We start from the raw sequence: 72,089 nt of genomic DNA on the forward strand, positions 1-72,089 counted from the left end.
TGATTAATTTTGACATCAAATAACATAAATTATGTAATTGAAGATCAAAATATAGTTAAAATTACAATTTTTTTAAAAAAAAATATTTTTTATAAAAGACTATTTTAAATAAATTCAAAATTAAGAGATTTTTTAAAATTTTGATATCTAACAAAAATTCTAATAAAATGATGAAATATCTAATATAATCTTTTAAAAATAAATATTCAAACTAAATTTTCATTCAAAAAATTTATGAAAATTTTGTGTAAATTATTTTTACACAAAATTATATTACAATATAAAAAATATTTAAAAAAAAACAAAACAAACGGCATTCGTGTAACTTTATGTTCATTTTATTTGTTGTCCGGCATTAAGAATTCTTATTGCTTTGCCTTTGATTGGTTTGACTCATGCCATTTTCTTCAACTAATACTAAAATTTGTCTTAGAACATGTAGTATGTATAGACATGAAGGAATTAAGTATTGTGTTTTTCTTTGCCTTCTTGTTGATTAGTAATTAATATACATGTAAACTAAAATTAAGCTATAAAATGCAGCAATATATGGTTTTGTGTGGTGTCATATGAACTGAATTCATTCAGACAAAATTGAATCTAATGAAATTGCTACCTATTTCTGAAGCAGTCGAAGTGGACCAAAGGGTATGAAGGGTGAACTAAAAGATGCTACCCTAATCAATTATAATTGTAGAGCATCAAATACATTACTTCAATTTGATGATGTTGATGAGATGATATCATCCACCATGGCTATGGCTGATAAGTCGAAGGCTAAAATAGTAAAATAATAAGATATATGATTTTCCACGTCCGTTCAATTTTGAAAGGGGGAGTTGTTAAAAGTTGAATTCAGAAGAAATAGAAATATACTAATAATAAATAGGAAAAAGCGAAAGCAAAGAAATAGCATAACTAAATTTAATCCATTCCTGTGATCTTTATCTAATCTATCTATCTATATCCTTTTCTTTCACCCCAAAATCACTCTCCGCAAGGAACAAAACACAACAATACATGGAGAAAATGGAGGATGAATCTCCCAGGAATAGAGTCAAATTCCTTTGCAGTTATGGCGGAAAGGTTCTTCCTAGGCCCTCCGATGGAGTCCTTAAGTATGTAGGCGGCGAGACTCGCGTCATTTGTATTCCCCGCGACGCCACTTTCGCAGGTATGTATATTCCATTCTATTACAATGACAAAAGAAATTTGTGATTATAATGATAATGTAGTAATGTATGTAATCAGATATGATGAAGAAGGTGAGTGGCGTGGTTGATGGCGAGGTGGTGTTGAAGTACCAGGTGATTCCTGAAGAACTTGATACATTGGTGTCTGTTAGAACAGAAGATGACTTGAAGCACATGATTACGGAACTTGATCGGCACGAGAGTAGTGGATCATCATTGCTTCGCACATTTCTGTTTCCTTTGAAGCCATTGATAGTTGACAACCAGAGTCAGATGCAAATGCAACAAGCAGCACCACATTCACTTCCTGTTGAACCATATTTCTTAGAACAGCGTTACCTTGATGCCATCAACGGAATCATACGCCCAAGCCCCGGCTCTAAATATGCGGCTTGCTCTACGTGTTCTTCGCCAAAATCAACCTCTCCAGATGGATGTACTAGCGGGGAATCACCGTTCCACTACCAAGGTATGCAGCAGTTACAGAAGGGTATGGTTTCAATGCAGAGAGTGAGAAGCTCTCCAAGTTTATCCAGCCTTACAAACAGCTACAATAATACACAACAGTTACAGCAGCAGCAGCAGCAACCGCATAATCACGGTATTAGTAGAAGTAGGAGTAGTCATTATCAATACCAGCAACTCTCTCTTGTTGGTGGACTTAGACCAATACATGAAGTAGGGATTGGAATGGGAATGGGAATGGGAAGGATATCTCCATCTCAGATGAGTATGAATATGATGACAGATAATATGAGTAGTAGCAGTAGTAGGGGTATGAATTACTATTACTCTAATGCAAACAGACCCCATAAAGGTTATGCATACCATGATGATTCAGTTGGTCATGTTATTCCATCAGTCCCCCGGAGTCCCAGAACGTATTTAGGTGAATGACTATCACTTCATTCCTCTCCTCTTATTTAGGTGAATGACTATCACTTCATTCCTCTCCTCCTCTTTCCTCAACTACATTCTTTCATCCATTTGTATATATGTACATTAGAACCGAACTGTTGTAAATCAGTAATTGTAGTTTTTCGTTTTATTTGGTTCCATTCTAAGGAACTAACAAATTCATAGATTAGATTGTCTACTTCGGATACTATTATTATTATTGGGTTCAAGTATCTGCTGCTTACGTTGCTATCTAAGAGGATCTTGCATTTCTGATTAACATGCAAACGATCATTCCTTTTTTAGGAAGCAAAGTAGTAGTGTCATTTCTTCTAATAGGTTCAGGCAAATTTATCTTATTTTTCTTATATCAAATTACAACATTTTCGGCCTGTAAACTCCATCCACAATACATGTAATTCAGACAAAATTTCCAAAAGATACAGAAACGTGTGCGTCAATGAGCACCTATAATAAACAAATAAAGTCTAATTATATTAAGAGAAGATCCGCTCGCACTCAATTGACAAAAATCCCTAAGAATTTAGCACAGGAGAAGCATAAAATAAAAATAATCCCTATTCAATAATCTCTATTAACTCATTTAGAGTCTGTAAAATCAGCATCAATCACATCTCCTTCAGGTCCCTCCTTGCCTGACGATTCTGAGGGGCCAGACTCACTACCTGGTGGTGTAGGTCCTGCTTGTCCTGCAGCTCCAGGTTGGTTATATAGAGACTGACCAAGCTGCATAACTTCCTGGTTGAGGGCAGCCAAGGCATCTTTAATAGTTTGAGTCGAACCACCGGTAATAGCTTCTTTAAGTTCTCCCAGTTTAGCTTCCACCTTCTCTTTAACAGGGGCGGGAACTTTCTCTCCTAGCTCTTTCAATTGCTTCTCAGTCTGGTAGACAACAGAGTCTGCCTGGTTCTTGGTGTCAATTGCTTCCCTCTTTTCTTTGTCCTCTTTTGAAAATCTCTCTGCCTCGCTCACCATTCTCTCAACCTGCAAATCATTCAAGAGATAAGCATCAGAACTGTTTCCCGTTATAATCATATAAGGAGGAGTCATTCACAAAATCATCCTGTAATGGTAATAGAAGATACCTCATCACCAGGCAAAGTGCTGGCACCAGTAATGGTAATATCTTGTTTCTTTCCTGTGCCCTTGTCTATGGCAGCAACCGATAGAATACCATTTGCATCAATGTCAAATTTCACCTCGATTTGAGGAACCCCACGAGGAGCGGGAGGGATACCGTCTAAACGGAAGCTACCAAGAGATTTATTGTCCCTAACAAATTCTCTCTCGCCTTGAAGGACATTGATTTCTACACTTGTCTGCCCATCAGCAGCAGTAGAGAAAACCTCTGATTTTGAAGTGGGAAGGGTAGTGTTTCTTGGAATAATCTTGGTCATCACACCACCAAGAGTTTCCAACCCCAATGACAGTGGAGAAACATCCAACAGCACAATGTCACTAACATCTCCAGCCAAAACACCAGCCTAAAATCAACCGAAATTAAACATGAGGATGGTGATAATAATAATAATCAACAATTAAAACATAGTATCCAAACAATTTTTTAATGGCACTCCAATCAAACAAACATTCTTTCCTGCTTAACTACAGCTTAATATAAATTGGAAAAACTGCATCATTGGACTGTGAGAAAGGCTAGCCCTACCTGAACAGCAGCTCCAAGGGCAACCACCTCATCTGGATTAACAGTGACATTTGGATCCTTCCCAATCAGCTTCTTTACAAGCTCCTGAACAGCAGGAATACGTGTTGATCCACCAACAAGAATCACCTCATCAATATCCTTAATTGAAAGCTTTGCATCCCTCAAGGAATTTTCCACTGGTGTCCTAAGTCTGAAACACAATTCATACAAATATTAATATATATGAATAGTTTAAGCTAGAATATCTGTATGAAACAAACAAGCTCGGGGACAGGGTATTTTAAATTGGAGGGTGAAAATGGATTCAGTAAATTATTTTTACCTGTCAAGGAGATCTGAACACAGCTCTTCGAATTTAGCTCTTGTAAGAGTGGTCTCAATATGTTTGGGGCCATCTGCTGTGGCAGTTATGAATGGCAAACTGAAAACACAAATATTAATTAGCTTAGTAATTTGCACAAGGATTACTAAGCACACTCGGAAACTACAAAAATTGGGTGCAAATTGCTCCATGACAAAGCAAATACCTGATGTTTGTTTGAGACAATGATGAAAGCTCCATTTTTGCCTTCTCAGCTGTCTCAGTAAGACGTTGAAGAGCTTGTTTGTCTTTCAAAAGGTCTATACCTTCATCTCTCTTGAAGTCACCAGCCAGCCAATCAACAACTCTCTATAATAAAACCAACAGATGAAAATAAGAACACTCAACTAATGTGTATCACCACATTAACCAACTTATAATAATTAACAATACAAAGTAAGGAAGAACAAGTCCAACCTTATCAAAATCATCACCACCCAAGTGTGTGTCACCAGAAGTAGACAGCACCTCAAAGACTCCGTCACCAACCTCGAGCACTGAAACAAAATCAAATACCAATAAGCATACATGTCTCAAACCCTATCAAATCAAAAACTGCAAAGAAAGGCTTCCAATACCTGAGACATCAAAAGTACCACCTCCAAGGTCAAATACCAAAATAGTTTCATTGTTTTTCCTTTCAAAACCATAAGCCAAGGATGCGGCAGTTGGTTCATTGATGATTCTAAGAACTTCAAGACCAGCTATTCTTCCAGCATCCTTTGTAGCAGTCCTTTGTGAATCATTGAAGTAAGCAGGCACAGTAACCACAGCCTTGGTTACTTTATCATTCAAAAATTTTGAAGCATCATCAACAAGCTTCCTTAAAACCTATATAAACATTTCAAATATCATCAAATAAATACATATAACATAACTAACCTAAGAACAAACAAAGCAAGTAATCGTATAACATAACATACGAAGAACAATTCATGGAAAAACAGAAATGAAAAGTACCTGAGCAGAAATTTCTTCAGCTGCAAAAGATTTACCGATAGCAGGACAATCGAGTTTAACGTTGCCGTTATCGTCTCTGATAACTCTGTAAGAGACCTGCTTTGACTCTTCGTCAACCTCAGACATCTTCCGTCCAATAAACCTCTTGACGGAGAAAAACGTGTTCTCGGGATTCACAACCGCCTGCCGCTTGGCAATTTGACCGACCAACCTATCACCGTTCTTGGTGTACGCCACCACAGATGGCGTGGTTCTCTGACCTTCAGCGTTGGTAATTATAGTAGGTTTTCCACCTTCCATGGCGGCGACGGCGGAATTGGTGGTTCCCAAATCGATACCAACGACTTTCTCACTGACAACTCTCAAAGTGAAACCCTTCTTAAAGGTTTTGCTACTTAATTTAGGGAATGCGGCGCGGGTGAAGGGAGAGTGGTTGGAATTGAGTCGCTGACCGAAGAAAAGGGTTTTGGAATTACCGGAAATGGAAGAGGGTTTTTTGAGGGAAGAGAAAGAAGCGGTTCCGAGACCGTGTATTTGAGCAGAAGAAGCCATGAGTGAAGAGTGAAGAGTGAAGAGATAAGATGAAACCCTAACCCTAATTTGGAGGATAGAAAGACAAGTAGAAAGTAGAGTGGATGAGGGTAAGAAGAGAGAAACTAGTAGGTAACGAAAAATGAAGGAAGAAATGGGTTTATGAAAGTGGGGAAGGATGAGGGTTGGTTTATAATGTTATATGTGGTTACACGTATTCTAGAATCATCTCATGCTTTCTGGTTCATTTCTAACCCTTAGATTAAATTATAATCCATGGCCCTTCTTTGGTGGCATAATCTAGACTGCAATTTGTTTCTTGTTCCATCACACAATATTATTTATGTCAAAAGAATTCACTCTTTTTGTAGCCAAAATATTATTATTAATAATAATAAACTTATTTAATATTTTTTATATTTATTAGTAGTAGTACTAGTATATAACACCTTTTAAATTTTTGGGTTGAAGTGATAGCGTTTGACGAATATCATAAAATAGGACGAAAATGTTTCTCGATCTGATATGTTCTTATTAGTTAGAGTCATTTAGGTCAGTCGAACACCTTCAATGCGCATTCAGAGAAATTTCAAATGTGGCATTCATCTGCGCTAGAATGGTCTAGACAACAATAAATTGTCTTTGGGTTTGAGGTTTTTTAGAACATCAGTGGTTACTCCTAAAGGTTCATAAAGTGATCTTATAGTTAATTGGCTAAGGTAAATGTTGTGGCCTTCGTGTAGTTGACTGGATAAGGTTAGATATCTCTTTACTACCTTCAAATACTAGCAACAAAATATGCATCTCGACAGTCACATAGCGAGGAAGACAACGTGTTCTTCGTCAGAGACTTCAGGATTGTCAGTAACATGATAATCCTTAATATATTTGTCAAAACTAGCACGGTTCGTGTCGAAGCTTATGGTGTTTTCCTCTCTCTCTCAATAGGATCAAAATTGTTGTTAGTTGGACGAAGACCCGTAATGGTTGTTATATCAAAAAGGGTGGGTGTTACCATTCCACATGGAAGTTGGAAGGTGTTGGTAATACTTTCCCAAAAGTACAAAGAGGCGACCATCATGTTTTGGCAATAAGATGGACAAGTTCTCGACAATTGAATTAAGTCGAAAATACCTTTCAACTTCCAGATTTCACTCATTTTTGCCTCAATATTGTTCAGACATGGGATGTAATCCTCATTCTTTTTAGTGGGAGACGCTGAATAGAAAACATGTAAGGTGACAGTCATATATTCTATGTTTAAAGGTTCCTTAATACTAACCATGGGTTTAGTCCTATGATAAGAAGGGGGAAATCCCTAATCTTTGTAAGATCTACAGAAGGATCAGACATTTGACCCATAAGTGCATGGGTTTTTCCAAAAATGGAGTAAGGAATGATTACCTGGGATTTGTAGATTCAAAGTTTCTCTTCGTAGTTAGGAGGCTGTGGTACTCACTATTGATTTCCAATGCAAGTGGAAAATGGGAGCATGCGAGTTAACTGAAGGGATTCTTTGGTTGCTTTGGTGTTCTTCGTTTTAGAAGCCATTGTTATAAACATGGATTTGATTGTTTGAAGAAAAATAAATTTTAAAGATGAAGTTTCGGATAGCAATGGGTGGAAAAAGAGAATAAGTGTGAAAAAGGAGGTATTTATATTGTAAGAATAAAAAACCCTTTAGTTTTTGCTTGACAAATAACATAAACTTTATTGACACGTGCCACCATTTTAAAGGCAAAATTGAAACGATTTTTGTACACCTATCCATGACACCCTACGAAGACGGAACCATGATGGGGAGTTATGGGTTAGTGGGAAATCACATGTTTTCGAGGTGACGATTGATGGAAAGGTCATGATGTCCATGACGCCAGTCTACTGGTTGAAATAGTGTTTGAGAAAGTAAAAAACACTCATATCTCCTTTTCGTCGAAATAAGCCTTTTTATGGGGCAATTTGTTAGCTGGGGTTTTTGACAAGAGAAAAAATCTTAGTACAGTTAGAAAACTTGGAGCAAGTTAAGGTTATTTAGATGTTTATCGAAATGTTATGGTGCAACAATCAAAGTTTCAAGAGGAGAGGTGCAAATGAGACTTTGGATTTTTCAAGAAAATAAACATTTCTTCTAACATTTCGTCGACATGAAGATTTGGGTTTTCGACTGTGTCGAATAGAAATTACTTGGGTGCGAAGAAGTATTTTGTTCAAGTAAATAACTACTTATTAGTCTTATCCCGAGGAACACGTGGAGAACATTCAGAAGCGAGGTGTATGCAAGGATCTATGTGGTGAAGGGTGGAGAAATGAACGTCAGAAAATAGTTATTTTACACTTGTATAAATAGGGACTCTAGTGTTAGAATTTGGGGTGTTCATTTGATTTTACTACAAAATCTCACAAATACTCAAAGTATCAGTGTCAGAAAGAAACAAGTTCATTAAGAAAACTTATAAATCTTGAAACACCATTTTCATTCAAATGCAAAGTATTTTATTCCAGTTTATGATCTCTGCCAATTTGCCTTCATTCCTTTTTTTAATTGCATTTTTACTTTACATTTACTTTACAAACTTTTACCTTTTCTACATTGTCGAAATCACTACTTTTCTCAACTATTTTGACTAAGTCGAAATCTTTGACATTTTTACGCAAAACAATAAACAAGAGGCTTTAGCATTATGTCCTATGATTCCCTAGTTGATCCTGCAAGTAATCTTTAATAAGAGACTAGCAGTTGTTTACCAAATATCCCAATAAACATCCCTAAAGAGCTTTTTAGATCATCCTTGGGGCAAGTTCCTAAAGTAGAGCTTCGGGCAAGTCCTTCAAGCGTCATAGACAAACGCACGTTCAACATTAAATGTAACTAATGATTAACTTGTCTTGAGAATCCAAATCGATCCGGATTCCCTGCACGAGGCAAAAACGTAGGGAATCTTCCAGCAAGTGATAATGTTCCTAGTGAGAGGTTACTCATTACCTATTAGGTATAATTTACTTCTTCAAACTTACACTTGAATCCTCACCAAGCTTAGAGTGAAATTGCCTTCAAACCTACCCAAGATCAACCTCCTTAACTTCTTATGCGGGTATAAGCTTTTACTCTTTGAATTCTCATTTTCTATTAAGGGAAATCATTAAGAATTTATATGATAGTGGTAAGAGGATGAGATTTACAATAATAGAACATGCACATAAATGTATTTGTGTTACCTGAAGAATGTTGAGCAAACAAATGAGTCAATCGACTATAAGCTTTTATAAATATGCGTGTCTGGGAGTTACGAGAGCATTAGTAGTTCTACAAGTGATATTGACACTTTTTCTTCCTATTTTTTACCAGGAAATCCCAAGAAACTAATTAAGCTCAACAATATACTTATAAGGAGAGGGGTGCCTTATTTCAGAGTCATATCACCCTCTTCGGCTCTGGCGACGAGGACAACGTTATTCTGAAAGCACATTTTGAGGAGGGGTTAGTCGACATAGTCGCCCGCCCAGACTCACCCAATCCTTTTTTCTATCTGCACATTCTCGTCGTCCAAGATTTGGGGTTTTGGTTTCCTTTACCTTGTTCAGAGCATAGGTTTTGGCAATTGCAAACACCGTTCCCTTCTAGATTATGTCAAACAACTAAAGGTTTATTAAGGCTTTCAAGATCATATGTGTTGTGGTACAAAAAATACCCTAGCGCATTGCACACTTGAAATACAACAAAGTCACCACTGAATTTTATTTATTCTAAGAGAAAGGGAAAATATCAATAAAATCCAAAAGGAAGAGAAAGGGGTAAGAAATTTGGTTATGCAAAGGGAATGTATTAGCATCCCTCGTATTCGTTATACTCAATGTGGACCATTTTGATTATTCTTTGTGCATATGGATGTTATTATCTAAAGGTTACTTGTGATTGATTTTAATTAAGGGGAAAATAAGTTTTTAATTAATGTTCTCGCCAAGATTTTGAAATCATGTGCATACGTATTCTCATGGTGCAATGAGAAAATCAGAGCTCTCTAGTTTGTGGGGTAGAAAATAAGTATTTGTTGGTTGATTTTATGGAACGATGTTATAATCGTATCCTAGAAGTATTTTGATGTTAGTTGTTTGATCCTAGTTCAGATGCTCTAAGTTGTTAGTTTGACTATTAAGGAGTAGATTATAACAGTTCTTTTATGAAAAAAATTATTGTTTGGCTTGAACCAATGACAAAGAATTGTAAAGGTGGTGTTTAAACCAGAAAACAGAAAATTCTACAGATGGTGTCTGAACCAAGGACAAAGAACTGTAAATGTGGTGTTTGAACAAAGGACAATAAATTGTAAATGTTTGCCTAAATCAGAGATTAACAAGGCAAATGAGAAAAGGAATAAGAATTTTCCTAAACCAGGGGATTAACAAGGAAAACGGGAAAAAGAAAGAGAGTTTGTCCAAACAAGGGGATTAATAAGGCAAAGGGGAAAATAAAGAGTACAAGTGTCAAAACCAAGAGACGTTGTATCGGAACCAAGAGAGAATGATTATGGAACACTTTTGATATTGGTTGTGATTTATTTTAGTCTGAAGACGAATATTCAGATAGGGAGCTCTATAACAGTGTCTGAATCATTGAGGGAGAGAGAGCATATACCCTCCTCATTTTTCTTACTTTTATTATGAAAATATGCCCTGATTTGAATTGCACTAAAGTCTATGAATGGGGATGAATACTTTGAACAACTGGGTCATGCATCATGTATCCAAATATATTAAGAACGAGGATATGAATACACTCTCTCATTCTTCGTTTCTTAAGGCTCGTGGCATACAATTCACATCGTATTTTTTAGGTATTTCATGGTTTATTGAGAAAAAAAGCTTTTACTTTTAAATGGATAAAGAAAAAGACAAAGGTTAAAATGAATGGGACATGGTACCAAAAATGGAGAATAAAACATAATATTGTCATGCATTAATTATCCTATCTTTTTAGGGTTTTGATCATGAGGGATTTGCATTTGACCCAAGGAATCACACTTAGTACAATTCCTAGTGTCAATCTAATTTAAATTAAGTGATTAAGGGGCTTTTAACCACCTAATTGAATAAGCTCTTAAGGGATCATGTAATTGTCTACCCATTTTCTAGTGTCTAACATGATCAATATCCTAAGGTCATTAACTTAGTTAATTGACCAAAAATGTATTTAATTAATTAATTAAATCAGTAAAGGGGCATGCAAGAAAATCAGGTCAATCTAATAATCCAAGCTCATCATAACTTTTGTGGATTTTGAAGCAAAGAAATTAAGATCAATATCACAAAAACCCTAATTTCTAACCTAATTCTAATTAAGAAATTTCATCCTAAAACTAATTATACAAATCTTAATAATGCTTAGGGTACTAATTTAATGTTAAAAAAAAGGGAATTCTAAAGAAAATAATAAATAAAATTCAGTGGCAACAATGTTGTATTTCAAGCGTGCGATAGACTCAGATATTTTTCACGCTACGATAGCTCACGACTCTGTTGGGGATTCATTAAGCAAGTCAAGCCAAATTTTGTTTGTTTTCTTTGCATGTTTGTGTGTATATCTTTATTTCTTTACTTGATTTGTTTTATTTCATCTTTATTGCTTTTATATATTCATTATATTTTGGATATTTGTTATATTCTCTATTGAGGATTGGGTTTCATGATGCTCCTTGAGAGAAAAGCTCCATACCCAAGCTTGAGTATACACGCATGATAGAATCGTGGATAGCCATTTTGACTTGTGTTTCGTGCGTTGGTTTGACACGAGACCCACACCCAAACTAGATTCACTTGGAAGTACCACTATCCTGAAAGCATTTGTTACAGCAAGGTATTTTCATTTGAATATGTGACCCTGAGAGGCCTTTTCAGGGACCACCATTTTAAAGACTAGAACCTACATGTTATAGGGATATAGGATTTTTGCAGGAAACCTAAAGTTCTACCTACCTTGAGAATCATATGCAGTTTATCTAGAATATGTCGAAACTTTGAACCTATGATGTTGCATATTATTACATCATATCATCGTGAAAAACTAATTTAGCATATGGATACCATTTTTAGGTGTCATACCCCAATTTTATTTGGGCATTTTAAAACTATCATGCATCCGACTTTATCTTTACTTTGCATCACTTGCGTAGCATAACATGTCTTTCACCATGCATAATGCCTAAAATGTTGACTAGAATAAATTTTCGGATCTACAGACAGACCGGTTGAATTGTTTATCAAATATACATAAAATTAGCGGGTAAAAAAACTTAATGATCGGGTCTGCAAACGTCAGTTTTATTAATTTATGTTTTGCATAGTTTAACCTGACGTGCTCATTTTATTTTTCTGACTACTTTTTCAATTGCATTTTGACCTGCCCGAGTCTATTTTATCGGTCATTTTTTATTTCAAAATTTGATCAAAACCTATATATTTATAAGAAGTTTATTTCACACTGATTTTTTTAGTGCATTTATTTTAATTTTTCCAACACTTTTGTGCTCAATTTTTATTCATATTCAGTCATTTTATTTTTATTCTTTTGTCAATTTGTTTAGAATAATTAAATTGATTTTTCTACCATTTCATTTTACTTTTACCATATTTATTTAAATATGTGTGAATTTTAGTTATTTTAATTAATTTAATCTCATTTAAATTAATTAAAGCTTCTAAAAAGGGAAAATTTAGCATTTTAAATAATGTGTGCTTGTTTGGTTTAATATAGATCATTGATTCAAATTAATCAAAGGCACATGTTTAGAACCTTGTTTATTTCCATCATCCAATCAAAATTAGAAATAATATTAATTTTAATAACAAAGAAAATCAGAATAAGAAAATATTTCCTCTTATCCAATGACTAAGGGACATGTGTCCCAATAGAAAGAGGAAGCAAAAAAAATGGTTATGCTGGCAAAGGAGATCCAAACGCATCCCATCCTCTCACAAATTCTTCTCCATGTGACCTCTCTCAAAGATTGAAATTTTGGGACCACTCACACCCTGGCAACAAAATTATTAGCTCTCACTCACCTTACTTTTTGAAGAAAAAACCCAGATACTCTCTTTAAATAAAGGAAATGCAAGATAAAAAGGGAAGAAATATAAGAATTATCTTTCTCTTATTTTAAGTCACCACCAACTCGCACCCTCATTTTCCCATCTCAAATCACCATCAACCATTCAAGTCATCACTCATCTTAGCTCCTCAATAATACTGTCCTTCTCTCTGCTTCATCAAACATCAAAACTCCTCACTACTATAACCTTTTGCCTCCTCCAAATTCATTAACCGTCCAATATATGAATCTCACCATCATAATATCCCTTCACTTCCGGTGATAACTCCAATCCAGAGAACCTCGCTCAACTACACGAACACCATTTACCATTGATTTGCAACCTCCCCTCCATTACTCCCTCACCCACTGAATATCACATCCGCGTGCAACCTCTTCATCATAACCACCATTTCACAACATACCCGCCTCACAATTATAATGAACAACCAAAATTGAACTGCTTTGTTTTTCCCTCATACTTCTAAACCTTCTTAGCCATTACAAATCGATTCATCACTCTTATTCATCTTCTTATTTTCTCCACCATTGTGTTTTTGACACCACTTTCATTGTTTCTCTTTCACCAGATACTCATCATCATCAATGAAAAACCTCCAAATCTAACCTTCAAAACCTTTGAGGATCCATATACAAAACCACCTGAAACTAACACACTCACATACAAACAGGTCTGCCAACAACCAGAGCCTCATACTTAGCAACTATTTTGACAACAATGTTTTTCGACGACCACCGTGCTAGGTTCATTGCACTCTTGTTAATGTAATTTTGGTATTGTGTGATTTGAAGGTTCATATTCGCTTCCACTTTTATGAATCGGTCTACTCATTGTTGTTCCATTTAGAGTATTATCGTTGTTTCGAATTAAGGTTATATTAATTTCAGTCATGCATTACTCTGTTCGAATTTGACAAATTTCAACATTCAAGTCGGAGTCAGTAACATTTGAGTTTTATGTTGATTACTGTGTTTTAACGTGTGATTTGATTTCAATTCGATTTCATTGTCTGTTTCATTTTTTGTTATTTGATTGATGCTACTGTAATGAGTTTGATTTGTTAAGTATCATATATGTTGTTGTTGTTGCTTGATTTATTTTGGTTCGTTTTGTTTTGGATGAGCAAATCCACTAAAATCTTGTGGTTTTCATCTCTATCATAAGCTTGGAATTGACGAGAGTAGCTTAAAACATTCAGTTGCACTTGTTTTTCTTTTTTGGCATTGGAAGATCCAAGTTATTTATTTTATAAAACTTCATCTAGTGGTAGCAGCTTCCACAATGTGGATAATACGTTTCTTTTAAGATGAGTTTGTTGATGCAAAAAGCTTGGAAAGATTAAAGAAAGACATGAAGTTTGGATATGTTGGTTCATCTTATTGAGTTATGACAACAGTAAGTATTCAACATGGCGGTAGTTTTATGAATCGATTTCTCCATTATATTTGTTGAGAATGTATCAAGTGTGAGTAGTAGGGATAATAGTCCCACATTGATTGGTAATATGGAGACTTGAGCATTTATAAGTGAGAGAACCCACTCACCTATCACCTTAAGGTTTTTGGTGAATATATGGCGTGTCTCTCACAAAGGTGTTGCTCTAAAAGAAGAAGCCTCACAATATTCAATGCTCCCTAGTGAAAAAACTCCCCCAACAAATGGTATCATGAGCCTTTGGTTAGATACTTGTATCGTAAGTCAACAACGCCAGTGTGGTGAATAAGAAACGTTTTGTTGAAGAGTGTTAAGGACGCTAGTATGGTGAATAAGAAACGTTCAGTGTGGTACAAGAGAAGTAAGTAGAGCTTTCACTTGAGGGGGAGCATTGTGGATTCACACTTGAGAGGGAGTGTTGAGAATGTATCAAGTGTTGAGAATGTATCAAGTGTGAGTAGTATAGATAATAGTCCCATATTGGTTGGTAATATGGAGACTTGAGCATTTATAAGTAAGAAAACCCACTCACCTATCACCTTAAGATTTTGGGTGAATATGTGGTGTGTCTCTAACAAAGGTGTTGCTCTAAAAGAAGCCTCACAATATTCAATGCTCCCTAGTGAAAAAACTCCCCCAAAAATATTGTGATGTGTTGCATGGATGTTTGATTTCAATTTGAATTTGTTGTGATATTCCTGGATTTTTTTGTGTGGACAGTGTACATAATTTGTATTGCTGAATATAATGTTGAGTTGCTGCATTTCTATTGTGTTGGTAACGTTACATTATTATTTTCCATAACTCAACAACAAATCGATTATGATGATAATTCTGTCGATTTTGTTTATGTTGTGTTTCAAGTGCAAGTATTGATGGTTGTTTGTTTGTTTTGGATACATTGCTTTCATTATAATATTATTGTTTTAATTATGTAAATAATCGAGATATAATATCGGGTTGCTGCTGCTTTAATTCGTTGCAATTTAAATTGGATTTTTAATCTTCGGATTCGACAATTTTATATCGTTATGCCGCTGAATTTTCATTTGATATTAATATGATTTTGACGTGTTTCAGTTCCTTACACACGACACTTCGATTCTGTTGTCGCTATGTACAAACCGACTTTGAACACATTGTGGTTAATTCACTTCAATCATCTTTAATTAAATTAATTAGTTAATTTTTTATATTTAATTTTAATTACCTTGAATGTTTGATTTAATCAAATAATTTTAATAATTAATTTTGATTATATTAATTAAGTGGTGTAATTAAATTTTAATCAATTGATTTTGATAATTAAAAATTGATCGACTTATGTCACCATCATATCAAAAATTGTCGATATCATTTCAAAAACCATCAATTCGATTTCATTATTACATCTACTTCAAACCATTTTCATAACCTAAACCAAGCCATGTTCTATAATGCGGAATATTGGCCCAACGCTAAGTATTATTTTCAAACTTGATTAAATCGATTTGATACAATTCAATTCCCTTTCTGATCAAAACACAGCCCTAAAACCCTTTCTTTAAAACACAAAAGAAGGAGGTTCTTGGGGTCTCACATTCCTTGAATCTTCGAATGAATGCTCTCGAGGCATACGTCTCGAGTTAGCTCTCCATTCACTCTTTCATTTCTAAAACACATAATAACTTGGACTAAAAGAGGGATCATTGGAGTTTAGAATTCTGGTGGAATCTTTGAACAATCTTTTGAATGTGCATTGTCCATTAAAAATTTAATTAATACATTGAATGCAAAAGGTATAATTGGAGTCTAGCATTTCGGTAATACCCCGAATAATTGGTCGCGAGGCCCACGTCTCGTTCTTATCAAATATTCGTCTTTCGCCTTTAAAAAACACATAAAACATCAAACTTACTTTCTCACCCCCGTGCGATTGAAAACCCTTCACAAGAGTACATTTTTCAAATCCTTTCTAACGTGTATAAACAATCGCTTAAGCCTCCATCGCGAGCAAGAAACCCATGTTTTACCGTTAAAATGCGATCTAGACATGTGTTCAAATTCAATACACCTTTAATAAATCAAACCCTTTTTCAGAAACATACATTGTTTAGTCCTTTCTAACATGTATACAACAAACACTAAGTCTCCCTTCGTGAGAAAACCAGTTAATGTTTAACCGTTAGAACGCGACCTAAACATTCGTCCATTAAAATCAATCAACCAACACTCTTGGCTATGAAGAACTACGTAGCTTTGAGTTCTCCATCTCACCTGGAGATACGTAGGAGCAATACTCAACGTCTCGTCAAGCACTATAATATAAAACACCAAAAGTATCTTTTGTCTTACCCAGAACTATGTCGCTTTGGATTCCCCATTGTACCCGAGAATACGTAGGAGCGAGACTCGCAATATTGTCAAGCACCCTAATAAAAACCTTTTTGTGACCCATTTCATTTTACTTTAGTACTTTTTATCATTTGAAGAAAATAATTAACATAAGACAACATTCAATCGCAAGTTTGACTGAAAGGTTCCCGTTGAGTACAACAGACGTGATGGGTGCTAATACATTCCTCTTGCGTAATCAACTCCCGAACCCTGAATTTGATTGCAATGATCATTCTCTTTTTTTAAAGGTTTTATAGATATTTTCCCTTTCATTCACTGAAATAAATAAAGTTCGGTGGCGACTCTGTTCGAATCATTTTTTCTGCGACCATCGCAAAGGATTGTATTTTTTGAGATGTGACACTAGGGAATCCAAAAGTATTAGTCTTTGTTGAGCATTCAAAATAAGATGAGTACTGGTAGAAAGAGTACCTACAGTTACAAGTTCGTATTTTGGCATGTGCATGACTTTTGGTCTTATCTTCTGTCTTTATTTTCATTGCTTTACGATTACTCATAAAAATAGACAAAATCTCAGGATTCCCTGGAAACTAAAAATAACCTTTTTGCATCCATACATTCATACACGCATGCATCTCATTCTAAAACCAATATTCTCATATCATCTCTTTCGCATCATCCAGAAAAAATGTTGATTTTCTGACGAAAATATCTTACTTTAGCTAATCGTCAAAAGATAATGGCGGAAATTAAACAAGAGAAGAATACTTACAATGAAAACTTGGGTCAGGTCCAAGGAAAGATGAATATGATTCTTAAACTCCTTCACACTCAAAAGGATAACACTCTAGCTGCTACTTAAACCTCGAATGAAACTGAAGCGGCCATTCAGCCTATACCTAACCAGTCAGGATCTTTGCATGGGCCTAATAGAAATGTCATTGTCCATTCCTGGGGGATGCCATATAAGTTTACTCCACAAATTGTCAATGGTGGATCTCTCCTTCTTAATCAGCCAGGGCCTCAACCTCGGGTTAATGGGAATATTGCCACTCATCCTTGGGGAATGCCTCCTAATTGTTTTCCACCAATGATTGATCACGATAATAATGAAGCTCCTCAATGTCAACCTCAACAAAATTTTCTACCCAGGGCTGGCGAAGCACCATTTGGGAGAGAAAATGAATATAGGGGTCCTCTGATCAACTTCCAGATTCCTCCATAACACATCCAGCTTAGTACATAATATCCTCACCTAGGCGTTCATCCTACTCATTCTGAAGTACCACCTACTCATCCTATGGCACCATATACTAGTATAGGTCCATAGTATGCCTACCTTGGGGTACAGTATGCTAACGCTAATGCTTAGTTTGCTAATCCTGAGGCGCAATATGCTTAGTTTGCTAATCTTGGGGCATAGTTTTCCAATCCTGGTATAAATGTTTGCTAATTATGGTCCTTAGTATGCTCATCAAGGTATTCAGTATGCTAATAAGATCTTTGCTTATGCTAATATGAACAAGTCTTCAAGTGATTACCGATTATTGGAGGAACGAATCAGGAACATAGAAGGATTATTGGCCCATGGAATGGATTCCAAAGAGTTGTGTTTGGTACTTAATGTTGTGTTGCTTCAAAAATTCAAGGCTCATGACTTTCAGAAGTACAAGGGCTTGCGCTATCTGAAAAGCCATATGACCATGACTTATAAAAAAGTTGCCTCTTATATAGACAATGACACTTTGTTGATCCATTGCTTCCTAGACACCTTGTCTGGAGCATCCCTGGATTTAACATCGATATGGCTCTAACTATACTAGAATTGGAAAACCAAACTCAAAGAAATAACAAATCCTTCAAAGAATACGCACAGTGTTGGAGAGAGATGGTAGCTCGAGTTAAACCGCCTTTATCCGAGTCTAAAATTATATACATTTTCATGAATACGCTTCAGGGTTCATATTTTGAGAAGATGGTTGGAAACATGACATCTAACTTCTCATATTTGGTCACGATCGACGAACGCATAGAGAACGGGCCGAAGACATGCAAGATTCTCGATGTTGTTGCTGGTAATCAAGAAGGATCTAAGAAGCCCTAAGGAAAATTTACCAAAAAGAAATAGGGAAAGACTAGTGTTGTAAAGACCAATGTCCATCCCCAATACCAGGAACTCATGGCTCCCATGTCGTACTATATGTTCTGTCGTTTCCACCATCTTCTTCGCGAAGACGGCGGAGCTGTGTTCAGAAAATTTTCCAGAATTTTGAGATGCATACATCAACAGAAAGCTCTTTCAATGTAGATTACAGATCAATCAATATCTAAACCTAACAATCCATGGATTAAGAGATCCGAGCAAAAACATTTTGACATGTCAAACTTTAAGCAAGCATAACTCATTCATTTTTTATCCATTTCACACGAATTTTATATCAGATTAATCAGCATGAAAAACTCTATCTAAACATGTTAATGGAATTAAGAATTGAGAGATTCGAAAACTGAACCTCTTGAAGAGCAGTCCCTAAATGTGCACGATCCAAGGCTTTAAACGATCCAAATCAGCTCCTGAGATGATAACTTGAAGCTTTATGTGTGAATTGAAGCTTGAAACGAACTAGATCTTGATTAATTTTCCACTTCCATCTTCATGAGTTTGCTTGAAATGTACACAATTTTTGCTCGAATTTGATGATCCAATGCTTGATTCTGCATCCACTACACTCAATAAACCAGAATATGGAAGAAAAATGCTATGCTATGTGGAGAATTTTCAAGTTTTGATTGAGAGAAAATTTGGAGGGAAAAAGTTTCAAGATCCAAAAATGGTGAAAAAATGATTAACCTCCCCAATTCTGTTATGATTAGAGTATATATATGCTCTACTAATCACTCTCTAATCACACTTAAGCCAAATGTTAATGAAATGAATGAATTAGGGAGTGTTTTGGCAAATTGAGTTTTCACCCTATGCATGAAAATGCATGGTGAATAGTGCATGAATTTTCCTTCAAATTTACTCAAAAAATATGTTTTGAAGCAAGTTTCAAATGATGTTTGTAAGCCAATGCAAGTGAAATTATGTGTAAACCATGAATATTTCTCAAAATCACTTTTTCCCTCCACTTTTTAAAATTAAATCACTTGAAAAATGGACTTTTTATGTGATGAGTTTTCATGAAATGTGATGATGGATTATGATAGTACATGTCAAATGGAGTTTGCTCAAAAAAAGAACCACATGAATTGGCCTTGTGAATCAAGAGTTATGCCCCTTCGAAATTCAACTTTTTTGTGCTTAGATCAATCCATAACTTGCCAACCACAAATGAGAAATTCATGTTCTTGGACTTTTTGGAAAGGTGAGAGCAAGATCTACAACTTTCATGTTGGACAAATTTTCATTTGAAGCTTCCTTGGACACGTGGCTTTGAAGTCCAAAACTTTCCATTTTTGGAAACTTCAATCACAAGTCACTTGCTATTTTTGGCAGTTTTTGTCCTGACTTGATTTTCTTCAGTTTTAAGCTTTGAGATGTCATTCAACACTTGTTCCAACATGAATGAAATGTATCCAACTCATTTCCACCTCCAAATCCATCAGATCATGTACAGTTGACCACAGTTGACTTTTCTGATTGATAGATGAATTTGGCTACGCACTGATCAAGTTGAGCCTCAAACTCTTGATGAAATGGCTCAAGGATAGAACCCTAGCCTCAATAATCTCAATAAAACCATGGAATGAACCCCATAGCCATCATAAACCTCATCTCCTGATTATGCCCTGATTGGCCCAATGCAACTGATTAGGGTTGACCAGTGGTCAAAACCCTAATCTCAAGGACTATGCTTCAATGTCCTAATGATACCAAACCATGATGATGATGATGTATCATTTCAATCAAGATGAAGACCAATATCCTTTGAGAATCACAAAACCCTAATTCACAGCCCAATCCTCAGATGGCCAATGATCAGTCAATAAACCCTAGGCTTGCACTTTGACTTTCTCACCTGCTGGACAAGACTTGGGAGAATGACTTGCACAATGTAACCACATGATATGCAATATGCAATGCCTAATGACCTAAAATGATATGTAATATGTTAAATGCTAGTCCCAAGAGAGGAGGGCAAATTTTGAGGTGTTACAGCTGCCCCTATTCAATCCACTGTGAACCTGTCGACACGAAATAGCCTCGGCTTTCGGATGATCAGGATGAAGAGTGATTGAATACCAAGAACAGACGAACAATTTGCACTCTGGTGGGATAATAATTAACAACGCCTGTCAGCATCGGCGAAGAAACAAACTCTGAAGAAACCCGTCTGGAACGGAGAAAGTCGGCCTGATCACCGAAACAACGTCGACCTGGGTACCAAAATAAATGGTAACACAGGGAGAATTATGGCCTGAACACCACATATCCGCTCGGGATTGTCATTTCTTCTTTTCTTTTTTGCTTTTCTTGAACCCCGAAATTTTCTGTGCGCAAACGATCCTCGGATCTCTGCATTTGAACCCCAGAAAATGCATCAGCACTCCTCTTTGCCAACATAATGAACCCCGATCTCCAATTTGAACCCCAGTCGCCTGACGATAACTCGCGATCGCCAATATGAACCCCGTTCTCCAGAAAATGTCGCAACATCTCCTTTTCTCTATTTGAACCCCAGAAAATGCCTCAGCATCTCTTTTCTCCGTTTGAACCCCAGGAAAATGCCTCAGCATACCCTTTTCTCCAATCTCTCGTGATAATTCCGCTGGCAACATCGGAAATTACACCACACCACTCTGAGGGCGACATGTCAGAGGGTAAACCTTCATAAAGAAGGTAGCATGTGTAACTCTTCCTCGGAAGACACCTATAACGACCTCCATTGGCCTCAGCCAGAGTCTAAGGTAACACATGAACAGAAGATAATCCTGAGGACCTCATCCCGGATAAAATCTTCAACTCCATCTCCATTTGAACCCCAGAAAATGCCTCAGCATTTCCTTTTCTCCATTTGAACCCCGAAAATTGCGCTGATCGCAAAACGTCCTTTGATTTCATCTCCATCTCTGCTCGACGGAAACATTTCCTCCAATATCGCACTATTGGGGAACCTTGCTGCTCTGCCGTTCTGATGCTAGACTCCTCAGAGTAACACCTTCACCATCTGTCTCGCACGACAGAAACCTCCCCCAGTATCGTACTACTGGGAAAATACCTTTGGTCAAACCATGAGGCTAAACTCCTCGGAGCAACACCTTCACTGTCTGGCAAGAACCACTTCTCAAACGGTAACCACGGCTTGAGACTAGCTTATGCTTGCAATGATGCATGATTGATTTTTTCTGCGTAATGCTCCATAAACATGGAAATGCCACGCGATTATTCATTTCTCTATGCAATATGCCATGTTATTTTTTCATGATGAATGCATAAAAAACAAAAACATCCCCCTCAAGGGACCCTTCTGGGGAATACGAGACACTCTGCTGAGAACTCGCCACCACTCGGATTTCCACCCTGCTGGGGAATAACGCTGTTGCGGGGAATAAGGCAACCCTTGCTGGGGAAGAACCTCCTTTGCACCCAATCCACTCGAGAAACTGCTGGGGATAAGCACCACCAACACTCTGTGGGGATACAACAGTCTTTGACTTGCTGGGGATATCAATCCTGACTCCGCTTCGGGAAACCCTCCCAGATACTTGCCGACTTCACTGGGGAAATACTCGCATAGGCCCTGCTAGGGGAATAGCAACCTCCAGGCTCAACTGGGGAAACATCAATATATCACCTGCTGGGGATAACCATCCTGATTCTGCTAGGGAACCGCATACCACTCCGCTGGGGACAACCCATGCAATCCATAGGTAGAATCAACTCAGCTGGGGATGCAGAAATCCCTCCGTCCGCTACGGAAACTTGTTCAATCTACTGGTAGGATGAACACTGTTGGAGATATATTTCATTGAAAAAGACCCGCTCCACTCGGGGAATAGCAACCTTCAGACCTGGCTGCTGAGGAAACATCGTTGTAAACCTGTCCGGGATAACCATCCCGACTCGGCTGGAGAAGCACAGATCTGGAATCTGCTGGGGAGTTGGCTCCCTAAACTCTGCTTGGGGGACTAGCTGGGAAATGAGAAAAGTTGGCACAGAACACCCGTCGACTCGTCGAACCACGGTATCCACCTCTACTACTCGCATCCGCTTTCCACTTTTGAGAATTCCCAGACTCAACTGGACCTTTTCTGCTCCATCATCTTACATTCCAAGTCGCTCCGCGCTCGACGAGAGACGTACTCCTGGGATTATACAGAAATTTCAATTTTCCGACTTTGAAGAGTCTTCTTGGTTAATTTCAAGGGTCGTCGGACGTCTCTCGTCGCCTCTTCGTCGCCCTCCTTTGTGCACTCGTCCCTGATCGAACTCTGCGGGGAATTACAAACTTTCAAGTCTTCCGACTTTGAAGAGTCTTCTTGATTACCATCAAGGATCGTCGTACGCCGCAACGTCTTCGTCATTCTTCATTCGTTTATCCCTGAGCGAACTTTCTGGGGATCTATTACAAAGCTTCCACATCACAACCTGCAAGTGAGTGAAGAATATCTAACAGTACCTGCAAACAGATCGTCAGATAAAACCGTGCCCCAGGCGTGTCAAGATTTCAACACTTGGGTCACTCAACCTTCCAAATAAGATTTCCAGCATTCAATCTTATAAACATGCATTGGAAGGAACCTGTATGTCTTAAAATGCAAGATTCTTTATCAAAAATATCTGGATGTTTTTGCAATCAAAGCGGTAATGAAAAACAAAAACAAAATTATTTGACTGAATATGCATTTTATTGATCGGCAAAGTGTGTGGCTCAAATTGAGCAATACAAAGGAAAGCAATTCCTGAAAAGAGGTAATTGCGCTCAAAAGGAAAAATCTATCCTAATGGCAATGTGAAACCCGTGATCTCATCGAGTTCCAACTCGGTCACACCCCATATGTCCTCAGACTCTCCATGCTTTCTGCCTTCTGAACAAGACGATTCCGATTGATCCCTACCGGGTATTATCCATGATGCTTTAACCCAAAGCGCAAACGATCATGCTAGACGCAGTTGTTCGTTTCAATCCCTCTTTTGCCTGAACCGCCCTTTCGGGTTTTCAGTCCACCGGGATACCCATTTTTGCCCAAGTCGCCTTTTCAGGTTTTCGACTTGCCGGGTGTACAATTTTTTCATTTTATATTCCTAATTTTTGCCCGAACCTTTCTTCTGTTTTTGGTTCGCCGGGATGCCCATTTTTGCCTGGACTATTTTGTTCTTTTCGTCCAGCGGGTCAATTTATACGAAGTATTTTTTAACTGCGTCCGCATTCACAGGGGATGGAAAATCCTCACCATCCATGGTCGTCAACAACAAGGCTCCACCAGAGAAAACCTTCTTGACCACGAATGGACCCTCATAATTCGGCGTCCACTTGCCCCTTCGATCGTTTTGAGGAGGAAGGATCCTTTTCAGCACCATATCACCTACGTGATATACCCGAGGTCGCACCTTCTTGTCAAAAGCACGCTTCATTCGTTGCTGATACAACTGCCCGTGACAGATGGCTGCTAGCCTCTTTTCCTCTATCAGGCTCAACTCTTCATATCGGGTCCTTACCCATTCAGCCTCTTGCAGTTTCACGTCCATCAGGACTCTTAAAGAGGGAATCTGAACCTCAACAGGTAACACAGCCTCCATCCCATATACCAACGAGAAAGGAGTTGCCCCAGTAGATGTACGTACCGACGTTCGATACCCATGCAACGCAAACGGCAACATCTCATGCCAATCTTTGTAGGTTACCACCATTTTCTGCACAATCTTCTTAATATTCTTGTTGGCTGCCTCAACCGCCCCATTCATCTTCGGACGATAGGGAGAAGAATTGTGATGCTCAATTTTGAATTCCCGGCACAACTCTGCCATCATCTTATTATTCAAATTAGAACCATTATCAGTAATGATTCTCTCGGGAACCCCGTATCGGCAAATGATGTCTCTCTTAAGAAATCTGGCTACAACCTGCTTCGTCACATTCGTATAAGAAGCTGCTTCTACCCACTTGGTGAAGTAATCAATAGCCACTAATATGAACCTGTGCCCATTCGAAGCTGTAGGCTCAATCTTCCCGATCATATCAATGCCCCACATAGCAAACGGCCACGGAGACGACATCAAGCTCAACGGATTTGGAGGCACGTGCACCTTATCAGCATAAATCTGGCATTTATGGCACTTCCGCACGAAATTAAAACATTGGGCCTCCATTGTCATCCAGTAATAACCTGCTCTCAGCAGCTTCTTCACCATCGCATTCCCACTGGCATGGGTACCGAACGATCCCTCATGAACCTCTTTCATCAATTGGCTTGCTTCTGCATCATCCACACATCTGAGCAAGACCCAATCGAAATTCCTCTTATACAAAACCCCATCCTTATTCAGGTAGAATACCATGGCTAACCTCCGCAGAGTCTTTCGATCTTTCTTTGATGCTCCCTCAGGATATTCTTGGGTCTCAAGATAGCGTTTGATATCATAATACCACGGCTTCTCATCATCAGGCGCTGCATCAACAGCAAACACATAAGCCGGTCTATCCAGACGTCCAACCTCCACACTGGGGATCTGATTCCACCTCTGCACCTTAATCAAGGCAGCCAGAGTAGCCAAAGCATCTGCCAAAGGATTCTCCTCTCTGGGCACATGATGCATCTTCACCTTGGTGAAAAACGTCAACAATCTCCTCGTATAATCTCGATACGGAACCAAATGAGATTGATGCGTATACCATTTTCCGTTAACCTGATTCACAACTAGAGCTGAATCTCCATATATAACAAGGTTCTTGATCCTCAAATCAATCGCCTCTTCAATACCCAAGATACAAGCTTCATATTCAGCTACGTTGTTGGTACATTCGAATGTTAGCCGGGCAGCAAAAGGAATGTGAGATCCTTTCGGCGTAACCAAAACAGCACCAACACCGCTTCCATTCACGTTAACGGCCCCATCAAACATCAGAATCCATTCGGATTCAGGGTCAGGCCCCTCCTCCGGGATTGGTTCCTCGCAATCTTTCGATTTGAGAAACGTGATGTCCTCATCAGGGAATTCAAACTTCATCGGTTGATAATCATCAATGGGTTGCTGGGCGAGGTAATCAGACAATACACTCCCCTTGATCGCTTTCTGAGAGGTATACTGTATATCATATTCTGTCAAAATCATTTGCCACCTCGCAACCCGCCCGGTCAATGCTGGCTTCTCAAAAATGTACTTGATCGGATCCATCTTGGAAATCAATAAAGTGGTATGAACCAACATGTACTGCCTTAGTCGGCGAGCAGCCCAGACCAAAGCACAGCAAGTTTTCTCGAGCAGTGAATATCTTGTTTCACAGTCGGTAAACTTTTTGCTAAGGTAGTATATGGCATGCTCTTTTCGACCAGACTCGTCATGCTGCCCCAATACACACCCCATAGACCCCTCGAGGACTGTCAGGTACAGAATTAATGGTCTTCCCTCCACAGGAGGCATCAGAATCGGAGGCTCCTGCAAATATTCTTTTATCTTTTCAAATGCCGCTTGGCAATCATCATTCCACCTGACCGTCTGGTCTTTTCTTAACAACTTGAAAATCGGTTCACACGTGGCTGTTAAGTGAGATATGAACCGCGAAATGTAGTTCAATCTACCTAAGAAACCACGAACCTCCTTCTCTGTCCTCGGTTCAGGCATTTCTTTTATTGCTTTTACTTTTGCAGGATCAACCTCGATTCCTTTCTCACTTACAATAAACCCCAGCAATTTACCGGACCGCACTCCGAATGTGCACTTGTTCGGATTCAACCTCAGTCTGAATTGTCTCAGCCGGTCGAACAACTTGGCCAGATCAACCAAATGCCTCTCTTCTGTCTGGGACTTCGCTATCATGTCATCAACATAACATTCAATTTCATGATGAATCATATCATGAAACAAAGTCACCATGGCTCTCTGATAAGTAGCACCGGCATTCTTGAGACCAAATGGCATCACCTTGTAACAAAAGGTGCCCCACGGTGTAATGAACGTTGTTTTCTCCATATCATCTGGCGACATTTTGATTTGATTATAGCCAGAAAAGCCATCCATGAAGGAAAATACCGAGAATTGAGCTGTATTATCTACCAACACGTCAATGTGAGGTAGTGGAAAATCATCTTTCGGACTAGCTCTGTTCAGATCCCGGTAGTCCACACACATTCTCACTTTCCCATCTTTCTTCGGGACTGGCACGATGTTCGCGACCCATGGCGGATAATTAGTGACAGCAAGGAAACCAGCATCCCACTGCTTCTGCACTTCTTCCTTAATCTTCATTGCCATGTCAGGTCGAGTTCTGCGCAACTTCTGCTTCACTGGAGGACAATCTGTTCTCAATGGTAGCTTGTGCACAACAATATCGGTATCCAACCCTGGCATATCTTGATAAGACCAGGCAAAGATGTCGACATACTCTTTCAACAACACTACCAATCTGCTCTTGACACTTTCCTCCAAAGCAGCCCCGATTTTCACTTCTTTCTTAACCTCGTCGGTACCCAGGTTCACGACCTCAATCTGCTCTTCATGCGGCTGAATCACCTTCTCCTCTTGTTTTAACAACCTGGCTAATTCCCCTGGCAGTTCACAATCTTCTTCGTCTTCTTCTTCAGCAAGATAGATCGGATTGTCGAAGTCGTACAAGGGTGTAACAGGATTGTTATCAATGAGATCCGGAGAGGAATCGCATCTGCATGAATGTTGATTCATGCATTGCTTTAGAACCGGTGTGAGAAATTTAAAAAAAAGAAAAATGAAAACATTGCCATTTTTATTTGTTTTTATTTTTTTAAACTGCAAAAATAAATGAAAAACAGGGAACACCGCTTTTGACTGAAAAACATCCTTTTATTAATGATGCAGAATTTTGCAAATTATGACATGAGGTGGCCCTTACAATGAACCATTACGTGTCGGGCAACACGTAAGGTTTGCATGCAAATAAGAAAGAAACAAGAAAAATATTACTCTTCGAGGAGAGTGACCCGGATGATTTCTTCGGCCTTCCAGTTGTGGATTTCCATCCCTGGTTCGCACGACGTTATCCATCGGTCCATGTCACAGTCGCTGTCAATATCTTCACCCATCATGCAGATGTGGTCCGGATCCAGCATTCCGGCACTCGTGAAAGTTACAGACGTACGACCCCCTCTTCCTCGTCCCAAGCCTCGGCCCGGTTGATATCCAACCCCAAAACGGTCTTTTTTCTCAGGGACCTCCATTATTCTGCCCCAGCCTGGAGCCTCTCCGCTTTTGACTACCTCAGCAGCCTGCTTATAAGAAGCGATGGACGGTTTCTCTTCCTCTTGCTTGGCGAACAGGGCATTCTCCACCTTAACAGTTTCAAATGACTGGCTAGGCGTCTCCCATATTTCGCCGTCCATCTCAACATATTTGAAAGAAGACAGGTGGCTGACAAAGATGTCCTCCTCTCCGCAAACAGTAACGACCTGGCCTCCCCAAACATATTTCAGCTTTTGGTGCAAAGTCGACGTAACTGCTCCCGCAGCATGAATCCATGGGCGACCCAACAAGCAACTGTAAGCTGGTTGGATGTCCATAACATAGAAGGTTGACTTAAACACCTCCGGGCCAATCTTTACTGGTAACTCCACCTCCCCGAATACGGCTCGCTTTGACCCATCAAAAGCCCGCACAATTAAATCAGTCGGGGTCAAAATCAGCCCATCACAATTAAGCTTTGCCAGGGCCTTCTTAGGCAACACATTCAAAGATGAACCGGTATCAACCAGCACATGCGAAAGCACGGCTCCTTTACATTCCATTGCAATGTGTAAGGCTCGGTTATGGTTCCTTCCATCTACGGTCAAATCCATATCAGTAAAGCCCAACCCATGGCTAGCATGCACGTTGGATACGACCGTCTCCAATTGGTTGATTGTGATTTCTTGAGGCACATAGGCTTTCTTCAGAATTTTCAATAAAGCCTCCCTATGACCCTCAGAACTCAACAGCAGTGAAAGAATCGAGATCTTAGAAGGTGTTTGCTGCAAGTGATCCACCAATTTATACTCTGACTTTTTGATGATTCTCAGAAACTCTTCAGCCTCATCATCAAATTTGTTATCCGACCCCGCAGGCGCCGGTGTCATCACAGGAGTATTACCGCTATCTGCCACAGCCTTCCCCTTTGCCCTGGCTAAAGCCTCGGCCTTTTCCTTTTTATCTTTTTCTTCCTCCCCCCTCCTCAAAGCATCGGGAGCAAATAACCTTCCACTGCGAGTGAAACCGCTGGGACCGGCATTATCCACCTTTAGCACGGTGGTTTCACTAGCAGATTGTTCTTCCAACCTCTCACCATTACAATATACCTCTCCCCCATAATGCCATGGCACGGCATCCTCTTTGTCGTATGGAATCGGCCCAGGTACCGTGATGGTAACTGGAGCCTCCTCCACCAGGTTAGACAAATCAACCGGGTCATAGAAAATGGTTATGGTGGAGACCTCCTCCTTCTTCCCTTCAGACTTCTCGATCACAATCTCCCCATCGTCCATCAGCCCCTGGACATGCTTCCTCAGAAGCTCACAACCATTTGCAGAAATAGTGCACTCAGCACACTCAAACCCGCAGCCCGGGTAAACCCCATTTCTTAACAACTGCCTCTTGACCTCAGCCAAAGGCGTCTTCAGCTGATCAACATCAAATAGCCCAACTCGACTTTCCTCAGAAATTGCATTCACCCCCCTCTGACCATGCGCAGGCATGGGATTTGCGTTGACATTGGGAGATGGCGCAAAATTAATGGCTTTGGAATCCACCAGGTCTTGAACTGTGTGCTTAAAAGCTTTACAGTTCTCAATGTTGTGCCCGGGCGCACCCGAGTGGAATTCACATTTAGCATTCTCATCATAACTGGCTGGCCTTTGATCAGGTCTCAAAGGTGCCAGAGTTCTGGTCTGCACAAGGCCCAAATCCTGCAGCTTCTTAAACAAGAAAGCATAACTCACTGGAGGCCTATCAAATTGACGATCCTGCGCTCTGCCTCGGATCTGATAACCAGCCCTTTGTTGTCTCTGCTGAAAGGGTTGTTGTCTTTGTTGCTGTTGCTGTTGTTGTTGTTGTTGCGGTTGTGCTGAATGAGACTCAGCAGGAATTGTTACTGCAGCATTGTGCTGGAAGTAACGGTCCCTACTGGGTCCGCGTTGAGCGTACACTGCACTGGTATCTCCCTCTTTCTTCCTCTGTCCACCATTGTTACCAAACGGCTTTTTCGACCCTGAAGAAGAAGAAGACGCACCCTGAATTTTGCCCAGCTTTAACCAACTCTCTATTCTTTCTCCAGCTACCACGATATCAGAGAAGTTGGTAACAGGACACCCCACCATTCATTCTGCAAACGGCCCCTGCAGGGTCCCCATAAACAAATCCGACATCTCCCTGTCCACCAGAGGAGGTTGCACCCTCGCAGCCAGTTCTCTCCATCGCTGAGCATACTCCTTGAATCCTTCGTTATGCTTTTGAGACATACCCTGCAGCTGGGTACGACTCGGAGCCATATCAGCATTAAATTGGTATTGCTTAAAGAAAGCATCTCCCAAATCTTGCCAGCTTTTGATATCGGACGATCTCAACTTGGTGTACCATTCCAAGGAGCCTCCAGACAGGCTGTCCTGGAAAAAGTACATCCACAGTTTTTGATCCGCGGTGTATGCTGAGATTTTGCGGACAAATGCCTGGAGATGAGTTTCCGGGCAGGAACTACCGTTGTATTTATCGAACGCAGGCGCCTTGAACTTCTGAGGAATCACAATTCCCTCCACCAATCCCATGTTGGACATGTTTACCACCCCAGGCGTGGCATAGCTCTCAAGCACTTTTATCTTCTCAGCCAGCAGCTGAATTTCCTTGTTCTGAGGAGGAATGTCATAAGGCACAAAAGGCTCATTTCGCATAGAGAACTGGTCAGCCTCTCTATCTTCCTCCTGATCTTCGTCAAAACCATAAAACGGAGGCACAAAGTTGTCTTTCGTATTCTGCCCCGGTTGGCCACCAACACCACCAGCATTATTCACCAGACCAACTGTTGTCCTCTTCCCACCATCACGAGATCCTTGCCCCTGGTTGGAGACTCCATCCAGGTTGACCCCACTGTTTGCTGCAGAAACCCGCTCGAGTTTCTCAACTTTGTCCGCCAGAGCCTTCTGACCAATTGCAAAGCCTTGCATTATATTGATCAGCTCGGTCATCTTTTCCTTCAATTCAAGCATATCAGCACTGGGAAGCTCCATGAGTCTGGGAGTATTCCTTCTGGTATAATATCTGTGAGGGCGTGTTGAGCGCAAAGGTACTGTCCTTCGAGCGCGAGCAATGATTCCTGTCACAAGCAAGCACGTTAATAACAAACACCTGCAAAATAAAGCACAGTCATTATGATCAATGCATGGATGCAGTGTCTATTCATATGAAGGACACTTTGTCTCTCGATCCTGGCATCACTGAGACAAATAATAATCCGGCATCAATATTCTGATATTCAGCGTCTGATTTTATCGTGCAGATCGGAGATATGTGATTTAGCATGATACCCCCAACCATGTGTGTGCCTGTGTGAGTGCATACGGCAAAGCAAATAAAGCTTGAAGATTAATCACTGACTGAAAATAACCATCACATAACCAAAGAGTGCACAAACAGTGCCATAGTCATACATCAACCAGATAAAATCAAATACAATCCTCCAGAATAGGAAAGAAATACAGACAAGTGAATTCCGTCAACAAGCCTGACGGTAATCCAACACAAATGAAAGATCTAACTGGATGAGGGTCCCACAGATGGCCCTATCTCATCTTCCATCCTCGCGAACTCTGCGGCGAACCTGAGCTCGGTGTTCTCCTGTTGTAGTCTCCCAACTTCCTTCTGATGAATCTTCATCTGCCTGAAGTAGTAGTCTCTCTCTGCCATATAGTGGTCTCTCTCGGCAATGATCTTCAGATTCTCTGCTTCCTTGACCTTCAGCTTGGTCTCCCACTCAGCAATGAGGACTCGGACTCTGTCATCTCTCTGATCCCGGACAATAATCTGCCTCCTCTTTTCATCTTCAATCACCTTCGATGCTCTGAACAGCTTCTCCTTGGTGATATCGTGCTCCTTGTTGGACGATGCTAAGGCTTGGCTGATCTTCCCATAATAAGCTGTATCCGTCTCAAAGCGTTTGGTCTCCAGAGCATGTCGCTTATCCTGATTTTCCATCTTTGCTTTGAGCTCCTGATTAGCTGCCTGAAACCGAGCAACACTTCTCTCCAATTCAGCTTTCTCTGCAAGCAACTGATCTCTGGCCCTCTTCATCTCGAGGAATTCCTCCATGCTGACAGAAGCACTTGGACCCTCAATCATAGGACACACAAGATCACCCCCCGGAAATGGTAGAAATGTAGACGCAATCCTCTTTCGCAACCAATCCTCAAATAGTGGAAAATACCGGCAGTTGACTTTGCCATAAGGAACCTTACCCCTCCTCTGGATATCTCGCCATTCGTCCAATACCTGCCTCAGCTTGGTCTGGTTACCATCAATCGGGAAATAGAAGGACTCCTGAATCTCTCGCCCGAGAGGAGGACCCTCTATAGCAAACCCCATCTGTCTCCGGAGAAGCATCGGGTTGTAATTAATGCAACCCTGAACTCCCACCAAAGGCACATTAGGTAAACTCCCACAACTGCATATGAAGTCCTGACCAGCTAAACCATTATGAGTCCAAGCAATGTCATCAGCCCGCAGACCCATCAATCGGAAGGACCACTTGACACTAGGGTCAATCTGAACAAAAGCACCTCGGGAAGGCAAATACCCCATGAACCATCTAAAGAGCAACTGAGAGCAGCATCTGACCAGACCCCCACGCCTCTTCTCATTCCTGTTATGCACTGAATAGTAGACATCTCCAATCAGGGTAGGAATAGGGTTTCTCTGCATAAACAATCTGATAGCATTATGGTCCACAAAATTCTTCTGGTTAGGAAACAACACAATCCCATAAATGCTCACAGCAATCAGAGCACAGACCGTCTTCCAGTTACCCACAGCAGCATGTTCCTTGGCATTGGCCTCCAAGAAACTCAAATGAAACCCGGGTAGCTTTCCTTTTTCCTTCAAACCTTCCTTGACCATTTCCGAACTCAAATAAAGAGCACGTGAAATTCCAAGGACATCTGGCTCTGCTCTGGTGACATGAAAAGGAATCTGATCACGGATCTGAATACCCAGGATGCTGACATAATCCTCCATCAGAGGTCCCAACAGATAGTCTGGAAAAACGAAACACCTCAACCCAGGGTCATAGAACTGAAGAAGAGTGTGGATGGCGCTCCTGTCGCAGTCAGTGAGTCTGAAAACCATCTTCAGAATACCGCCGTATGACTCTCTAAACATTCCCACATGGTCAGGAGTAATCAATGCTATCATATCCTTGAGCACACCAATCTCTGGATCAAAGAAACTGTAAGCAATGTTGTTCTTCAAACCGGTCCTCATATTGGAGCAGAAAATCTCTCAACCAGAATCTCGATCAAAAGTGTCCCTGCATATGGGTAAACATGGGTTAGATGCAATTAATGCAAAATGTAATGATGCTGATGAATGAATGCAATGCGTTGCCATCCTCCAAGCCATCTGATCATTTGCACTGAATCTGGGCTCTGAACTGATCATAACCATCTGAGGAATGTACAATCCCAATTCTGACCCACGGGTTCCGAAATAAACGGAAGACGGATACATCATCATCACCATCATCACCAAACCATATCCGAGTAGACACATCACCCTTATCTGAATCGGCCCGGGGAACCCGAAATAAACGGATCCCCACTGATAAAATATCTCGGCCCGGGGAATCCGAAATAAACGGATCCCCACTGATAAGTCACGGACAGCACTCCGGCGTCACAGCAATAAATGACCATAAATCCGACTTATAATCATGTCTCTGAATCACAGATCAAAAGTCACCATCTGAAGGCTATCTGAACAAACATCTGACAGAACAACCCTCCCCTCACAGGTAAGTTCTAATCAAGTCATCCTAAGGCGGATAATGGTCTCGACAATCGGGCAGAGATACTCAATGGGTTTGCCCTTTCGGGTGTGCCATTGTAGCTCCCTTAAGATCGTCTAAACCAAAAAATCCGGGAAAAGATCGGTCACCAGAGTCAACAACTCAAATGGAGTGACTCAAACAAAGCGGAATATCCACAGAGATGAGCACTATCAAGTGAGCCTCGTCCGGCTTGTGGCACATCACGCCGCCAGGCACATGTTGACTTAACATGAAAGAGGCAACGTGAGACCACACTAGTCCTAGGTGTATACTCGGGCCTGGGTTTTAGCCCCACTCAGAACACCCACCCCACACAACAGAACCACCTGCAGAGGACAGCAACAACATGATAGTATGATGCATGCAAACATTTAATGCAAATATATACACACTGGTTAGAATAATAAATGCAATAAATAATACAAAATAAGCAACCCAAACCAATCCTAAAACGCTAGGAGAGACTCGCTTAGGGACGATGGACCAGCATAGGTCTACATCAGAATGTCCCCAGCAGAGTCGCCAGCTGTCGTTTCCACCATCTTCTTCGCGAAGACGGCGGAGCTGTGTTCAGAAAATTTTCCAGAATTTTGAGATGCATACATCAACAGAAAGCTCTTTCAATGTAGATTACAGATCAATCAATATCTAAACCTAACAATCCATGGATTAAGAGATCCGAGCAAAAACATTTTGACATGTCAAACTTTAAGCAAGCATAACTCATTCATTTTTTATCCATTTCACACGAATTTTATATCAGATTAATCAGCATGAAAAACTCTATCTAAACATGTTAATGGAATTAAGAATTGAGAGATTCGAAAACTGAACCTCTTGAAGAGCAGTCCCTAAATGTGCACGATCCAAGGCTTTAAACGATCCAAATCAGCTCCTGAGATGATAACTTGAAGCTTTATGTGTGAATTGAAGCTTGAAACGAACTAGATCTTGATTAATTTTCCACTTCCATCTTCATGAGTTTGCTTGAAATGTACACAAATTTTGCTCGAATTTGATGATCCAATGCTTGATTCTGCATCCACTACACTCAATAAACCAGAATATGGAAGAAAAATGCTATGCTATGTGGAGAATTTTCAAGTTTTGATTGAGAGAAAATTTGGAGGGAAAAAGTTTCAAGATCCAAAAATGGTGAAAAAATGATTAACCTCCCCAATTCTGTTATGATTAGAGTATATATATGCTCTACTAATCACTCTCTAATCACACTTAAGCCAAATGTTAATGAAATGAATGAATTAGGGAGTGTTTTGGCAAATTGAGTTTTCACCCTATGCATGAAAATGCATGGTGAATAGTGCATGAATTTTCCTTCAAATTTACTCAAAAAATATGTTTTGAAGCAAGTTTCAAATGATGTTTGTAAGCCAATGCTGTAAGAACAAAAATAGTTCTACAATAGATTCCATGATTTTGATGATAACAAAGGATGAAACCAAAAGTGGCACCCTAACGAAAAGTTTCTAAGTGTGCAGGGTTCTAAAGAAAGAAGAAATAAATCTGATGATGTCATCAGATGCAAAACAAGATCAGATGCAAAATCTCAAGTATCAGAAGCATCTAAAGTGAAATCTCGTTTCAAGAAGCTCTGACTCTGGACAAAACTACAAAATATCAGAAGCATCTGAACATGAAGTAAAGTCTAGAAGCTCTGACTCTGAACAAATGCCTTCTGCAAAGTCTGAAGTTATCAAGCGTCATCTGAACTTTCAAGAGATAACATCAGAAGCCAATTTCTCCAGATACACAAAGACTCTAATCAGAATTGTTAATCATGATGAAGTAACGTTTAAGCCAAGTTAAAGTTCTGCAAACGGATTTCCTCAATTAGAAAGAGACGTTAATCTCCACTTCCAAGAGAAAAGATACTAATTGTGGTAAGTAGTCACTTCTAAGTGAAAAAGTCTACTGCAGAAGCTATTAATGGAATGGCGTAATTACATCTCAATATCCAACAGATTCAACGCTACTTCAACTCTACTTCAACTCCTATAAATAGAGAAGAAATCTCATTCAGCATACACCAAGAAATCACTAGCCAAAACTATACTGAAATTATATCACGCTCAAGAAAAACTTCTTTGTTCTTCAAAGATTTTCACTAAGCTGTTGCTTATCAAGTGAAAAATTTGTTCTTAAGTTTGTAATATTTGCTTTCTTAGAAGCACTCTAGATTACACATCTTGTATCTATTTTTATTTGATTTCCTCAAGTGACTTGTTGTAGTCTGTAGACTTGAGAGGACTAAGAGATTTTCTTTTCTCTTAGGGGTTGTTTGTAATCTTTCAAGATTAGTGGATTAAGTCCTTGTTGAAGGCGAAATCACCTTGGCCGGGTGGACTGGAGTAGCTTTGTGTTATAAGCGAACCAGTATAAAATCTTTGTGTGATTTCATTTTGCAAAAGCGCTTATTTTTTCAAACAATTCAAACCCCCCCTTTCTTGTTTTTCTCACCTTCAATTGGTATCAGAGCTCCGGCTCTGTTATTGATTTTCAAATCAAACACTTAACCGTGTAGAGAGATCCAGTGCGAGAAAAACAAATGGCCCACTCAAATGAGAAAGATTCTTACAATGCCAAGCCTCCTGTTTTTGATGGAGAAAAGTTTGATTACTGGAAAGATAGAATCGAAAGTTTCTTTCTGGGTTATGATGCTGACCTCTGGGACATTGTCACAGATGGATACAAACCTCCAACCTTAAATGGAGCTGAAGTTCCCAGAAGCAAAATGTCAGAAGATCAGAAACGTGAGTTCAAAAATCATCACAAGGCCAGAACAATACTTCTAAATGCTATATCATACAACGAATACGAAAAGATCACCAACAGAGAGACGGCTAAAGATATACTTGACTCTCTGAAGATGACCCATGAAGGAAACTCCCAAGTCAAGGAGACGAAGGCTCTGGCGTTGATCCAGAAGTATGAAGCCTTCAAGATGGAAGATGACGAAGCTATAGAAGCTATGTTTTCCAGATTCCAAACTCTTATTGCAGGTCTTAAAGTGCTAGACAAGGGATATACGACTGCAGATCATGTTAAGAAGATTGTCAGAAGTCTGCCAAAGAAATGGAGACCAATGGTTACTGCTCTGAAGCTATCAAAGGATCTGAACAACATCAGCCTTGAGGAACTTGTTAGCTCTCTCAGAAGTCATGAGATAGAACTAGAGGAGGATGAGCCTCAGAAAAGGAACAAGTCAGTGGCGCTGAAGTCCAGACCTGAAAGACGGAAGTCAGACAGAACCAAGGCTCTTCAAGCAGAAACTGCAGACACTGATGACTCTGAACCTGAAGACTCTGATGATGAAGAAGAACTGTCCTTACTAACCAGAAGAGTTAAGCAACTCTGGAAAAGAAGGAACAACAACAACTTCAGAAGATCAAGACCCAGAGGGGATAGATCAGAGTCAACTTCAAAAGGTAAACCTAATAAAGATATTACCTGTTTTGAATGTAAAGAAACAGGTCATTATAGAAATGAATGCCCCAAGCTGAAGAAAGATAACTCTAAGAAAGAAAACTTCAAGAAAAATGCCTTCAGAACAAAGAAGGGATTAATGGCGACCTGGGACGATAGTGAATCAGGATCATCAGAATCTGACTCTGATGAACAAGCCAACGTAGCATTTATGGCTACCACATCCAGCAGCTCAGATGAAGAATCTGAAGAGGTATTTTCTGAACTTTCTAGATCTGACTTAGAATCATGTTTATCAGAAACTCTTACCTCTCTTCAGAAATTAAAACAAAAAGTTAAAAGCATTAAAGGCCTTCTTAAAGCAAAATCTGAAGAATGTAGTGAACTTGAGACAACAATTCTAGCACATGAAGATACAATCAAATCTTTAACGTTAGAAAGAGATGAAGCTAAAACAAAAAGCTTAAAATTAGAAGAAGTGTTGTCTCAAGCACCACAAACTTCAAATGAAATTATTTATAAATATGAAGAAGCCTTTCAACAATTTCTGAAGAATGGGATAAATAGGAGTATTATGGCATCCATGATTTATGGAGTAGGTCAGAATAATAAAAAGGGTATTGGGTATGATTCTGATTCTGATAAAACTTCTACCAGTAACCAGCTTAAATCTCCTTTTTCATATCATTACACACACACACAAGAACAAAAATTTAAGAATGCTAGAAGACCCAAAGTTGTAAGAAACTCTGGGAAAACTAATCTAAAAGGACCCAAGAGATTCTGGGTACCGAAAGATAAGATTATCTATGTTGCAGATATCCTATGCAGCAAAGTTCAGACACCAGTCATGGTACCTGGACTCTGGATGCTCGCGACATATGACGGGAAGAAAGTCTATGTTCCAAAGCCTGGAACTTAAAGACGCTGGCTTCGTAGGCTTCGGAGGAGATCAGAAAGGAAGGATCAGAGGCTCCGGAACTATTGGTAATGGTACTCTTCCCTCTATATCTGATGTTCTTTATGTAGAAGGATTAATGCATAACTTGTTATCCATAAGTCAATTAAGTGATAACGGTTATGATGTAATCTTTAATCAAAAAACGTGTAAAGCCATTAATCAGAACGATGGCTCTGTCCTTTTCACAGGCAAGAGGAAAAACAACATTTATAAAATAAATCTTTCTGATTTAAAAGATCAAAATGTTAAATGTTTAATGTCAGTTCACGAAGAGCAATGGGTATGGCATAGACGCTTAGGCCACATTAGCATGAGGAAACTTTCTCAGCTAACTAAACTTGAGTTAGTCAGAGGCCTACCTAAACTGAAATTTTCTTCAGATGCTCTGTGTGAAGCTTGTCAGAAAGGAAAGTTTTCAAAAACATCTTTTAAAAAGAAAAATGTTGTTTCTACCTCCAAGCCTCTGGAGCTTCTTCACATTGACTTATTTGGTCCTGTGAAAACAGCATCAGTCAATGGAAAGAAGTATGGACTAGTAATCGTTGATGATTACAGCCGCTGGACATGGGTAAAATTCCTAAAGCACAAGAGTGAGTCTCACTCTGTATTCACCAGTTTCTGTTCTAAAGTGCAAAAAGAATTTGACTCTAAAATTGTTAGAGTCAGAAGTGATCATGGTGGAGAATTTGAAAATAAAGATTTTGAAGAATTATTTGATTCTAATGGAATATCCCATGATTTCTCCTGCCCTAGAACTCCACAACAAAATGGAGTTGTAGAGAGGAAGAATAGGACACTCCAAGAAATGGCCAGAACCATGATCAATGAAACTAATGTAGCAAAGCACTTTTGGGCAGAAGCTGTAAATACAGCGTGTTATATTCAGAATAGAATCTCTATTAGACCTATTCTGGATAAGACTCCCTATGAACTGTGTAAGGGAAGAAAACCCAACATTTCTTATTTCCATCCTTTTGGATGCTTTTGCTTTATATTAAATACTAAAGAACATCTAAACAAGTTTGATTCCAAAGCACAGAAAGGTATTATGTTAGGATACTCAGAACGCTCTAAAGGCTATAGAGTATACAACACAGAAACCAAAATTGTGGAGGAATCAATTCATGTTAGATTTGATGATAAGCTTGACCCTGAAAAGTCAAAGCTAGTTGAAAAGTTTGCAGATTTAGAGATCACTCTGGTAGAATCTGAGAAAACTCCAGAAGCAACTGTCACTCCAGACTCTGAAGAAATTAAATCTCCAGAAATTCCAAGGAAAGTCAAGAGTCGTAGCAACGTATCTGAAGAGTTGATTTTGGGAAACAAAGATGAACCTGTTAGAACCAGATCTACCTTCAGAACTTCTGAAGATATTCCTCTGGGACTAGTGTCTCTGATTGAGCCTACGTCCTGTGATGAAGCTCTTCAAGATAACGATTGGGTGGCAGCTATGCAAGAAGAGTTAGATCAATTCTCCAAGAATGATGTCTGGGATCTCGTTCCTAAACCCAGAGGCACTCATGTCATTGGAACCAGATGGGTTTTCAGAAACAAACTGAACGAGAAAGGAGAAATTGTCAGAAACAAAGCACGACTGGTAGCTCAAGGTTATAGTCAACAAGAAGGTATTGATTATAATGAAACTTTTGCTCCAGTCGCAAGGTTAGAGTCTATTCGTCTTCTTGTATCATTTGCTATTAATCACTCTATAAAATTATACCAAATGGATGTCAAGAGTGCATTTCTAAATGGTTATATTTCAGAAGAAGTGTATGTAAATCAACCTCCTGGTTTTGAAAACTCAAATTTTCCAGAACATGTTTTCAAACTTAAGAAATCTTTATATGGACTTAAACAAGCTCCCAGAGCTTGGTATGAACGCTTAAGTAATTTTCTTCTGGAACAAAATTTTATCAGAGGGAAAGTTGATTCTACACTCTTCTGTAAAAATCATGAAAATGATCTCATGATATGCCAAATTTATGTTGATGACATTATTTTTGGTTCTGCTAATATCTCTGTTTGCCAAGAATTTTCTAAGTTAATGCAGGCAGAATTTGAAATGAGTCTAATGCAAGAACTAAAGTTCTTTCTGGGAATTCAAATCAATCAAACTCCAGAAGTCACGTACATTCATCAAAGCAAGTACATTAAAGACGTTCTGAAGAAGTTTGACATGACTGAATGCAATTCGGCAAAGACTCCCATGCATCCAACTTGCATTCTGGAGAAGGAAGAGGTAAGCAACAAGGTTTGTCAGAAGCTCTATCGAGGTATGATAGGCTCTCTTCTCTATCTGACTGCTACTCGTCCTGATATTCTCTTTAGCGTTTGTCTTTGTGCCAGATTCCAATCAGATCCTAGAGAATCTCATTTAACAGCTGTTAAGAGAATTCTTAAGTATCTGAAAGGTACCCCTAACCTGGGCCTGATGTATGAGAAAACATCAGAGTATAGGCTTTCTGGTTATTGTGATGCAGATTATGCAGGAGATAGAATAGAACGAAAAAGTACATCTGGAAATTGCCAGCTTCTGGGAAACAATCTAATCTCCTGGGCTAGCAAAAGACAGTCAACTATCGCTCTATCAACTGCAGAAGCAGAATATATCTCAGCATCACTGTGCACAACTCAGATGCTCTGGATGAAACATCAGCTAGAAGATCTCCAAATCTTTGAGAGTAACATTCCTATCCTTTGTGATAATACTGCTGCTATTTGTTTGAGTAAGAATCCCATTTTACATTCCAGAGCCAAACACATAGAAATAAAACATCATTTTATTAGAGACTATGTTCAGAAAGGGATAGTAACGCTGAAGTTCATTGATACAGAACATCAATGGGCAGATATCTTTACTAAGCCTCTAGCTGAAGATAGATTTCGTTTCATCTTAGAAAATCTGAACATTAAAAATTGTCCTGAGTAAAATTTGGCTCTGAACATGTAAAATGAGACTCTGATAAAAACAAATATACTTCTGCCTCTGACTCTGATACTTCTACCAAGTTAAGAAGATATCTGAGTTAGAAATCTTCAGAAATCCTTTGGTATTCCTGAAGATCAGATACATCAACACGTGGGGAACATGCGTCTAACCCTAGAACTTCTAGACAGCTGTCAAAAGAAATCAAAGGTCAGAACGCTTGAAATCTCCTTGAGCAGTGTGCTTACTGTTGGGATTAGACATTCATTAATGAGCTGTAATCATTCTTCCCCCAAACGTGCTATTTTGGTTTTTGTGCTAACGCTGGTATGTGTGTCGTTTTGCATGTGTTTTTTACCCTTAGTATATAAACACTTTTCTCACATTTCACACACTTATCACTCTCACTCACTCTTAAACCCTAAACCCTCTCTCGAAGTTTTCTCTGCAACCTTCTCAGTTCTTCATCTTCTTCATCAATCTTCATCATGAATCCTCAAGAACAATCAGTTTTTGACTTCTCCCAACAAATGGAAGCTGCTTCTAACCCCCAAACTTCAAACACTCAAACACCCATGGTTGTAGATGTTACCACGACCCCAGTTTACAAAGAACCTCACATTTTGGAACGTGAACAACACATTCATCTTTCAACTCCCTTTGAAGGGTTGGATGTACTGTGTGAATCGCTGGTGGACTTTGAGAATTTGAAAAGAAATGGCGTTGATTTAACTGAAGATCTTCGCAAGCAAGGATGGGAAACCTACTTCAACAGATTGTATGGTCCAATCTATCCTCTTCTGGTGAAGGAATTCTGGAGATGTGCAGATGCTGATGATGAGTTCATCGTTTCTTTTGTTCTGGGTGTGAAGATCATTATCACAGAAGCGTCTATTGCTTCTTTGCTGAATATGGAAAAGGCTGGAGGTAAAAGGATTTACAACATTCCTCCAAGGTCCAAGCGCATCACAGAAGTCATTAACCCTACTATCTTCAAAGCAAACGTTGAAGGAAACCCATCTAAGAACAAGGAGCTTCATCAGAACCTCCGAGTTTGGCTGAAGATTATTCTGGGAACAATCCATCATCGTCCAGCCTCCAACTCTTCAGATTATATAAATGCTGATCAGAAGTGCATCCTCTACTGTATTCAGAAGGGTATTCCAATCAACCTCCCTGTTCTTCTCTTCAGATATCTGAGGGATTCAGTCAGAGAAACAAGGAACAATATGAAGCCCAGATCCTACATTCCTCTGGGAAGATTGCTCTCTGACATCTTCATTGAGCATGGGCTGGTAGATGCTCTGGAAAAGACCAGATGCATGGATGATCTGGCAATTGACGTTGGAAAGCCTCTGAATGCCAGAAATCTGAGGAGTATGGGAATCATCAAGGACATCAGAGTCAAGCCCACTATGAATGTAACCTGGGAAGCTCTGAAGGATCAGAGGAAGATGCCTCATGGCCTTGAGAGGTTCTTCAAGAACGAACCCAGAGACGCCATTGCTATCTACCTTCAGGATCGTCTGGATGAAGGCATTGATATCTCTGATTTCCGCCTTGAAGACTGTCTGGACTCTGTTGAAGATCTGGTCAGATACAAAAGAGGCCTTTCTGAGAAGAAGATAGCTGAGGAAGCAAGGAAGGCAAAGAAAGCCAGAATTGGAGAAACCTCTGGCACCAAAGCTTCAGCACCTCTGAATGTCTCCTCTGGTAAGTCCATTCCTCCTGTCTCTTCTGAATCTGTAATGGCTTCCTCTAACCCTCTCTCCTCTCAACCAATTTTTACAACCTCAGAAATACCACCTTCTACCATTAGAACCTCTCAACCTCCACCTGTTCTAAAAATTGCCCGTACTTTTACAACAACCTCTGACCCTAATCAACTATATCACCACAGTTCTTCCTCATCCTCTGAGTATGAGTCACCACCTTACCTTTCCCCTTCTTCTAACCAAGAGTCCTCTGATCATGAGTCTTCTGATCAAGAACACTCTGACCCAAACTCCCCAACAATAGCTGAAATTTATGCTAAAAATTTCGCTCCACAAACTCAAACACAAACTGAAGTAACCTCTCCCCTCCGAACTTCTATTCCACAACAAACAACCACCATTACCTCTGAAAATCAAACTTCCCTTCCACCACAAACAACCACCACACCCTCTGAAACTCAACCATCTGTAATTCGCCCATCTGAACCTTATATCACTCCACCATTAATTCCCGCTGTACCTAGCCCAGACTCTGACCCATTAGATGTAAACCCACTCTATGCTTCATCCCCCAGTCTTCAACCAGACCCAGATTCTGAACTTCAACCAGAAGCAGAATCTGAACCCCAGCCAGAACCAGAAACTGAACCTCAACCTCTACATCTCAGCCCTCAAAACTCTCCACCTCATTCACCTGAACCTGAACCTAAAATTATCATACCTACCCTTGAGGAGGCCATTATGCAGGTTGCAGAATCCTCAGTCCAGAAGATCAAGTCTCTGGCTAAAAATTCTGAAGTCAGTGATGATCCTAAATCTGTTAGGACACACTGGAACAGAGTTATTAGTTGGATGACCTCTGAGTCTTATAGGCTGAAGAGTATCTCTGAACAAGTCAGAAATGGCTACATCAGAGACTCTGAGGAAAGACTCCAGGAAAGACTGGCCAGAGAAGCTGAGGCCAGAAGGTTAGAGGAGGAGAGACTGGCTAGAGAAGCTGAGGCCAAGAGATTGGAAGAAGAAAGGTTGGCTAAGGAAGCTGCAGAAGAAGCTAAGAGGTTGGAAGAAGAACGCCTGGCAAAGGAAGCAGAACTTCTGAGAATTCAGGAAGCAGAAGCCAAGGCTAAGGCAGATGCAGAAGCCCAAGCTGCTGCTGAAGCTGAAACTCAGCAGGCTCTGATTCAGGGGGAGTCTTCCTCTGCGATCCCTCTGATTCTTAACACTCTGAAGGAGATCAAGCAAGATCAGAAAGAGATCAAGCAAGATCAGAGTGAGCTCCGGGCAAGGATGGACAAACAAGACGCTCTGAATGAAAACCTCCAGAATATGTTTGCCATGCTACTACAGAGACTTCCTCCTCCTCCAAACCCTTAGGCACTTAGGATTTATTTTGGTTGCCTAGTGTTTTTGCTTCTGTCTTTTCTTTTTTAGCTCTGATATTCTCTTGAATCTGTTGTTTTTGACTGCTGTTTGCCTTTGTGCTGTTTAATGAAGTGTTTTTCTCTCTATTTTTTATGTTTTATGCCTTTTTGATTATGCCAAAAAGGGGGAGAAATTATTAAATAGCTCTGATGAAAATTATGTCTAAAACCTTAAGCATTCTGCAACAATTATAGAAATAGTTCTGATATAAATAAGCTCTGATTAAATAATAGCTCTGATTAAATAACTCTAACTTTAAAGTTAAGCATTTGCAGAAAGTTTTCAGAAACCTAATTACTTGGAAAAGCTCTGGTAAGAACTTCTGAACTCCCTAGCGCTAACTCAGGGGGAGCTTTTGTCTATCTGATCTAATATTTTTCATGTTTCATCTGATAATTTTATTTGTTTTGTCATCATCAAAAAGGGGGAGATTGTAAGAACAAAAATAGTTCTACAATAGATTCCATGATTTTGATGATAACAAAGGATGAAACCAAAAGTGGCACCCTAACGAAAAGTTTCTAAGTGTGCAGGGTTCTAAAGAAAGAAGAAATAAATCTGATGATGTCATCAGATGCAAAACAAGATCAGATGCAAAATCTCAAGTATCAGAAGCATCTAAAGTGAAATCTCGTTTCAAGAAGCTCTGACTCTGGACAAAACTACAAAATATCAGAAGCATCTGAACATGAAGTAAAGTCTAGAAGCTCTGACTCTGAACAAATGCCTTCTGCAAAGTCTGAAGTTATCAAGCGTCATCTGAACTTTCAAGAGATAACATCAGAAGCCAATTTCTCCAGATACACAAAGACTCTAATCAGAATTGTTAATCATGATGAAGTAACGTTTAAGCCAAGTTAAAGTTCTGCAAACGGATTTCCTCAATTAGAAAGAGACGTTAATCTCCACTTCCAAGAGAAAAGATACTAATTGTGGTAAGTAGTCACTTCTAAGTGAAAAAGTCTACTGCAGAAGCTATTAATGGAATGGCGTAATTACATCTCAATATCCAACAGATTCAACGCTACTTCAACTCTACTTCAACTCCTATAAATAGAGAAGAAATCTCATTCAGCATACACCAAGAAATCACTAGCCAAAACTATACTGAAATTATATCACGCTCAAGAAAAACTTCTTTGTTCTTCAAAGATTTTCACTAAGCTGTTGCTTATCAAGTGAAAAATTTGTTCTTAAGTTTGTAATATTTGCTTTCTTAGAAGCACTCTAGATTACACATCTTGTATCTATTTTTATTTGATTTCCTCAAGTGACTTGTTGTAGTCTGTAGACTTGAGAGGACTAAGAGATTTTCTTTTCTCTTAGGGGTTGTTTGTAATCTTTCAAGATTAGTGGATTAAGTCCTTGTTGAAGGCGAAATCACCTTGGCCGGGTGGACTGGAGTAGCTTTGTGTTATAAGCGAACCAGTATAAAATCTTTGTGTGATTTCATTTTGCAAAAGCGCTTATTTTTTCAAACAATTCAAACCCCCCCTTTCTTGTTTTTCTCACCTTCAAATGCAAGTGAAATTATGTGTAAACCATGAATATTTCTCAAAATCACTTTTTCCCTCCACTTTTTAAAATTAAATCACTTGAAAAATGGACTTTTTATGTGATGAGTTTTCATGAAATGTGATGATGGATTATGATAGTACATGTCAAATGGAGTTTGCTCAAAAAAAGAACCACATGAATTGGCCTTGTGAATCAAGAGTTATGCCCCTTCGAAATTCAACTTTTTTGTGCTTAGATCAATCCATAACTTGCCAACCACAAATGAGAAATTCATGTTCTTGGACTTTTTGGAAAGGTGAGAGCAAGATCTACAACTTTCATGTTGGACAAATTTTCATTTGAAGCTTCCTTGGACACGTGGCTTTGAAGTCCAAAACTTTCCATTTTTGGAAACTTCAATCACAAGTCACTTGCTATTTTTGGCAGTTTTTGTCCTGACTTGATTTTCTTCAGTTTTAAGCTTTGAGATGTCATTCAACACTTGTTCCAACATGAATGAAATGTATCCAACTCATTTCCACCTCCAAATCCATCAGATCATGTACAGTTGACCACAGTTGACTTTTCTGATTGATAGATGAATTTGGCTACGCACTGATCAAGTTGAGCCTCAAACTCTTGATGAAATGGCTCAAGGATAGAACCCTAGCCTCAATAATCTCAATAAAACCATGGAATGAACCCCATAGCCATCATAAACCTCATCTCCTGATTATGCCCTGATTGGCCCAATGCAACTGATTAGGGTTGACCAGTGGTCAAAACCCTAATCTCAAGGACTATGCTTCAATGTCCTGATGATACCAAACCATGATGATGATGATGTATCATTTCAATCAAGATGAAGACCAATATCCTTTGAGAATCACAAAACCCTAATTCACAGCCCAATCCTCAGATGGCCAATGATCAGTCAATAAACCCTAGGCTTGCACTTTGACTTTCTCACCTGCTGGACAAGACTTGGGAGAATGACTTGCACAATGTAACCACATGATATGCAATATGCAATGCCTAATGACCTAAAATGATATGTAATATGTTAAATGCTAGTCCCAAGAGAGGAGGGCAAATTTTGAGGTGTTACATGTTCTCGTACATCGCTGCAATACAATATCAACAATCTTTGTTTCAAAATCAAGCATCACCAGGGTACCAACAACGTCCTCCAACTCATACTCCATAAAATTAATAGCCCACATAGAATAATCAAAACTGGGGGCAAGGTCATAATAAACAATGGAACAACAGTCAGGAGATTAAACATCCCTCACTTCGATAAAATCCCAATGTCTTATTTCCACTTGTTTCTTTATCTTGTTCATGTTGGGGTAGTTGTGCCTAAAGAGATAAAGCCTGGTATTTTTCCTTATCATACTACGCATGACCCCAATGCCTCATGCGCCTACCGTGCATATTATATAGGTAATTCTACAAAAGATTAATATGTTTTCAAGACTAAAGTTCAAGAATTTCTTGATCAAAAGTTATTGATCTTTACCGAAGAACAACCGAACATAAAGACGAATCCTTTACCTGACCACGATGGGTCAGCAGTTAATTCAATTGATGAGGTAGAATGTAGATAAGTAATCAAAGAGGTGTCAAGGGCCAAGACACTAATGTCATTCATTAAGAAGAGACTAAATACCATGGTTTCTTGTAAGATTTGCATAATGACTGTGGCATCTTCCGAATGGAACCAAATAAGTGTAGTGAACTGAAGAACTGTATACAAAGTTTGATGGATCAAGATGTGATCCAATTCACCAAAACAAGTGTCAGTGAAAATGTGTCCACTATTGAACTAATCATTATTGTCTATAAACAGAAACAGATAAAGGCGCCCATGAAAAAACTATTGCAACCTATAAATATATGTGTTCCATAGGCCTTTCCCCTTTCAGAGTACTAAGGTTGTGCCTTGGAGGTATGAAACTATTGCTTTTATGGGGGGAAATCCCATAGAAATATCTAAGTCAAAAATCATCAACATAGCAAGAAATGGGGGAAGGACCCATATTGCTCATATGTTCGCCCCAAAATTCACAACGAAACCAGATCCACCTACAAAAACTCTCCCAAAGGAGAAAAGTATACCAGTAGCGTCTCCTCATAAGGAGGGGGTACCAACATCCATTCCTCATAAAAATGTTACACCAGTTGCTCTATCCAAGGTGAAGGATGTTATGAACCAGCCAAGAGAAGTTATTCCTCCCAAGGGGAAAATAGTAATGGACATAGAGGCACAACCAAAACCTCACAGAGAGAATATCTCTCCCGATAAAAGTCAGGAATTCCTCAGGCTAATTCGGAAGAGAGACTTCAAGATTATGGATCAATTTAGTCAAACACCATCTAAAATACAGGTCATGTCACTACTCTTAAGCTCAGAGACTCATATAACAGCTTTGATGAAGGTGTTTAATGTTGCCCATGTAATGCAAGATATCACTGTTGACTAGTTCGGCGAAGTGGTCGCAAATACTACAGCTAGTCGTTACCTGAGATTCAATGATGTTGAGTTACCAAGTGGGGGAGGTTCCCACGACAAGGTGTTGCATATCTCTATTACGTGCATAAACACTTTCCTACCAGAGTTCTTGTAGATACCAGTTTCTCGCTCAATGTAATGCTAAAGAACACGTTGAATAAACTATTAGTTAAAGGAGCATAAGTACGAGCTAGTTCATTAATCGTAAGAGCTTTTGATGGTTTTAGAGGGCAAGTGATTCGTGAGATCGATTTACCAATTCGGGTTGGACCCCATCTGTTTACCATTATGTTCTAAGTGATGGAAATTAACCCTACTTACAGTTGTTTACTTGGGAGACCATGGATTCATGTTGTTGGGGCAATAACTTCTACGTTGCATAAAAAGCTAAAATTCACAATGGAAGACAAGTTGGTTATTATCTTCGGTGAAGAAGACCTACTTATAAGCGAGTTATCATCATTTCGATACGTTGAAACTAACGAGGATGCAATGGAGGTCCCCTTTCATTGCCTGGAATTTGATAATGTCAATGTCACCATGTCTAATCTTGATAATGCACCAAAATTGATCATGTCTTCACCGAAGAACACTAAAGAGACCCATTGAAAAAGGTAACTCTGCTGGTTGGGGACAAGTGTTAGACATCACTGAGAAGAATAATCGATTTAGTATTGGCTACCATCAATCATAAAGCATGTCTGATCCTAAAGACCAAATTTTTTTTTTGTCATATCCAGAAGGTGTTTAGTAGTGTTGGGTTCCAACATGACAACCTAGGGGAAGTCGTGGGAGATGCAAGCGAAGAAATTCCAAGCTTCATGCGCCGGTGTCCACCTGGCTTCACGTTGAATAACTGAACAACTTTTGTGGTTCCTGCTGTCTTTTCAACATCAAAGTAATGCATTTGTATTTTCTAAATCCCTTGTTCTCGCTCGAGGCAAGAGGATAGCTTTGTAAAGGGCCTCCATATGTTTAAAAGCATTATATTTCAATAAAATAAAAATTATTTTGCATTCAAAATCGCGTTCCTTTTCTTTTCTTTATTTTTATTTTTTCACAAGTAAATGGCAAAAACTTCTTTTTCTTTACCTTTTCAGAAGCATAATTCTAAAATAGAATCCCATCAACATGCAAACACAATGAATCCATTTATAACAACACGACTATAATCTCATGTAACCCTAAGCTCCCAATTAACCACGCCGAAGACGACGGTGAGGAAGATTATGAATTGTTGGCTGAACTAGCCACGCTCTTTGAGCAAGAACAAAAAGAGATTCAGTCACACCAATAGCCAGTATAGGTCATTAATTTGGGGATTGAAGAATCCGTAAAGGAGTTAAAGATTGGGGCATCTCTAGAGAAACATTTGCGTACAAAGTTGGTCAAGTTACTGCAAGAGTATGTGGATGTCTTCGCCTGGTCGTATCAAGATATGTCTAGTTTAGACACGAACGTTGTTGAGCATCACTTACCACTTAAGCCTGAATATCTGTCTGTCAAGCAAAAGATCATAATGACAAAACCAAACAAGGCACTCAAGATCAGAGCAGAGGTTAAAAAACTATTTGATGTTGGATTCTTGGCTATATCTGAGTATCCTCATTGGGTTACAAACATAGTACAAATCCCTAAAGAGGATGGTAAGGTTAGAGCGCGTGTGGACTAGAGAGACTTAAAGAAAGCAAGCTCGAAGGATGATTTCCATTTTGCCTCATATTTACGTCTTAGTTGACAACACCACACAATTTTTTGTCTTTTTGTTCATGGATGGTTTATCTGGGTACAATCAAATAAAGATGTCTCCCGATGACATGGAAAAACTACCTTTATCACCTCGTGGGGAACGTTCTACTATAAAGTCATGCCTTTCGGTTTGAAATGCAGGGGCAACCTATCAAAGGGCCATGGTAACTTTGTTTAACAATATGATACATAAAGAGATAAAGGTTTACATGGACGATATGATTGCCAAGTCCAGAACTGAAGACAAACATCTTGACCATTTGAGAAAACTGTTTGCTAGACTCAGTAAATACAAGCTACGATTGAACCCTACAAAGTGCACCTTTGGGGTTAGGTATGGTAAACTAATGGGATTCATCGTCAGTCAATGATGCATTGAAGTTAACCATGATAAAGTTTGAGTTATTCATGATATTCCATCTCCTATAACAAAAAAAGGAGTATGAGGCTTTCTGGGTAGACTAAATTACATCTCGAGGTTCATCTCTCATCTAACAGCTACCTGTGAGCCTATATTAAAATTGCTAAGAAAAATAAAACGATCGAGTGGAATGACGATTTCCAAGGGGCATTCGATAAAATAAAAAATACTTGCAAGAACCACCGACCATAATACCACCAGTTCCAGATAGACCACTAATAATGCATCTCATAATGCTAGATGAATCAATGGGTTGTGTACTTAGTCAACACAATGATACAGGCAGAAAAGAGCACATCATCTATTATCTAAGTAAGAAATTCACTGATTGTGAGACTAAATACTCACTTTTGGAGAAGACTTGTTGCGCTATGGGATGGGCTGCTCAACGCTTAAGGCATTACATGGTCTGACATACTACTTTATTGATATAAAAAATGGATCCAATTAAGTACATATTTGAAAAAATTGTTGTCACTGGAAGAATAACTCGTTGGCAACAGCTATTAACCGAAGGAATATGGAGTATGAAATTTGGGCCGTCTTGATCACTCCAAATAATTGTTATATTCCTTTCGTTATGAAATTATGCTTCGACTGCACAAACAATATGGCTAAATACGAAGCTTGTATAATGGGTCTCAAAGCTACTATCAACCTAAGGATCAAAATTCTAGTGTACGGAGACTCAACGCTCGTTATTTTTCAAGTAGAGGGAAAATAGGTAACCCGTCACTCAAATTTGATTCCTTACCGTGATCATATCTTAGAATTGATGAAGAATTTCAAAGAAATTTCCTTTCATCACATTCCCAGAGAAAAAAATAAAGTGGGAGACGCTTTAGCTACATTATCATCAATGTACAAAGTAAATTACCCCAATGAAGCACCAGTAATAAAGATGGATCTTATAGATGAACTAGCAGTTTGTTTTATAGTCGAGTAAGAATCTGAGGGCAAACCTTGTACCATGACATCAAATGTTTCCTTAAAAAACAAAAGTATCCAGTAGGGGCATCCAATAGTGGCCAAAATACTTTGCGAAGACTTGCTTCCAAAATTTTCCTCAACAGAGATGTCCTATACAAAAGAAACTACTACATGGTCTTACTCAGATGCGTGGATGAACACAAAGCACCCATGATTATAAAAGCAAATCATGAGGGTTCTGAAGGATTCTATGCTAATGGACATGTTATGGCCAAGAAAATCCTTTGAGCTAGCTATTACTGGATGAATATGGAGTATGATTGTTTCAACTACGTCAAAAGGTGCCACAAATGCCAAATATATGCTGATAAGATTCATGTGCCACCAACTTCTTTAAACGTTTTAACATCACTGTGACCTTTCTCTATGTGGGGAATCGATATAATTGGAATGATTGAACTGAAAGCTTTGAACAATCATTGTTTCATTTTAGTCACTATCAATTACTTCACTAAATAGGTGGAAGCCGCTTCATACACCAATGTCACTCGACAAGTGGTTATACGGTTTATCAAAAAGGAAATAATTTGTCGCTACGGAATTCCTAGAAAAATTATTATCGATAATGCCAATAACTTGAATAATAAAATTAGGAAAGAGTTGTGTGAGAGCTTAAAAATTAAACACCACAATTCTTCACCATATCGGCCCAACATGAATGGCATCGTGGAAGCAACGAATAAGAACATCAAAAAGATTATCCAAAAAAGGGTAAAAACCTACAAAGATTAGCATGAGATGCTTCACTTTACTTTACATGGCTACAGAACTTCGATACGCACCTCTAATGGGCCAACTCCGTTCTCACTTGTATATGGAATGAAAGATGTCTTCCCAATCGAGGTTAAAATTCATTCAATTAGGGTCATAATGAAAGCCAAGCTTGATGAAGCAGAATGGATTCAGACTAGGTTTGATAAGCTGAATCTCATAGAGGAAAAACGTTTGACTACTATCTGCCATGGTCAGCTATACTAGAGATGACTCAAGAACTCTTTTGACAAAAAGGTATGCCCTCGCGAATTCTGAGAAGGTGACCCGGTGCTCAAGAAATAATTCCCAATACATTTGGATCCACGAGGCAAGTGGACACCTAATTATGAAGGACTATTTATCATAAAGAAGGCCTTCTTAGGCGGAGCTCTAATTCTCACCACCATGGATGGGGAGGAGTTTCCACTTCCAATGAACTTCGATGCAGTCAAAAAATATTATGCCTAAAAAAAACAAAATAAAAAATAATGATAATGAACAAAGAGCCCGCTAGGTTGACATTTGAAAGGTCAACGTAGGCAAAAATGGATATCTCGATGGATCCAAAAAAGAAATTTCCAGGAAAAATTTAGGGATCAAATAAAAAAATGATGATAATAAGCCAATAAATTGAAAATCTAAAAATGCGATTTAAGCAAAAATGGGTATCCTGATGGACAAAAAAAAATTGAAATATGTCCAGGCAAAATTTAGGGATAAAGGCATTTGACTGCAACATTTGAGCTTACTTCATCACAACTAGAAATCAGACAACATGGATCAGTTCAATCATCATCTACTGAAGTAGAGTATTGGGATTCAGATCTTATAGTGGATAATAGCATGTATTGTAATCGATGGAAATTCGTATAAATTTCCCATTGGCATTTACCTTATTTTTCTTTATTTTTTGTTTTCTTGTAATGTCATCTTTTAGGATTTTGCATCTTTGTACTCACATCTTATGTACAAACTTTCTATATTCAATAAAATTATCTTCGTTTTCATTTAATTTTCCTTTTTTCTATATTTTGTTTGCAAAATATTTATTATTGTTGATAAATAATACTGTAAAACATTAAGAATAATAAAAAGATCCAAAAGAAAAAACTTTTGCATTGCTTTGATTACTTGAAAAATCTAAAGGAAGACCAGTAATCTACAATGTACGCTTAATACATGAAACCATCTTTACGGTCGTCCGATCAGGTCATAGATTATTCTTTCTTAAAAATAATCAAAATGAAATCTCTAGAAGTTGTGGTAACCTCAAGTTATCTCTACAGGTTCTTTGGTCCAGCCATCGAATGTCGAAGAATCAAAGTTTACCACCATACCAAAAAACCAGAAAAAATAGAACCAAAGTCTCATTCTTGTAGATACCAATCATTTCCTTCACAAAATAGCCTATATTTTTGCTTAACATGCCTAATCTCATGCATCATATATTCAAACATAATCACTGCATGCATAATGCATAACATAAGTCAAAATATGACCACATGCATCTCTTTTACGACTAATTTACTCCCTAACAAAGTATTTCAGTCAATCCTCATTAAATGATCCCCAACAAAAATTCATATCTATTTATCTACTTTCTTCTTAAAGGATTTTTTTGGGTCTTTCTATTTAATCCTTTTCTACCTCGAATGCCTGAAGGTCGTCGCCATTCATACATTCAGGTTTAAGATGATTAAATAGGGGGAACTGTCACACCCCAAAATTTTACCTATCCATTAATTCAACTTCATATAGCTCATAACTTTTGATTCGTCTGCATACCTTTACCTCAGTCATCCAGTTTAGTTAAGATCATTCATTCATATGCATACAACCATTCATTTTTTGCATCATTGGTTCAAAAGGCTATGAATTCAACTGGATGTCTCAAAACTTATACATGGGGGATTGGATCAGAGGATTTATTGGTTCTCATTGGCTATTTATTGGTTCTCATGATGGACCGAAGTTCTTTTTGTGTTGCTTTGGTTCATTAGTCATCATGTATGAAGGGTTTGCTTGGAAAATAAGATATTATGGTACAATTGACTTTTTGGTCAAAGTCAACTTTAAAAGTTGACACTTTGGCCTAATCTTTGGAATCTCCACTCCATATTCAAGTTATGGCTATTGAATTGATGCATATCATTATAGGAAAAGGTTTAGAAGTCATTCAGGGCACAATTGACTTTTGGTCAAAACAGTTGACCAAATCTTTTAAACTTTCTTCTTTATTTCAACTATGGATAGGCTATTAGTCTTTTGGTCAAAATGCTTCATTCAAGAGGAATCATTCAAATTGAAAAGAACTTTCAAATTCAAATTCAAATGAGAGAAACTTTCTTCATTTACTTGAAAAACAAGTTATCCATATACATGTCAAGCTTTCAATAACAAATTCATTTCAATATTCAAATACAAGAGAATACACAAACAAAATGAAGAATACATAAATATTTCCAAGTTCGACCTACAAATGACTTTTGGTTAAACCGTTGACTGACCGTAACTCCTAAATCAACCCTAGATCTATTTATCTTCTAAATCTTCAAGTCATCTTCACCTATCATCAAGTTGTTGTTCCTGTAGCGGGGTATTCGTTACCGTTAGAGATGTTGACTAAATCCAAGGTAAACCATACAAGTCGAGTCGCCACCGCACTTCTATTTATCCAAAGGAATGGTTAGAAAGCGAACAAAAACCTAAAAGTTTTATCAAATCAAAAACTAGTAAAAATGTCAGAGATCTGGGTAAGGGGGTTGGTTATGCAATGGGAAGGTATTAGGCACCCAAAGCATCCTAGGTACTCCTAGGGAGCCCTTTTCACATTTGTTGCAGAGGTTGTTGTTTTTTTTTGAAAATTTATTTGTGCAAACATGATTGAAGGGATGAGAAAAGCGTGTATGTTTATCTAATGTACTACTTACTAAAAGAAGGGTCAAAAGAAAATGACTCGCACGGACGTCGCATCCACTGCATACGTATCTCATCTGAATCTGAGAATCAGAGTCTTCATAGCTCGGCTACCTATGGGTTAAAGAGGAGTGTGCTCGCTAAGACATCGCGTCTTATGCCTACGTATCTCATCTGGGATGAAAATCATAGCAAAACGTAGTTCGACCACCTATGGGGTAAGGGTTGTGTTTTGGGGTGAACGACGTTACTACGCAATATACCGGATGCTCGACCTTTGAAGACTTACTCGCCTTTAGTAGAAGGAGATAACGTGTTCTTAGGAGAAGAAAAATCAATGAGTTTGGGGTGTTTAGGGATGCTCATGCAAAAAGGCAATCCTAGATGAAGGAACCGCGCTACCTTAAATGACATGCCACGAGAGGCTATACGAAACCTAAGAAATCGGTAACATGCGGGAAAAGTAAATGGATCGAGAGATCTACCGTACGGATAAAGATCCGAAGTAACAATAATTAGATAAATAAGAAACCCAAAGACTCTTCCAAGCTAAACACCATCAAAGAAAGCGAGTCAGTACAGGTAATCGGAATAGACCTCCAGGTGGTACCCCACAAATAAAGTGGAACACCAAGCAAGCTATCCCTGCAAGAGTATGTGAACCCTCACAAAACAAAACTCAACAAACAGGTTAGAGAAACAAGATAGGGTAATCAAGAGTTGCCCCCAAATCAAAATGTGACCAAATGAATCATGCCATTAAAATTCACAAAAAGCTCACAAAAAGCAACCAAAGGTAGGAGGCCTAAACCCCCTGTCAAACACATGCATCAAAAGGGTATCAAATTCACCCATAATACCTCATACATTCAGAGCATTCAAATTAAAAGCATAAAGTAATGGGAATAAGGCAAACCTGACTGGAGAGATCGAATGAAATTGAATTGCCCGGTTGGGTTTGCAAAGCAATCTGAGGGTTTATATGAGATGGAATTGGTTCTTTGCCGATGAGTTCCCTTCAGTCTCTGGAGGTTGCTCTGAACTCTGTTAGCTCTTCTCTCACTATCTTTTTTCCAGCCAGGGTAATAGGAATAGAATGGAATTTTGTTTCATTGAAACTCTGAATTTATAACCTGATTTTTGTGGACCTGTGGGCTCAAATGAGAGAGGCCCAAGTCCAAAAATTTTCTGTTATATTTTATTTATTTATTTATTCTCGTTTTTTTTTTTCGTTTTTCATTTTTCGTTTTTCGTTTTTCGTTTTTCGTTTTTTTTTGTTTTTTTTTAAACACGTGGGCTTCGCCTAGCGAGTATGACAGTTCAAGAAATTCCTCTGAGCGTAGGTGATTCTGGTGGCTTTTCTTGGGACTCGCTAGGCGACCTATTCTGCTCGCTAGGCGACCCATTCTGCTCGTCTAGCGAGCATGACAGCTCATGAACAAACTTTTGCTCCTTCAAGATTAACGTTTTGACTGACGAATAAACCCCATTTGAACCTGTTGGAAGTGTCTCAAGCCATTCTCTTGTGTTGACTGATCATCTAAATAGAATCCACAAAGTGTCTTAGATGATACTCAAGCTTCAAACAAAAGATGTTAGGGACACATTTTTGTGCTTTTGGTTAGTAAACAAAAGTAAGAGAGACAATGATGTATAATTCAAGCATGCTTGGTGATCTCAAACCAATCACAAGGAGTCCCACCCAAAGGCAAAGGGAACCAATATGCTAAAGATCCTTGAGGCAATGCAAATGCAATGTTATGATGCCATGAGGGATCTTAGGGTCAAAATTGGGGTCTTACAGTTCCATGTCATAATTTCATTGCCTCCATGTACCTTAACCCATTTGCAACCTCATGTTCAATGCCAAGTCCAAGTATTCAACATGCACACCATGTACCAGCTAGCATGATATACTTGCATCAATCATCAGCCACATCAACATTGCACCAGACCTGCAACATTAAAATAATGTCATCATAATCATCATGACAAAATAGAACCCTACGTAAGTACATATGTATGCTCATATTCAACATGTGCATCAAGACCTATATCATCTAAATAATGGATGTAAGCTGCAACATAACACAAACAGACACAACATAATCAAACAATGCACCTCAAATCCATGACAATTCACATCATTTCAAAACCATCAAACCTACATATCCAAAATAAGCCATGTTCATGCTAAGCATAATCCAAACCAAGCATTCATCATCAAAATACAACTTACATAAACTAGATCCAAATGATGTTAATACAATTTAATGCCATCACAACACGATTAAATCACCATAGACATAATTCAAACACATATGTTATGATTCAAACACCCACCCACCATCATATAATCACAATATCCATGACATAACAAGCCATACATATAATGCTCACATAACCACATAATCACCATCAGCAAATCAATACAACACATACATAGTCCAAACATTTAGTGTCATACGGTGAACTGACTTTTGGTGTGTTTTTGCTTTGGAAAGCAAATGTCGCGGATAGCAAGAGTCGCCACCGACTTTTCTTTTATCCAATAAGGAAAGGTGGAAAAGAACAGGAAAGACCTTAATTAGATTTTGGGTTCGGGAGGTACATTATACAAAGGGAAGGTGTTAGCACCCTTTGTATCCATGGTTATCCATGGGCTCTTAATTGCTGGATCACTTATATTTTTCTTGTCTGAAAAAGTGTTTGTGAACTGCTTAGAAAATGTTTTGAAAAGAGAGTTTAGCTTTGTAATGATTCTTGTATGAATGTATACAAAGTATTTATCTCGTTTAATTTTGAAAGTTGTTTAGAAAAATATAACTTGGCAATGATTCTAGTATGAATGTATACCAAGTGGTGATTTTCTAGTAGATGTTTTGCAAAGTGTGATGTATGAAAAATGTTTTAGGTTGTGAGTCAGCATTTAAGAGTTATACCTACCCAAGGTCTTTATGGGCATTTCCTATCCTTATGAGGGTAAAACTGTCCTTACTATTGAGAAGTAAGTAGTTTTATCCTTTGGATGTAAAAGGGACATCGTAGGGTCATCTATTGGTCATTGAAGGTAACATTTGTAAGGATACCTTAACATTCGAAGGGACGATCATCATTTAACCGTAGGTTACAACGACGGGTCATCGAGGGACAAAAATCATATATTCGCAGGCAACATCCGAGGGACTATGATTTATCTTATAGGGACATGATGATTTAGCCGAAGGGTCTTTGCTAAGTGCATCCCCACATTCGCGGGACATGACCGTAATACCGTAATACCGTAAGGCAACAAAGAGAGGTCCAAGATCACATATTCAAAGGCAATATTTTATAATCAATTAGGTAATTAGGATGAATCTCCACAGGGGTATCAATTAGGTAATTAGGATGAATCTCCACAGGAGTATCCCACAAATAAAGTGGAATACTTAGCAAGCTACCTTTTCCCGGAGTATGTGAGCCCTTACAATATTCAACAAACAGGTCAGAATACCAAATCAAGGTGCAATCGAGAGTTGCACCAAACCAAAAGGAATCACAACAGTAATAATGTCAGGTAAACCATGCATGGTTACAATAAAACATGTCAGATTAGCAAAAATCAGAACAGAAAAATCAGCGACTGTCATGTTCGCTGCTGCCTCGCCTAGCGAGGGCCTGGCGAACCCTCGCTACATGTTCGCTTAGCGATGTGCTAGCGAACGGCTGCGGGTTTTGAATTTAAGAACAATACGATTTCAGCAAGCTCCACACCCTATTGCATCCACTACATAAATTTTATGGTTAAACATTCAAGATATCCATACATATTTAAATCCACATGCAAAACCTAAGATATATTTATAAATTCAATCATAATACCACATGTAAATTGGAAGCATAAAGCGGTAGTGGTAGTGCAAACCTGTTGGCAATTGAATTGCAACGTTGAATTGGCAGATCACTCTTAGAGTTGGTGCCGGATTGAGTTAGGCGGAGGTAACCTTTGTGCAGATGAGTTTCCTTCAGGGTTTCCTTTAGGGTTGCTCTGAATTCTCTGGGTTAGCCTCCAGGGTTTGTTGTTCCTTCTTTCTGTCTCCGTCCGTCTGTCTCCCTTTTTTTTATGACTGAAGTTGTGGTATTTATAATGATTTTTTGTGACCTAATGGGCTCAGAATGAAGCCCAAAATTTCTGGTATTCGCAAGCTTCGCTAGGCGAGTGGTGTAGCGAAGGATTCGCTAGGCGAAGGATTTTGCTCGCCTAGCGAGCAAGCCATTTTAAGCCATTTTCTGGATTTGGCCACCTGTGTGCTGGGTCTTTGTTCCTTTAAGATCAGTGTCTTGAAAAATGAATTGAAGTGCCTTGAAAAATGTCTTGCAAGATTAACGGGCAAATTTTGGGGAATGACAGTTGCCCCTGTTCAATATTCTTAGACCGAGAGAGTTAGAATGGTATGTACGCCATTCGTGGTCTGGAGGTGGAAGATTATTGAACACTTAGAATGCCCCAAAAATTTGCGCTTGCTAATTAGAAGTTAGTCTTGATGGAGATGGGCTTAGAGATGCCATCCGAGAAGTTTGATGATGAAAGATCAGAATGGATCATATGCTGCTAGGGATAAAGGATCAGAATGGACCATACGCTAGATCGTATCTGAATTACAGAATGAACCGTCTATTAGGCTGCCTCTGGAGAGGTAAAGATCAGAATGGATCGTACGCTAGATCGTATCTGAGTAGCAGAATGAGTTATCCATTAGGCGGGTGACTTCGCTGGGGATGAAAGATCAGAATGGATCATACGCTAGATCGTATTTGAGTTGCAGAATGAGCCGTCTATTATGCTGTATCTAAGAAAAGGGTCAGAATGGATCGTACGTTAAATCGTATCTGAGTTGCAGAATGAACCGTCTATTAGGCTGTATCTGGAGAAAAAGTAGTCGTACGCTAGACTACACCTCGGGATGTACCGTACACTAGGTAGTATCTGAGGAATGAAGATCAGAATGGATCGTACGTTAGATCGTATCTGAGCTGCAGAATGAGTCGTATGTTAGGCTGTATCTGACAAAAAGTAGTCGTACGCTAGACTACACCTCAGAATGTACCGTACGCTGGGTAGTATCTGAGGAAATGAACATCCAAATGGGTCGTACGCTAGACCGTATTGGACTAGTTGAAGGAATCATATGTTGGGCTGAATCAGAATGAACCGTACGTTAGGCTATATCTGATAATATTTGTATATGTTGTATTTGCCATAAATATTTGGGGTGGGCTTAAAGATGCCACCATTAGGAGGATATCCGAGTGTTTGTCAGAATGAATGTTCACATGGATTATATCCGAAAGATGTATTTGAATCTTGAATGTAATCGATAAAGATGTTCGTCTTAATGGAACTTTATTTTGACTGTATCAGGAGGATAATTAACCTGAAAAATAAAGTTAGCCTCATGCCATGTCATGATGCATGAGATGTTTTATGCTTTCGAAAATAAATGCGAACATTGTATGCATGCATATGCTGTGAAATGATGTAATGAATGAATTATGTGTCTGAAAAGTTCTTCCAGGGGAAAATAAATCCCAATATTCTGGTTGGAGATACTTGTATTGATGACCCTTTCTTAGCTGGAGATACTTGATTTCTGTCTGATGATAGAAATATTCAACAGAGCCTGGCTGGGGATAGAAGAGATGACCAGTTTGTCTAGTGATGCCAATTTCTTCTGGGGAATAACTGGTTTTTGCTGGGGAAAGGATTTGTAACCGGACTTGTTGGAAAGCATGGTTAGATCTTATCCTCGACCCTAAAGTCTTTTAGTAACTGCTATTGCCATTTTATGCATGTATTTTCGGTAAACATCAATCATGTTCAAACGCATATACTCATTCGAATCAAATCAATGGACGTTTATGCAAACAAAACAGAGAAAGTAAAACAAAAGCATCTTTTTGGAAATAAAATTGTATCGATTTTGACAGAGGGCCTATAAACAGGCAATTTGTGTACAGGGAGACAGAAATCCTAGTAAGAGGAAGTTGTCAAGAAAACAAAGAGAAAGTTATGCAGAAAAAGTCCTATTGATTTTAATTCCACTACTGTCATTATGTCTTCAAGCCTCTCATCTCCTGTTGTCGGATAAAAGTGATTGGATTGTTTAGTCCTTTTGACTTTGGTGAAGCTGACCGAGAACGGGACATAGTCATACGCTTTAATCCCTAATTTTTGCCTGGACCGCCTTTTCAGGTTTTCAGTCCACCAGGATACCCTTTTTTGCCCAAGCCGCCTTTTCAGGTTTTCGACTTGCCGGGTGTACATTTTTATATGTTTATCCCTAATTTTTGCCCGAACCTTTTTGGTTCGCCGGGATGCCCTTACTTTTGCCTAGATACGTCGACCTAGCAGGTCTCTTTTATGCGTAGTATTTTTTAACTATGTCCGCGTTCACAGGATGCGGGAAACCTTCGCCATCCATTGTAGCAAGCATCATGGCTCCACCAGAGAATACCTTCTTAACTACAAATGGTCATTCGTATATGGGAGTCCATTTGCCTCTAGAATCACCTTGTGGTAGAATGATACGCTTTATCACCAAGTCGCCAATTTGATACACCTGTCTCTTGACTTTTTTCTTAAATGTCTGGGTCATGCGCTTCTGATATATCTGTCCATGACAAACAACCGCGAGTCTCTTTTCATCAATCAAATTTATCTGATCGAGTCGAGTCTGAATCCATTCATTTTCCTCTAAGCCTGCATCTTTCATAATTCTTAGAGAGGGAATCTGAACTTCCACTGGTAAAACAACTTCCATTCCGTAGACCAAAGAGAAAGGAGTTTCCCCTGTCGAAGTGCGTACTGAAGTGCGATAACCATGAAGAGCAAAGGGTAACATCTCATGCCAGTCTTTGTATGTTATTTTCATCTTTTGTATGATCTTCTTGATATTCTTATTAGCAGCCTCCACGGCGCCGTTCATCTTCGGCCGGTACGGAGAAGAGTTATGGTGTTTTATTTTGAACTGCGTGCAGAGTTCAGTAATCATCTTGTTGTTCAAATTGGTGCCATTGTCCGTGATAACTCTTTCAGGGATGCCATATCGACAAATAAGATTATTCTTGATGAACTGCGCCACCACATTCTTGGTGACAGAAGCAAATGAGGCTGCCTCTACCCACTTTGTAAAGTAAACAATAGCAACAAGAATGAAACGGTGTCCATTAGAAGCAGTAGGTTTAATCTCTCCAATCATATCAATGCCCCACATTGCAAAGGGCCAAGGTGCTGTCAACACGTTCAATGGAGTAGGAGATACATGTACTTTGTCCGTATAGATCTGACACTTGTGACAAGTTCTGGAGTGATGGTGGCAATCAGTTTCCATGGTAGACCAATAATACCCTGATCTCAGAATTTTCTTGCCTATCGTATGTCCACTAGAATGAGTCCCAAAAGTACCATCGTGTATGTCTTCCATAATCTTTTCTGCTTCCCTTTTATCCACACAGCGAAGCAAAGTCGAATCATGATTACGTTTGTATAATACTCCATTACTCAAAAAGAATTTAGCGGAGAACTTCCTCAGAAATTTTCTGTCATTGATGGATGCCCCTTCAGGGTATTCTTGAGTTTCTAGATATCTTTTTACTTCGTGGAACCAAGGTTTCTCTTCCACTTCATCAGTATTCAGTTTATAACAATATGCTGGTTCATCTAATCGTTCAATGGTAACCATGAGAGCTTCATTGTCCCATCTGACTCTGAACATAGATGACATGGTAGCCAATGCGTCTGCCAACTGATTCTCTTCTCGCGGAATATGTTCGAATGTAATCTCTTCAAAGTATGGGATTAATGTCAACACCCGCTCTCGATAAGGGATGAGATTCAGATGTTTAGTGTCCCAATCTCCTTTGATCTGACTGATTACTAAGGCTGAGTCTCCGTACACACTCAAAAACCTGATTTTCAGGTCTATCGCAACCTTGAGTCCCAAAATACATGCTTCATACTCAGCCATATTGTTGGTACAATCAAAACATAGTCTAGCAGTGAAAGGCGTATAGCAACCCTTGGGAGAAATAATTACAACACCAACACCATTGCCCAACGCATTAGAAGATCCGTCAAAAACCATAGTCCATCGGGATCCTAGTTCGGGTCCTTCATCTGGTCCAGGTTCTTCATAATTAGTAACAAGCATGACATCCTCATCTGGGAACTCAAAATTCATAGATTGGTAATCATCAACTGCTTGATGAGCCAAATGATCAGCTAACACGCTCCCTTTGATTGCTTTCTGAGTAGTATATTGGATATCATACTCTGTTAAAATCATCTGCCATCTTGCTATTCTTCCGGAGAGGGCAGGTTTCTCAAATATATATTTGATAGGATCCATCTTAGAAATCAATAAAGTGGTATGATTCAATATATACTGTCTTAGTCAGCGAGCAGCCCAAGCCAAAGCACAACAAGTTTTCTCGAGCAATGAGTATCTTGTTTCACAGTCGGTAAACTTTTTGCTAAGGTAGTATATGGCATGCTCTTTTCGACCAGACTGGTCATGTTGCCCCAACACACACCCCATTGAATTTTCTAACACGGCCAAATACATGATTAGAGGTCTTCCTTCAACTGGTGGCATCAGAATTGGAGGTTCTTGGAGATACTTCTTGATTTTGTCAAAAGCTTCTTGACATTCATCATTCCATATCATCTCTTGATTTTTCCTCAGTAATTTGAAGATGGGTTTGCAGGTAGCAGTCAAATGGGAGATAAATCGGGCAATGTAATTCAAGCGTCCCAAGAAACCTCTGATTTCTTTATCTGTACGAGGAACTGGCATTTCTTGAATAGCTCTCACCTTAGCCGGGTCAACCTCAATTCCTTTACTACTGACAACAAAGCCCAAGAGTTTATCGGATCTTACTCCAAAGGTGCATTTGTTCGGGTTCAATCTCAACTTGTATTTCTTCAACCTCTCAAACAGTTTGTATAAATGATCGAGATGTTCTTCTTCAGTATGAGATCTGGCTATCATGTCATCCACATATACCTCTATTTCATGATGGATCATATCATGGAACAAAACCACCATAGCACGCTGGTACGTTGCCCCTGCATTCTTTAAACCGAATGACATTACTTTATAACAGAAAGTGCCCCATTGCGTCACAAACGTAGTTTTCTCCATGTCCTCAGGTGCCATCTTAATCTGGTTATAACCCGAGAATCCATCCATGAATGAGAATACCTTGTGTTGAGCGATGTTATCTACCAGAACATCAATGTACGGAAGTGGAAAGTCATCCTTGGGACTCGCTTTATTCAAATCTCTGTAATCTACACACATTCGCACCTTACCATCCTTCTTTGGCACTGACACCACATTAGCAACCCATTGAGGATAAGAAGTAACAGCCAGAAAACCTGCATCAAATTGTTTCATAACCTCGGCTTTGATTTTCTCAGACATTTCAGGACGCATGCGACGAACCTTTTGCTTAACAGGACGACAATCTTCCTTCATTGGCAAACGATGCACTACTATATCAGTATCCAGTCCTGGCATGTCTTCATAAGACCAAGCAAAAATCTCTATATAGTCATGTAACATCTGAATCAAACTTTCTTTGACACTGTTTCCCAAGCCTGCTCCTATCTTGACTTCTTTCTTGTCTACTTCAGTACCCAGATTTACAGTTTCAATTGATTCCTCATGCGGCTGTATAGTCTTTTCCTCTTGCAGTAACAGTCTGGCAAGCTCTCCAGGTACTTCACAATCTTCCTCACTTCCATCCTTGGCTTGGTAGATCGGATTTTCAAAGTCATAATGAACAGTAGCAGAATTATTATCAACAGGATCCAGAGTGGATATGGATCTGCATTTTGTTACGTGAGTGTGTGTAAGAAAGCATAGCTTATTTGAAAGATGACAGGAAATATAAAGAGCGCAATATTTGAATGCGAAAAGTCCATTGATTCATTGAATGTGAATATGCTTATGAAAATGACAAAACCCCTAACAAATTAGCTATTGTGCCCCGGGCATAGACACAATGCTTTAAGAAGTTTAATCGGAAAAATTAAAAAATTTGCAACACTAAAATAGACAATAACAATTACTCTTGACTAAGGGAAATCGGGATAGTGTCTTCAGCCTTCCAATTATTGAGTCCGTCACCAATTGTTGGGAAAATCCAGCTATCCAAGTCACAATCGCTATCAGCATCTTCTACAACATTAATCTGATCTTTGACTATCTTTTCAGAGATAAACCCCAGACCAGACTTATCAGACTTGTACGGTACATCGATCAGTTGACCCCAGCCAGTATGACCACCCTCTTCAATCATGGCTTGAGCATCTTTCAGAGAAATCATAGCAGGAGGAGCACGAATAACCTTGGGCACACGGGAAGTTGGCTTAAGGACAGGACTGGTCGGAGGAACTACTTCAAATGACTGAGAAGGAGTCTCAAAGAATTCTCCATCCATCTCGACGTATCTGAAGGTATGCACACTACTGACAATATACTCTTCTTCCCCACATACAGTGACGATCTTACCCTCTATTGGATACCTCAGCTTTTGATGGAGAGACAAAGCTACAACATTTTCCCCATGAATCCAAGGGCGTCCTAGCAAGCAGGAATAGGCAGGACGAATGTTCATTACGTGAAAGATAGTGTTGAAAACCTGAGGTCCTATCTTGATAGGGAGAACCACTTCACCCCAGATAACACTCTTCGCACCATCGTAAGCACGCACCACAACGTCACTAGGCTTCAGTTCAATGCTTTTACAGTCAAGCTTATCGAGTACAGTTTTTGGTAGCACATTCAAAGAAGAGCCATTATCGATCAACACATGAGCCAAGGTGATCCCCTTACACTCAATGGAGATGTGCAGAGCTTTGTTATGATTATTTCCTGTTGGTGTCAGGTCAGCATCGGAAAAGCCTAGGCCATTGTCAACAGTCAGGTTAGCAACATAGTTTTCGAACTGATCGACAGATGTCTCCTGAGGTACATGAGCGGTCTTCAGGAATTTTATCAACGCATTGGCATGAGATTCAGAAGATAACAACAAGGATAACATCGAAATCTTAGACGGAATATGCCCCAACTGTTCTACCACATCAAAATCACTCTTGCGGATGATTTTCAGCATTTCTTCCATTTCCCGTTTGGCAACATCTTCGGTAGTAACTTCGACCGGTGTCCTTGACTGAGAAGGATTGGTTACTGGTTCCTTTCCTCGAGTTTCCGGGGCGGGAGGTGAGATTTCTGGAGAGAAGATCCTTCCACTCCGAGTAATTTTACTAGTCCCAACAATGTCATTAGGATTAGCAGAATTATCAACTTGCTTTATGTCGTGGATGTAAACATCACCTCCGTAATTCCACGGAATGGCTTTGCTTGAGGAATATGGTACTGGGCCAGGTGCAGTAATAATTATGGGAGCTACCTTGGGCTCAACAGTAATCTTCACAGGCACTCTAGTAGCGGTAATCTTCACCGGAACTTTGGACCTAGCAATCACAGATATTTCTTCAATAGGGTTTTCCACCTTAGGAATCTTTTCGAAGAGAATTGTGCGATCATCCATCAGCCGTTGAATACCACTCCTCAACTTCAAGCAATCATTGGGTCGGGGTATACAGAGATTGTAATTTTCAGCACAACCTGGAAATAAACCAGCTTGCAACAACTTCTTCTTGATGGTCAAGAGAGGAGATGCTAAGTCAGCTACATTAGAAATGCGAGAATTGTCATCCACAACATTAACAGTCTTGTCATGATTAGGCATAGGAGCAGTGATGATATTAGGAGTCTCTGGAGGATCAAATTCAATTTCTCCAGCGTCGATCATATCCTGAATCTTATTCTTCAACAACCAACAATCGTTTGTATCATGCCCGGGGCTATCGGAGTGATATGCACACCTGGCATTGGGATTATAACGAGGAGAAGTAGTGTTGGGATTTGCAGGAGGATCTCTGAGGGTAATCAAATTTGCTTTTAGCATACCCTGTATTGCTTGTGCTAAAGTCATATTGATCTTGGTAAACTGCCTCCTTGGTCTGTCCTGTCTGTGTTGGAAGTTTTGAGATGGCGGTGCTGCAATCATAACTGCTCCAATAGTATGGTCACGATTTTTCTTGTTATGACCCTTTTGATCGTACACAGCATTTGACTCGCTCCTCCCCTGATAGGGTTTTTTGGTGCTTGCAGAGGTAGTCGCCTGTATCTTTCCACTTCAAATGCCGCTTTCAACGCGTTCACCGGTCAATATAAGTTCAGTGAAACCCGATGAAGAACTTCCCAGTAGATGGCTGTAGAATGGGCCAGTCAGTGTACCCATGAACATGTCCACTAATTCTCGATCAGTCATAGGGGGTTTGACTCTGCCAGCCAAATCTCTCCATTTTTGAGCATATTCTTTGAAGCTTTCTTTAGAGCCCATAGTCATATTCTGCAACTGTAGCCGAGTAGGCGCTAATTCAGAATTATACTGGTAATGCTTGTAGAAAGTTGTTGCTAAATCAGTCCAGGTGTGGATGTTAGAGCTCTCGAGCTGATAATACCACTCCAACTGTGTGCCAGACAGACTCTCTTGGAAGAAATGGATCCATAGCTTCCTATCAGTGGTATATGGCTGAATCTTTCTCACATAAGCTCTCAGATGCATCTGAGGACAAGACGCACCATCATACTTAGTGAAAGCGGGGACCTTGAATTTGCGGGGAATGACCACATCAGAAACCAGACCTAAGCCTTCGAAATCCAGACCGGGCGCCTTCTGACCCTCCATAGCTAGCATGCGTTCTTCCAGCAACTTATACTTATCATCTTTTGGAGAGTACTGTTCATTTTCATAATCTTCATCGTCGTCCTCAGGGTTGAAGGGATCAACATTCTCCTCTTCCGAATCATTTTCTGTCTCCTCTTCTTGATCCTTCAGAATTCTAATATTGACTCTTGCGGCCTGTCCTTTAAGCCTTCTTCCCGGGTTAATGTAACTCACAACTTTCTTGTCTTTCTTCTTCTCGAGCAAGAGAGCCTTCGGTTCATCCTGCCCCTTGGATAAGTTCAAGATCATCTCCTGGAATTGAGCATTCTGAGCCTGGAGATCTTTGACAGTTTGTTCAAGAGCCATCTGTTCTGTTTAGAAGGAAGACCGTGAGAACATTGATCCTTTAGAATACCTGTTATGCAATGTTATGTTATGCTATGCAATGTATGAAATGTTTTCAAGGACTTTTGGATTTTAACTTTGCGTAAACCACCAAAAGAGGGAAACTTTTATTAATAATTTCTTTAATCAATGTTCATTACAAAAAAGAAAATAATAAAAATACAACGAAAGCTCAAGTCTCCCAGGGACGACTTCTTTTGGGGCGGAGATATGCATTGAGTCTTCTTTCCTCATTAAGTTGGCTGGTGAGCTCTAATACTTTCTTCCTTTCAGCACCGAACTGAGTTTCAAAAGTATCCCTTTCCTCTCTCAACTGGATCCATGATTTCTTCAATTCTTCAAGATTGGTAGGCATATCTGGATAAGGAATGATCTGAGGAGTACCTCCTTCAACTCCTGGTTCAACCATTAGCGGTCCGACCGCAAGATATGGCATGGCAAGTTCACGAGCTCTTGCGCGTACCCATCTGAGATAAGGTTCCATAGGAATAGAGTTTTTCTGTCCCAAAGTGCTTCTTTTCACCATGCCCCAAGCTCGTACAAATCTTTGACGGAGACCTTGGGAATCATTGTCATAGTCAAACACAGTGCCTTGGATAATTATTTCATGTGGACCATCTCTTCGAGCATAACCGAACTGACGTAGGGCTAAAGCAGGATTATAAGTAATACCTCCCCTCATCCCCAGGAGTGGTACGTTAGGGAATTCTCCAGAACGGTCAATGAGGATAACATTTTCTTTGAGATGAGGACACCAACGGATGTCTGAATAGGAGAGCGACATTATCCTTTGAGACCATTTCAAATTTTGCTCATTCTTCAAGACTGATCGAGGAAGGTGCGAAATAAACCACCTAGATAATAAAGGTATGCAGCACATGAGAGTCCCTTGCCTCTTCATAGTACGAGTGTGAAGGGAATGCAAAATGTCTCCAAGCAAGGTAGGCACAGGGTTATGAGTGAGAAATATCTTAATAACATTCATGTCTATGAATTGGTCTGGATTAGGAAATAACACCAAACCATAGATTAGTAATGCTAGGACATCTTCGAAAGCATGGACATCCATAACCTTTAAGAATTCTCGGGCCTTATTTATCATAAATTTGGCAAGTAAACCCTTAATTCTACTTCTTGTTACCCAATTAGTTTCAATGTCGGACTTTGTCATGTGTAAAGTCGCGACAACTTCTTCAGACTTCGGAATCTTTTCTAGACCACTGAAAGGTGTTTGATCAAGGATAGGTATCCCAAGCAGCCTGGAGAATTCTTCTAATGTGGGTACCAACTGATAATCTGGGAAGGTGAAGCACTGATGTTTAGGATCGAAGAACTGGAATAGGACTCTCATCATATCTTCTTTGAAACTAGTGGTAACCAAATTGAGGAGAGAACCATGTTTCTTGATAAACTGAGCCTAATCGGGAAGTTCTGACACTAAATCCTTGAGTTGAGGAGAGATTGCTACAAAATTGATCCGGATGGTCTTCCTGGAAGCCATAGCCTTACAAAACAGAGCAAAGTTAAATCCCTAAGTCCTTGAAACGGTTAGTACAATGCCATGATGTTAGGTAAGTTATGATGTTATGTAAGTAACAAACACAAACAAGTCACACCGCAATCATTCCTAGGTTTTAAGGCTTGCGTGAGTTCCATAGGTAAGTACCCTCCCCACTGAAGTTTGGTTGGTTCAACCTATCCTAGAATAGTAACCGGGTTCTAAAAGGATCTCTGATAACATGAAATTATATCACATTTTAGGACATAATTCAATTAAATTATATTATTATTTACTTTAATTTATTTCATTTTATCAGATATTACGCGGTATTTCCTTTCTATTTATCTCAGGTAGTCTATTTGAAGTAAAAGTAGAAAAAGGAAGAAAAGGAGGTGCAAAAAGAAGTTTTTGGAAACAAATAGCAAAAGTCAAGCCCAGCCCAAAGAAGGCACAGGCGTTGTGCCTGTGACGAGCGTCACAGAGGCTGTGACGAGCGTCACGCTGTATACACTTCTGTGACGAGCGTCACACATGGTGTGACGGACGTCACACCATTCCCCTACATTTTTGCCTTCAGAGACGTTGAGTCCTATTTGCACGCTGAATCCTATTTCCACGCCTATACCTTCGTTACGTGAAGACCCTTTGACGCGGACTACTTCTGAAGACCGTTACGGAAAGTGCCAATATAAATACCAGCTTTGCAAACCCTTCCTCGGTTCCACGCTTCCAGACAGTTTTCGTTTTTTTTGCATTTTTCTTTTTCCAGCAGCTTAAGCATATTCCTTATAGTACTTCTTTTATAATTTTTATATTGTTTCTTTTGCAATTCTATTTTCTTTTCTAGCACTTAATTAATTTTTCGCACAATAGTTTCTACACCGGAAACTATTGTTTACCTTTTACTGGATCTAACCTTACGTTAGAATCTAGTTTTTTTATTCCTTCGCTTTATTTTTCTGCCTGATTGAAGAAGTCAAGAACAAATCCAACCGGTCTGTGGTGGAGTGTTCAAGACTGCTATTTAATTATTCAGGTTCTTTATTTATTTGTTGAATTTATATATGCTTGTTTTTACTATTAATTTATACTGCTTGCCTGCGATGAATCTGTTTATGCATGCTGATTATTTGGATCTGTTGAGTATGTCTGGCTAATTTATTTAGGTATCGGTATGTAAAGTAAGCGGAATGAAGGAATCAAAACTAAGTTGGTTTAATTAAGTTTAAAATTAAACTCACTCTTTTTACGGTCTCAATTTACAGGTTTAAGAACAAAGTTTTTGTACGAAAGTAAAAGACATAAAGAAGTTAAAATCAATAGAGCGAGAGTTTGAGGTTTTGACTGGACAGTGTAAATTGGACATTAGTTCTAGATCAGGGCGAGAGCAAGTTTTAGAGTTAATTAAATTCTAACCTTTTTCAAAAAGTATTTTTAAAGATTGAATGTGAGGACGAGAGTTAAGCATTTGAATTTAATTATATAACCTAAGTCAACAGAGCGAGAGTTTGAGATAAGGGTGTTTAAACGATTAGTGTTTTCTTAAAAAGAGTTTCTACGGATTCTATTGTTTTCAAAAAGTGGTTTTTGACTTAACTATAAGTGACAACTACGTTAATATAAAATCATAGTTTATTCAACAGAGCGAGAGTTTGAGATAAAACTTTTAACCAATAGCGTCAACTGAAAAGATTTATTTTAAAACCAAGAAACCAATAAAGAATTGATTCCCTAATTACGACGAATTACATACCGATATCCGCTTATTAGATATTAATTTTAGATCTTATTTTAGTTTTAGTTTTTCCCCAAAAAATCAAAGTATTACCTGCCTTAGCTTTACGAAGTAACCTTAGATAACGGTATATCGATTCATAAGTCCCTGTGGGATCGATATCTTTTAAAACTACGCGATAGAACTGTGCACTTGCAGTTTGTACCCCAATTCGACTCATAAAGTCGAGCGATCAAGTTTTTGGCGCCGTTGCCGGGGACTTTTATTTAGTCGATATCGTAACTCTTCTGTTACGCTGTAGATACTAAGGCTTTTCTTTCTCTTTTCTTTCTTTCATTGATTTGTATGCCACACACTCGCTCACAAGGCGAGTCGTTCTACTTACGAATCAACGATATCGAACTATATCTCCGAGTCTTACGACGAATTCGGGAATATCGTGCTGCAAACAATCTACCTCCTGTAGAACTTCCTGATTTCAAAAATATTTTCCCTTCGATACCCGAGATGGCAGAACCAGCTCATGCTCTTAGAGATTACGCCGCTCCATCGCAAGATGAACCGCATTCAAGTATTGCTCTACCCGCAATCGAAGCAAACAACTTTGAACTCAAACCTTCACTGTTGCAGGCAGTGCAACAGAACCAATTCTCT

General features: G+C 39.2%; 2 protein-coding genes across 3 annotated transcripts; one reads left to right on the plus strand and one right to left on the minus strand.

The window, feature by feature from the left end:
* Positions 1-908: 908 nt before the first annotated feature.
* LOC127086055 (uncharacterized) lies at positions 909-2,289 on the plus strand. Of its 2 annotated transcripts, XM_051026738.1 has the most exons (3): positions 909-1,174; positions 1,252-2,082; positions 2,121-2,289. In XM_051026738.1, exons 1-3 carry the CDS (start codon positions 1,021-1,023, stop codon positions 2,126-2,128), a joined length of 993 nt encoding a protein of 330 aa, XP_050882695.1. In that variant the 5' UTR covers positions 909-1,020; the 3' UTR covers positions 2,129-2,289. The 2 variants fall into 2 exon arrangements, with proteins under 2 accessions (XP_050882695.1, XP_050882704.1); XM_051026747.1 differs by lacking the exon at positions 2,121-2,289 and having other exon boundaries at positions 1,252-2,090.
* LOC127086043 (stromal 70 kDa heat shock-related protein, chloroplastic) lies at positions 2,255-5,805 on the minus strand. The gene is made up of 8 exons (NM_001426909.1): positions 5,099-5,805; positions 4,717-4,969; positions 4,556-4,635; positions 4,305-4,447; positions 4,100-4,198; positions 3,778-3,967; positions 3,197-3,595; positions 2,255-3,095 (listed from the first exon to the last, which is right to left on the minus strand). Exons 1-8 carry the CDS (start codon positions 5,648-5,650, stop codon positions 2,691-2,693), a joined length of 2,121 nt encoding a protein of 706 aa, NP_001413838.1. The 5' UTR covers positions 5,651-5,805; the 3' UTR covers positions 2,255-2,690.
* Between the last annotated feature and the right edge of the window lie 66,284 nt (positions 5,806-72,089).

This window comes from Lathyrus oleraceus, chromosome 1 (assembly GCF_024323335.1).
Source record: "Lathyrus oleraceus cultivar Zhongwan6 chromosome 1, CAAS_Psat_ZW6_1.0, whole genome shotgun sequence".
In the NCBI taxonomy this organism is placed as follows: Eukaryota; Viridiplantae; Streptophyta; class Magnoliopsida; order Fabales; family Fabaceae; genus Lathyrus; species Lathyrus oleraceus.

Excerpts from the sequence above, each read along its gene's own strand:
- LOC127086055 (XM_051026738.1), top strand. The coding sequence starts at position 1,021 with ATGGAGAAAATGGAGGATGAATCTCCCAGGAATAGAGTCAAATTCCTT. Across the intron at positions 1,175-1,251 it reads CCGCGACGCCACTTTCGCAG|ATATGATGAAGAAGGTGAGT; the intron begins GTATGTATATTC and ends GTATGTAATCAG.
- LOC127086043 (NM_001426909.1), bottom strand. The coding sequence starts at position 5,650 with ATGGCTTCTTCTGCTCAAATACACGGTCTCGGAACCGCTTCTTTCTCT. Across the intron at positions 4,636-4,716 it reads TGGTACTTTTGATGTCTCAG|TGCTCGAGGTTGGTGACGGA; the intron begins GTATTGGAAGCC and ends ATTTTGTTTCAG. Across the intron at positions 3,596-3,777 it reads CCCTTGGAGCTGCTGTTCAG|GCTGGTGTTTTGGCTGGAGA; the intron begins GTAGGGCTAGCC and ends GGTTGATTTTAG.